We start from the raw sequence: 72089 nt of genomic DNA, 5'->3' as shown, positions 1-72089 counted from the left end.
TACTGTGATCTAGGGAAAATGCTGGTTTAATTCTTCAAGGATGTTTGCCAGCCGGAGCTATCTTGGATCCATTATGTCTCTGTCACGTTCGAAGATTAAACAAGGAAAACTTTTGGTTTTCTTAGTGATTCGTAATCTGAGTTATGGTTTTTAGGGAGATTTATTAGCTAATGACCATGGGATCTAAGCTGAGTGATGCATATGGATAGTGGTAAGTTCTGGTGAACCTCGAACTTTGATTTTCTCTGTACGTGGGATTTTAGAGGAACCACAGGCGGTACCGTTCGAGGAACTAGCCCCCCTCTCTAATTACGAGGGTCATCCGGAAAGTAGTACCCGTTCGTGAAATAAAGACACAAAAGTAAATATTAACAAACATAAAAAATTTTATTTGAAAGAGGATACTTTAAACTACTTCTCAACATAATCTCCAAGCAAATTAAGGCATTTGTCATAACGTGTGACAAGTTTCTGTATTCCTGCTGCATAGTCCTTCGCCGCCAGCTCATTGAGATACGCGAGGGACCCATCTTGCACAAATTTTTGCATAATGCAGATGGTGTTTAACAATTTCATGAACAATTGTTCGAGAAACATTGGGAAAATGCTCACAGATGTCATCAATTGTGACGCGCCGATCGTTCCTCACGAATTCGTCAACTGAGCTCACCAGTTGGTCTGTAATGACAGACGGTCTCTCCGAACGCTCATCGTCGTGTGTGTTCCCCCTCCCCATGTTGAAGTTGCGACACCACCGCCGAACAGACGACTCGTCCATTACATTGTCTCCATACACCTCCTTTAATTGGCGATGAATATCACATGGGCGAACGTTTCTTGCATTGAGGAATTTAATCACTGCCCTCACTTCACAACTGGCGGCGTTCTCAATTTTTTTAAACATTGTAAACAATCACAGAAACAACACAGGCAATGCTAGCGTCACGCAACTTGGCTCAGAGAAGGCAGACAAGCCACTGAAGCTATCTGACCTCGTCCAGCGGCTACTCGCGTCGTCAGCACTTCATGCGGCACGAACGGGTACTACTTTCCGGATGACCCTCGTAGTATGGGAGGAATACAACGACGCAGGGGTCAAAATGTCTAACTATTCATATCCCAACCTATCCAACCGACCCTCTGGCCGATGACCATTTTCCAATGCTTCGCACGGGAGCGCTGTCCCTGGGTTCTGGTGCGCACTCGACCTCAAGAAATGGGATTCTGGACCCAAATGCCAGGTGGAAATGGTTTCCCAACCGTTTTCGTGAATCGAAAAGGAATTCAAAATGAAAAATAAGGCAATCCCACCCGACCTGCCTCCCCTCACCTCCTGGTGGAGTGGCCGAGGGTCAAGCAACGTGGATTTGCATCCTTCCCGAGGGAAAGTTCGTTCGGAGAAGGAGAGGAGACTGACTCTTCAGAAGTAGGGTCGAAATGGTGAAGGGATTGGTGGGAGGGGAGAGCAATATGCTGGGGAAGGGTTTCAGGGGTATGCAGACAGAAAGAGAGAAAGACGTGAGGAAGGATAGAGGGAGAGAGATAACGAGGGGAAGCTAGTGAATGGAGAGGAAATGTCAAAGCGACGAACGGGATGCATACGCCGAGAGGCATGGCCAAGGGTGAGGGGGTAGAGTGGAACGAGGCAGAGGATTGAGGAAAAGGAAACTGTTTAAGTATTTGTGAGCACGCCCGTGGATAGAGGGGTGTCTGGCGGTCACATGGGCGGCAGGCCTCGTTTCCAAGAATACCCAGTCCGAGTAGTCGAAGGTACGATGTAAGGCTGGGGGAAGGTATGCTAGAAATGATAAAATGGAATACAGTAGGTTTTATTGCGGAGTAGGTACAGTTTAACAGAGAAATATTTCTCACATGAAAAATGCGAATCGGATTAATATGCAATTACTCGGTGCTTGAGGTAAAACGTTTCTCAGTGTACGGATTGTATTTTACACTTTTGAACAAATTTCATAGCATTAATATATTATGGTAAAAATATATTTCTCGAAGTAACGCTCGTGCTCAATGTCAAGCCAACGGATTGATATATAGCATGATGTTCAAAATTCGTATTTAAAATTGTCACCATAAATCTGGATAACATTGAGAATGTGTTGTTTATGTGATGAATTGATGACTAAAGTACCTGGGTTACCGAATAAGCAAGTATTCCGACTTCATTTTAACTACGTCGCAGAAATACGTGAAAAAGGTATATCTATAGGTAGGCTAAGTTATAAACTTTTAAGTTTAGCTACCGCACTAGTAAACAAGATCTGGCAAAGTGGCAAACGGCTTTGTGAAAATGTCGCAATCGATTGAGTTGTTATTCATCGGGCACCATTTTGAATCTGCTGATAAAATGTTCATTACAAAAAAATCTAAGTATAACACTGATTAAAATTCTAACGCTTCGGTTGAATTTCTTTCCCTAATTTCCATTGTTGTTCATATTACCTATGGAGCGTAAGTGTCAGTGAGATACTTAAGTTATCCCTTTAGAGCAAAAATTAGATATTAGATGAATGAAGCGCAGATGATAATTGATGGAGCTATTTATGAAATTATTTACAACACTATTGGGCTCGGAAAAAGTCCACTCTGACTCCGAATCCACGAGCAGTAAGTCAGAGACCAATCTACGTGTACAAGTATATCAATGACGCTAAAGGAAATCACGAGGTCATTACGAAATACTACTTTTTTCAGTATTTTCATTTTAATGTCTTTCAGTTCTGTTTCTTTTCCATCAAAGCTGTATTTCTCAAAATGGACGAAATTCTTTTTGATCATAGAAATCGGGGGAAAATAAAGAGATGAGTGAATAGTTCCAATTTGCCACTTATAAGGTAATATCTCAATTATTTTCGCACTTGAAAGCACTTAAAAGGGAAAATATACATCGAAACTAATCAATGCGTATTTTGTTAGAGAAAAATTTTAAGAATAATTTTATTACCTTAGCAGCCCAGTGCGTAGAGTACTGGGCTACTGACCGGAGGGCCTGGGTGCGATTCCCGGGGACGCCTGTGAACACCATCAGCTTCACCCAAGCTGTGTGATTTTTCGGGTATCAAATCAACTTGAGGAATCGTGGTCGACACTGGTAGAGAAACTGCAACTGAACCCACCCTCCCCTTCCTTTACATGCGAGTTTCACACGGCGTTAGTCTTAGTACTGCATGAGCTCTATCCTCACCCATCAAACCAACCTTTGGGTTGAGTACTATCGTGGGTGAGGCGAACCGGTGTACTTAACTTTCTGCAGACATTTTCCTTTAATCATAATCAACTTAAACTTCGATAATTTCCGATTTGTATACGATCCCTTCCCGGAAAAGTGAAAAAATAATTTTAATATGTCACACCTCTCTCTTGAATATATTTTCGGATATATGTACTTTCCAGGAGAAATGTTTGACACAAGATTTTAATGAGCATGTATCATCTTCTCCTCGCAACCACCACGCATAATTATTTTTTCCCTATCCCTTCACACTTCATCAAAGATAGGAAACGTGTTCACATGAATTTTTTCCCGTCAGGAGAGTCTACATCTTCACTATCTCGGTCGTTCGAGAATTGCCATTCCGAGGCGGCACGGCATTCCTCCGGGAGGTTTGTTCGCGTGGAGATTTTTAATGGTGCGGAGGGGGAGGGGAGGTGGTGCAGCCGAGGGAGGATTTTAAATTTCTCTCTCATTTCGCACGCGACTTTTCCCTCTCTCTCTCTCTCTTTCGTATGGCGGATTCTCGGAATTTTCCACGGAACTCATTGCGGTGCATGGAAACGAGGTCTTTTCAGTCCGTCGGAGGAGGAGTGGCAAGCAGAGGGAAGGACGGGTATCTCAGAGTCTGCCCTTCCGTCTGAGCACAATCCATTCCGTCCCCCGTCCCCTAAAATTGGACCCCTCTGCCGTCGACAGGCAGTTCGTTCAACTCCCGAGACGCTGCCCCCCCTCCCACCATTTTCCGAATTAGTCCACGTCCGAGCCCTCCAACTTCTACATTAACCAACAATGGTTCGGATGAGTTCTGACCGAGGCAGGGCAGTGATAAGAGTCGGGGCAAGGGAGATAGGGGGAGAGCGATATAGAGACAGAGAGGGAGCAAGGGAGGGAAGGATGGAGGATGAGGTTTGGTGGGGGGGGGGGAAAGACCGGAGTTATTTTCATCTTCTCGGGAAAAAATCATGCCGGACAATGAATAACGATTTGCCATCGACTAGCCCGGGTGCCCACGACGATTTTTTTATTCATTTTTGGGACCTCGTGCCGCGTCCCTCGTTACAATTGCAGACGAAGAGCGAATAAAAGTTTTTGGGTTAGAAAATAGATTCGGTCCATTTTTTTTACTCCACCGAGCTAATCTGCAAATATTGATGAGCTACTCGCTGTTTAGGCGTCTGCTTCCAGGTGCATGAATTTATTTTTTTTTCACGATCATCGTTGGAAAAAATCATCCCTCGCGAGACGTTATACTTGTATATTTATTAACTTTCGTGAAACAAGTATGTGAAACCAATCACGGCATTCTCAACCCCAAGGCCAGTTTAATGGTTGAGGTAGGAGTCCATTGGGTACTCAATTCTGAAATTCGCAAATTTACAGAGTTGAGAGGCAGTTCTTTCGCTGTCTCCCTTGAGATTCCTTCTTGAGGCTCAAATTATCACAGAACTTGGATTTATTTGAGATGATGACATTGTTATTTAGTGGAATGAATAGTTTAAATTGTGGTGCCTGCGGCGTGTTTCGTAGTAGTAGTATTTAGGGGAGGCGACCGACAGCTGAGGTCATTTGCGCCATAGGGGATGGAAAGGAAAGGATAAAGGGTGGAAATAAACCCGGCGTCGGTATTAGCCTACTCTTCACGAAAGGCGCCATGGAGTTCGTACCTTAACGTCCCATCCGACGAAAGGCGTACTCACTCAAAGTGCTCTCCACAAAGTACCTCAAGTAGGGATCGAGATACCTCTGAAAAATATTCAACACTGCCGGGATTTGAACCCGGGCCCTGTGGGTGGGAGGCCAGCACGTTAGCCCCCGCAACATCTCGATCCCCGCGTGTTTTGTATAAGTTAGACAGCATGATGTTTTAATATTAGCGTCAAAATACGTACTCGAGAAGTGGGGTGAATGTATCTTCACCTTTTTTAGCTAGGCGAATTCTACGGATTCTTCACATTAGTTTGTTTCCGAAATCCTACATTGTGAATTTTAATGCGGAAAGATGTTATGTCCCGAAACAATGCACAGAATGACATCATGCAACAGAATAAGACAGGGTAAGTTTTGAAAGGCTTTGTTTTTGTCAGTCATTCTCCCCTCTTGATGCTAACTTTCCATACTTTTGATAAGCACGATACCCGCGCAATGGCTGATACCATTCCCATCCACACCACTTCCTCCGTCAGTCATCCCCTCCCTAAACTCATCACATCCATGTCAGCCCATCCCAATTTGGCAATTTGTATATACATATACCTCATTCGGGACATGTTGTTCCCGAGGATGATGCATAAGCATTGAAATACGTCGTGCCAAATGGCTGTGAAATATTAATATTTTATTGCTCATATTATGGTTAATTTCCACAAATTAGATCGCCACTATTATATATATATATATATATATATATATATATATATATATATATATATATATATATATATATATATATATATATCTTGGATTAAGAAAATTGTGTTCAGAGGCATCTTAAGGATTTGAAATACATTCAAACCTCGTTTATTAGATTCAAGGCTTGAATTTCGTTGATCGTTGTCCCTCCAAAATTCTTATTAGCAATTTTGTGTGGTTAAAGATAATGCTAACCACATGCATCGTCGTTGTATTGTGGTAATGCGATTTACGACTATTTACGGTATTTTGAGTGTCACCGTCCCTCTGCTCCTCAAGAGTTAAATCTATGTAGGCTATTGTTATATCGATATTAAAAATATTATCAAAATTAACATCACTCCTCTCCATCACTCCGATATTTTTTTTTACCGATAATCAACTATGGAAATAAAATATTTTCTCACCGAAATTTACGTACCAGCATCCAAAATAGCATCGCTATTCGCTCCATCAAATGAACGCCTCCTGTCACCAGTTTTGGTAGCAGCTTGCAGGGTAGATGCTGATGGGCATCGCATATCCCAATATTGCACATGGATAAGGTTAACTCCTGGAGCAAAGGGGAAGTGTCATCTTGCAACTCCTGAACTGTAGCCACGGAAGATTTTTCAGCGCAAGTGGAACCAGTTCCTCAGCTTTGTGTTGTGTAGAGGAGGGATCAACTGTAGCACCTGTCGTTCCTTCGGCGAGAGTGAGTGCCTGAAGTATCTATCGACTCGATACGTGAGAGACGAGATCAATGACGGCGTCGGCAGTTCCCCATTCCACCCCTCAGCCAGTGAACCCTTCCCCCATTCTTATATTTTAATGGTCGGAAATTCTCCTGTCATTCTTTTGACTGTCAAATCTCTTGTGTTTTTTTTTGCCGGCAAAAATTTTTCAAATATTTTCCTCTAAACTCTTCTCGCTTCAATAGCTGTGACGTGATTTATATAGCAATGACTCAACACAGTCATCACATGTCCCTTCAACACTTCCTGATTTTCCGAACTATTTGAAATTGCCAACCCTATTTTAATACAAGTCTATCACCCAAAATACCCCGACTAAGTCATTTCCCTGGAATTTAGATAACTCGTGTGGTCGGAAAAGAAATACTTAGTTATTCCACATATATATTTTATTAAACACGACCTAGGTTTCGACTTACAAAGTCATCAGCAGATGTCAAAGTACCTGATGATGACTTTGTGCGTCGAAACCTAGCTCTTTTTTAATAAAATATATGTGGAATAACTAAGTATTTCTTTTCCGATATGAATCGCTTCCACAAAGTGACGCCTCAAACCATTCTATTCAACTCGTGTGGTCCTTCCGTTACCTTATAATTAGAGAGCTTGTTGGTTCTAGTCGGATATGCTCTTGATAGGATAAAGCATATGCATCTGCGTATGTATTTAAATAAGCTCAAGAAGATGCTAATTTGGATATTTTACGTAGTCGAATGCTTTCCGACGCATGTTTTGGATAAGTTGCCTCTATCATGCTCTGTACATAGCCCTTCCCATTCCCTCGCAAAAGGAAATTTTAGTCTTCATATTTTTTGGTATCGATGGTATCTTTATGGTATCGGCGATGCTATCGACGAATCACTTATTTCCGTAGATATAATTCATCTTGTAGGCAAATTGTCTGATTAATATTCCATGAATCGCATTGTTAAGAAAGGTCTCTCCAGGGCAAAAGTCGAGCCAAGTTCAAAGCATCGAACAATACCAGTCGGTTAAGATGGTGGAACGGCCTATGTATGAAGAGGAAACGAAATCGGTCATTGCCCGTAAGATTTCCATTTTGAAATTCTTTATATTCAAAGCTTCTGTCAGAAAGCACTTATTCCTTTCAATGATTCTTGACCGGGAAATTTCAGAATGTATCTGGAGATACCAGATTACCGGGAAATATATTTTAGGAAATTCAGGCTTGTCTTAAATACAAAATGTATCTTGTTCTCTTTTGGAAAATATGCGGTCGATGCTGAAAATACTTGCATTGGATATGCAATATTTAAAAAAATTGCATTTTATCGATAAATATTAAAAAGGTTTATTTATTAGTTTTGAAATTATCTGGTTATATATCTTTTTAGTGGACTGGGGGAGATTTTCAATATGGTTAAGTTTAAAGCGAACTTAATTATTTCGAAAGTAATTTGTACTACTATTTTGTATAAGGGTTGTTGGTACTCCATGCAATGGCCCCACAAAACTATCAATCTCTGGTATGAAAGATATTTCAAGAACATGTATTATATGTTCATTACGGAACCAAATGCCAATAAAATTATATGGATTTTTTAAATATTATAATAGACGTACTGTCCTTGCTTTAATAGACACCATAGAGGGTTAGGTTAATCCTCTTTAAGTTCGTTCTCAACCTTTCTGTGTAATGAAAAATCATTTGACCACACGAAGTTACCTTCCTTACCTACTTCCATTTACATCGTTGAAGATCCCTATTCCTTTCTTCCCTACCTGCCAAGCATCCTGCCGTCAGTAAAAACCTTCAACATCCTTTGCAGTTCAAAATGGTCTTCATTTAAATTTTCCTTCTCCGAATTAGCTCAATTAATCTAAAGCCTCCTGGTTTGTATTTGTCCATTAAATTATTTTACTCTTCAGCACATTCATATAAAATTTCCTCCAATTTATCCCCATATACTTGTATTCTTCAAATGTCAATCCTCGAAACTGTGTGCATTACGATGTTTAAATGTTTTTGTCCTTATTAATATGATATTGAACCTTTGCTGAATACGGAACCATAGTTATGGTCATTTCACAATAGATTGATGTATCTTGTAGATTTGGATTTGAGATTGATCAAATGAAGTCTCCGAGCGGAAATGTATCTATTAGATTCCGCAAGCTTATCGCATAAACACTAGTACTGACCACATACCATACAATCAAAAACTGTGCTCTTCTGTTTTCCCTAAGGCCTTGGGGGCCTAAATCTTTGAGGACTTAGCATATTCCAGCTGCCTTTTTTCGTCTCAATTACCCTGAGTGCTTTTCCTATCTCACTTCCTTTTGCTATTGAATCATAACCATTCTTGTTGGCGTTCCATGAGTGCACTATATGTCCCTTTTACATTACTTCACATGGCTACAGTAGTTTTTGAGGCGACATTGGCATGGTTAGCATTACTTCAATAGGCTTCCTCAACCGAGTTCAATTTGCGAGGTAAAAAGTATGTTTTTTATGACATTTAGAAGTAATTCCTATAAGAAAGAAGTTTCTTCTAACGTAATCTCACTTAAGGAAAAACCAAGGCAATTAGAGGGCTCGGTTTGTCGGAATGCTCTTTAAATTTCGTTTCACCCGTCCCTCCCACCCCCACAAAGCAACTAACTTACAGTGAGTGAATAATTATGCCGACGTCTACTTTCTCCTCTCCCATTTTCATCTCAATGATCCTTATCCTTCTAGAATTGCTGACCATTCTTTAAATGCATGCATGACCTACAAAGTTGTAAGACCTCTGAGTAGGTACTTTCTATGCATTCCTACTGAAGTCTCCAAAGCGTCCTTCTCTGCATTTCCTAACATGCACACCAATTAAATTTCTAGACGTCATTTGATGCGTTGTATTCCACGCTAATTGCTACACTAATTTATGTTAAATATCAACAACTATAATTGAAAAAATTGAAATTTTTAATAAACATTTTTAAAAAGTATTTAATTTTCCTAAAAATTACTTGTAAGTTTAACTAAAGTGCCTGCTAAAAGTTGAAGGAGCGCAAAGTTCCACAGCATTATTAAGCGCATGATAAAATTTCACTCTGAAGCAAGAGTTTTTTTGAAACATTTAATAATCAGAAACGTTCTTATGATTCAGCATCTTGATTGCTTCTCTTTAAAGAATTCTTGGCCTATTTTTTTATCCATCGATTCGAAAAGAGATTTTTTCCCCTCTCCTGTGATCATATACGAGGAACTCTAAAGAGAACTTCATATTTGTCTTTTGTGCGAAACTTCAAGATGTTTCATAATTACCACTGCGCCAAAAACCACTGGAACCAGCTTCACATTATTTCACGTGGTGAGCAAATGATATACAAGCCGCCTTCATGCATATACATTGTAAATGTCCCTCGGGGGCAAACCTATAAACAAATGACTAGTCGCGGGAGTTGGCAGGGAGAGAGCTTGAGACGGGAGAGAGTTCTTGGGATCTCAGGGGGCAAATCCGCCCTCCGCTGCGGCTGCAACAGACGCCGAAAGCCTTTCTCCCTCCGACGAGCAAACGAAGAGAACGGAGAGAGGTTTTGTGCTAATCTTTGCCGCGGCGGGCGCCCGGGGAGGAAATGAAAGGGATCTCTAGTCTCCGTCGCTCCCACGCGAGGTAATGTGTCGACAACGACCTCAAGGAGGATGCGAGAGAGGGAGGGGGGGATAAATGATCTGTGCGTGGAAGTGGCGAGGCACGGCATGAATTCTTCCGCGCCCTCCTCCCCAACCGGAGGATGCCCCATAATGTGTGCACCAGTCATCTTCGCCCGACTTCCTCCCCCGCTCCATGCACGTCCACGTTTTATTCCTGTTTCTCTACCGTTGTGTCCTCACGGAAAAGCCGTAATGAGGATAAATAGGGATTCCGGCATTCGAACCCGCGAACTTTGAGCCATTTGGAGAACTCATCGCTCCCTGGATATCGCATCCTGGTCGGCTGCTGTCCCATTGTGTGTGCGTCGACCGATCGACGCGCGCCAGTGTGCGCAAGTTTGGCTCTCCTCCCGTAGAGAGATGGTCTCCGGTCTAATTGCCCCCCCCCCCGTCCTCCCCCTTTCTCCTCCTCACGCCACCGCACCCACAGAAAGAAAAGATTCTTCCTCCCGCACAAAGAGGAGAATTCTCCCGACTCCCTTCCATACCCACCTCCCCCCAACTCACATGCATAAATACCCGACTCTCTCTTCTTCCTCACAGTCGTACCCCACCATCCCGAGGTCTCTCCACGCCACACACGATCAAACGAGGAAAAAACACGCACGCATCCCTAGGAGGAAGAGAGCTAGAGAGAGGTAGAGATGGATTTGTGGGAGCGGAGAAGAGTGGAGGAGGATGGCGGAGTAGAAAGGATGGGGCGGGAGAGGGAAAAGAAAGAAGACTATTGGAAGAGGTGGATAAGCGGTGTGGGTCGGGATGAGGCGGCGAGATCACGCACGCTGTGCCCATCGAAGGGGAAAAGGAAGGTTTTGGGCAAAGGGAGAAGAGAACGAGAGGGAGAGAGAAGGAGATGTAAGGAGTAGAAGGGGACGGGAGGAGAAGAAACGTCAGTGTTGCCGGGAGATTAGTTCGACTTACGAAGCGTTTAATATTGTAGGAATCTGTGGAGTGGGTGGGAGGGTGGTTGAGAGGGAGGGGAGCTGGGAAGTGGCGGCTGACGGTGACTACGAAGAGAAAGAAATACCGGATGATTGGGTAGGGGAGGGAAATGGTTGCCGGAGATGGCGATTGGTTGGGGGAATGGGATGTGAAGTGGAAGCGGAATCAGTGAAGGCTAAATCTTTGCTGGTAGGAGTACAAGGCACTTATTCTCCCACACATTACGTGCGGTCTTGACAGGTGGAGCATCTGACAATAGTCAGTTTAATTGATGTGCGGTTGACTGTTTATATTAAATAAATGATGACTCGATAATTTAAATGACAAAGTATGGGAAGGGGCACGCGGTATTAAAGGGACATTGAATCCAAAAGACATGCTCGTGCGTCAGAAGACAAATTGTAAACATCACGAAAATGGAGGGCTTTGGCCCCACACTTTCGTGGTCTTTGGAGATTCTATGTGAGGGTCTCAGTAAAATTATCATAGTATTTTGCAAGATTATTTTTCGCATTGATAGTACGCGATGATAGCCAAATTTATGGCAGAATCTTTTTATGAGAATATGTTCTGGAATGACATGTCTGAAATGAGTTCCGGCTCATATATTAGTGCAAAATTCTCAACTCATGGAAATTTTTTTGCTTATTTTGAGTATCGAAGCTTCGAAAGCTTCATTTAATTGTAGCTATTTAAAATTTAATAATAATTTTTCTTCGTAGAGGAACATAATAAACAGATCCCAGAATGATTTAGCGTTATTTAAACTGTTGAGATGCCTTTTAAAATGATATATTCTCTCCACCAACCAAGTTATTAAGAAACTCAAGCCCTTCGTCAACATCCTTGGAAATTGTACAAGTTTTGTACTCAGGATTCGTAACATAGGTTGTTTCAAAGACTTAAAACAACTATGTTGCAGGAAAATCTATATCCTCTTCCAGTTCATCAAGTAAATCTTAAGTTTGAGCTGATTTATGAGGAAGGCACCATTATGGGGACTAACGACTGAAAATTAATAGCCACAAACTCTGTTAATTTCATATCTTCCAAAGTAATGGCCATGGCCATTTATTTTGGAGACATAAACAAACCCTAACAGTGAGTAAGAGTGTGGAACTGAAACAAGAGAGCAGGTAGGTGGACTTTCACTTCGTATATATAGCTTCATGTATAAGAGTATGAAATTACCATTCAAAAGTAAGTTTTGAAATACGAGTACGTATCTGCTCAACTATGCCTTGAAATTTTGGGTAAGGTGATGAAGAAACATCCCCTCTGAACAAAATTGCTTGGTTTTTTCAGAGACCACTAGGAATTCTGTCATGTTTCATAAAACGAAGACGCGGAAATATTTTCTGTGAGTATCGTGAATTTCAAAACTTATGAAATTTGTTTGAAGTTATGCATGTCTGCGATAAAATCTGACGTATATGAAGGATTGTGCCCCAGTTCTCCATTTCTTGCATGGTAAAAAGACCACAATAGCATCTCGAGTATGATCAATAAGGTTAATCCTGTCCTAGAGTGCTAAAACATGGATGTCACCGTTTCCTGAATTGGCCTCAGACTGAAGTAGCGCCATTTCCACGCCAAACATGTTGGAATGATTTGATTGGAGTTATTTCTCAAAGGAGGTAATGTATTGAAAGTTATAAGCCTGTTCTCTCTTACCTGTTATGTTCTTATCCACATTTGTTTGGAAAATCTAGCAATTATATTCCTTGTTTGTATTGCTCTGGGTAAAAATACCAGAATATTTTATGTTTAAAATGCTGGAGATAGGCGTTAGGCATGATACACGTATGCATTTATGGCAGTTTTATTACTCCAGATTTAGCTTAATTACTCCAGAGGGAGGATTGTCTTCCGAAATTTGGTTTGCCCATAAATGCCAAAAAATACTGAGTATTTGTGTAGAATTTTTCTTTTTGGTGTATTGGAATAACAATTCATAGTTTTAAATTGAAGCCTTTATTTACCATATTACAGACACAAATCATGTAACTCAAACAACAATATATGTACTTACCCCAATACTCACAAAATCCAGCTTTCTTTCATGGACTCCGGGTCGCGTCTTTTCTTACCCCACACTGAAGATAATTGTAGTATCTGCCATTTTCTTGAGTACTCATTGTTTTTTTCCTTTCTTTCCTTTTGATTGCCTCTGTCTCCCTGCATATGTTGGCTATTTTTTTCTTATTACTCACTACATCGTTTTCCTTCCACCCTTTTACAGAAGGATGATTATCGATTGTAATCATCATTCTTAGCAAGTCTTCCTTCCTAGCAATACTTTGCCATCTAATCTTCTCCATCCTTTCAAAAAGTACATTTAACGTATGAATGATCACTCGAGGGTGCTGCAGTCACCTTTGAGGAAAAATAACCAATAGGCTTCGATAAACAAGAAGGATTTCAGTTCAGCACTTATGCTCTCGGCAAATCCAGGGATGGGCCAAATGTAGGGATAAGAGCACCGTTTTTCTCTCTCAAACACGATACCAGAGAAAAATAGACATGAATTTAACGTATTGACTTTTCTTTCACAGATATCTTTAGTTAGCACCTAGTTTTCTCATGTCCTATTATTATTTAATATATAATATTGTTTAACATATATTTGGAATACCCATCCTCCTTGAATCTTATTGCCTTAATAATACAAAATCCTCTCAACTCTTATTTCTACCAGTGTGCAATATGCTTTCAATAACCGCGCAGGACCACTTCCAATAGCATCCATTTCTTTAAGGGATCTTCCTACATATTTATATTTTTTTTATATTAAGATCCTGTCGTGATGTTATGTGAACTCCTTTCCTACTAGTTTTATTCCATATTTCAACATTGAATACTTTATGACTTTGATATATTTACCAATTTCAATCCTCTTATCCTAACAATATATATCCACGCTTTCCTGCCTCATTAGATTTTCATTATCTTCTTATCCTTATCATTTTATACCGCTATTACCAAATTAATTCATAACTTGTCTTTATTTGTGTCTTTAATTGATATTATTATTTCGGTTTACTGACTCACCAAGGCTGAATTAAAAAATCGCGTCAACTCTATTCTCCTCCAATTTTCACGCCATGTTTCTTAATTGGTCGAAAAACATATTATTGCTTAATATAATATATGGCACAACGCATTTTCGCGTATGTCTGCATCATTAGATACCAAAAGAGAACATTCAAGTTAGGCAAATATTCACCAATTGACACTGAGGGGCATTGTCAGCAGTGTTATCTCTCCCCCGGCCAATCTTTTTTCTATGAATCCGACTTGAACTCCGACTTATTTATGCTCATAATTAAGCCTTAAAATGGTTCAATTATTCTATGAATGAATATTAAATGAATTTTAAAAACTTTTTCCAAGTGAACCCTGGAATATTGAAGAGTGTTCTTTCCTATACTTCATATTATTTTATTATTTCTTCTTCTTGGAAATTTCACAAAAGAAGATCAGTGTCATACATATTATCACGCCTCTTTATCGTACCAAGAATTGAGCATGACATATAGCTTTGGTTATGCAACTGCCTTAAATAATATCGATGGTAACTTCCCCGCACGCTAACGATATCAGTTTTTCTTTTCAAGGCGAAAATCATACTGCCTTTTTTTCCTATCTGCTTAATTTCTTCATCACCTTTTCCGACATAATTGTTTTTCTTTACACCAATATTTTAATTGAGCTCAAGTATTCCACCACCTTCTCCCATTTCATATTTGTAATGTATTAATTGTCGGATGATTTGCCTGTTTTCTTTACTTCTCATTTCCCATAAATTGTGTACTTTGGGAATATGTCTTTTTAGTATTACTTTCTTTTAGTATCCTCTCGTTTTGCAAACTATTATACCGGATGAGGAGTAGTGGATGGGGAGTAATGTTACATTCTTTCAATATAACTATCCAAGCTCACATTGAGGGAAGGAATTGAATAATAAGTACCTGAATTAACATAAAAATGGACTACATGAGAGAGAAAAATCAGTGGATGAGAGAATAGGAGGGAGTAAAAGAAGGCAAAAGGAGTTCGGTGGGTGGAGGGGAGGAAGCTTTCGGTTAAAGGTAGGGAAACAGAAGAATGCCTGCACAGTGCTCTTGGGCTGTCTCAAAAAGTATCCCTTCTGCCCATTCTCCTTCACCTCCCTCCCGCCCTCTTTTATATTCGAGACCCACAGGGGTCCTCACACGTCCCCGCCCGCTCATCTCCACAGTCTTCGCTCTTTCCCCTCGCCATCTCCTCCTCCCGACCCCATCGCCACCGCAGTCCTTCTTTCCACCCACCACCGCCACCCCCTGTCCCACCTCCCTTCCTCCTTACCACGACGATTCCCCTCGGTCGCTTCCATCGTGAGTCTTACGCCCTGGATGAGTCCACGAAGAATCGTGAAAGGGAAAATCTTCTTCCGGACCGAAAGGTGTACCACTGGAACGGAGGAGAGAAAGTTTTTAGATAGAGAGTATACAACGGTTAATTGAAGAAAAGCAAATTCTACGATAACCACACCGTTTCCACCAACACAGAAGATAAATCTTTTTGAAGTGGTGGGCTAAACATCAGGATTAGATGGATTGTCTTTTTTTTAACCTTCCAACTGCCTACTTCAACGTAGGTGCAAAGAAGTTCTGCGCGACTGTTTATTCATTCAATTGATTGTATCAGTGTGTGTTGGATTAATGTAAGAAAACGTAATTCTACGAATAAGTAAAGAAACAGTAGAGGGTCTCCGTAACTCTAATTTCAATGCAATTAGAGCAATTACTCATGCGTGTAAAACTCACCAATTTTTTTGGTGATTCTCCAGCATAGCAGTTTGCCAAAGTTTCATTCATCGAATTTCAGGTTTCCTATAATAAACATCCTTTTTGACCATGAATTAACATGGAAATGTTATTCGTATTTTTAGGTATTTGTTTGTTTTTGCCTTAATTCTTTATATGACTCTATGCAAATGTTTATGCACTTGGTATTACGTTTTCAAATAGATCAAGTTAGTTTCCATTGAGTTTTCAACCAACACAGGGGGTTTGTATACACCCGTGGAATCTTAACACACTGCATACTTCCACTATCATTGCAGTGTATCCAAATGGTTACGTATGACAAAAATTATTTGTCAGTGCATGGAATTTTTTGTGTCAAAAATGTTTGGATAAATAAATCTGGATATTCGGAAATAATCCATAATGCTCTGTGGCAACTGTGGTGCCTATTAATAAGCATACGCACGAAACTGCAAAATGAATTTTCCTAATGCATTTTCAACCGGGATATTCGCCTGAATATGGTAAAGGGAATTTAATGTTTTATCATGCTATTACACTATTACGCTTTAGTTTTTTTTAATTCGAGAATATATAAACCAGCATTTATCAAATCTATTATTAAAATGTAGATAGGAATAATTCATGCACATTTCTCTCGTGCCGACTAATTCTCTGTTGCTAAAGTGGATCCTGGTAAGGTATTAATAGATAACAGGGGCAGGGAAAGACAGGGAGGTTATTAATAGAGCCAGGAGAATTCGGGGAAGGTGTTGAAAATGTGTAGAAGACTTGAAAGTTAAGATAATAAGCCAGCCAGCTTAGAAATAGAAAAGGAATGTGACGTAGACGAGGATAGCTTGAGTTTGGGATTTTTTAAGAGATATTCGTAGATGGCGAGGTAGAAAAAGCGTTTAGGGAGATGAAGTCGGACAAGGGAAAATATAATATCACTACAGATTTACTTAAGAGTAGGTAAATATGAAAGGTATTGGGTTTTTGAACTTAAAAGAAGTATTTATAAGGAATAAATGTAGTCGAAAGATTACTTTAGGTTGATTTGGATCCAGATCCAAAGGGCAACGTATTTTAATGTATCGACAGCAGAATATAGCAATATACTTAACTTAACATGCCGCAAAAGCAGCTCTAAAAATCATCGGGGGATGCAAATATTTGCAGAAAGGAACATTGAATATAAATAGGATGTTCTCATGTGCTTCCTGGTTTTTTTGAGGAGGCATTCGATCGTGTAGCGAGACAAAGTCAACATGGCAGAATATGGGAGCAGTCTGGAGGAAACTTTATTCAAAACTAGAATGTGAACTAAGTTAAACTTTAGAGTCGGAGGCAATAATATAGGGAAAATGGAGCATTTTATGTATTCCTTCAGTATTTTTGAAGAAATTTGATATAGTAGTAGGGGAATTATATGAAGAATTCAGTAAGCAAAAGAGTCATTTGCAAGATGATGATCATAACCATCAGTATTTCAATCCTAAGATTGGTTTACTGCAGCCCTCCATTCTTCCCTATTTAGTTTTAATTCCCTCACCCTCTAATCGGTTCCCTGTTTTACGTCCTTCTTAATTTTCCCTGTGTCCTTGTCTCTTGGCCTTCCTCGCGGGATCTTTCCTTGAATTTTAGTTTCTATTTTGTTTCTAACAAATCCATTGTGCCACAAGGTTGGTCTAATCCATCTACGTCGTTCTTCTTTACCGTAGAGCTCCCCATACGGTCCTTTCCTCTTCTGCTCTCCTATATATCGATGACAGTAACACTTATTAAAAGAATGAAGTGAATACTAGTATATTAAGTTCAGCGCTTCATGGATGTGAAACCTAGTCTTTGAACAATGAAGATTGGAAGCTTTTGAAAAGTGGGTGCGGTGAAAAATGGAGAAAATAAGTCGGACAGAGAGGAAAGCAAATGACATATGTTTAAAAAGGATGATCGGGAAGAGAAGCTTGCTAGAGGACATCCAAAGGTTAGTGGGACGTTGAATACCGTGACAGAAGGTAAAATATTATGTTAGCATGATAGAGAAAGGAAGAGAATAGGCTTTTTAGACGGCCTGAGTTAGGAATAAGTTAGGAATTAATTAAGAAGAAAGTGATGTACGGCAAATCTATTCTGGCGATATTTATCAGAAATTGGTCGTTAGGGAACATCTAAAAATTGCCCTGGGTAGGTAGAATGCCTTGAATGAATGTAAATTTCACTAATATTTGTTAATTTTTCAAAATTGAAATAATTTTTCATCGGTTAAGGTGATGACATCGTAAGTTTCAAACAGAAATGATTTTTTACCACCGTCGACAGAATAAGACAATTTGGAAAGTTTGAATTATGAATAAATTTGAGAATTATGGCAACGATTTAATTAATGAAAGATAGAGATCAGAGAAATGTTTCACTTTTCCCTTTGCAAAATGATGAACGGGAATGAAATATTATTCCCGATAACTGTATCTGTTTCTTCGTGATCTCGGTGAGGCATAAAATTGTTTATCACAGAATACTGAATTCACTCAGTTTCAAAAACTACTTCTATATAAAAATGTGGTTTGGAGAAATTTCAGTTTTAGTTCTTACTTCAACCCCTTGCTCAGATGCTCAGATACTCCATAAGCAATGACTGACCTGTATGGGAATATTTTGTTCTAGGAAAACTAATGCTTTGGAACGGGGCGAATGAAGACATTCGCTGCTATTATTTGAATAATTCCAACGTACCGAGAGAATTGACTGCGTTTTTATGGTATAATTTTAACTTTATTTTGAATAGAAATTCTACCACTATCTATTTCCCACTTTTTACGTACTTTGTGAATAATTTTCCATATTAGAAACAATCCGGCAGAATTCACAGCAAGCCAATGGGGGAATATTAAATGGATTTGGGATGTATCTCAAGCGGAAACATCTAAATAAATGCCCCTGAGTAATTCTGGGAAATGTTCGTCATTTCAGAAAATTGTTTACCTTTCAAACAAGCCACATTGGGGTAATCCACTCTAATTACGGACGAACCTTTTATCCTCGATAGGTTTTAATTAATAATTAATCGCAAGGATATTATTTTACCGTGGCATATGCTTAATGCATTATTATTTTGCTTACTATTTCTTATAAATTAAACCTGTACATCATTATTTAGTTAACGCAGCAGATTCAGTTACCAAACAGAGGGTAAATGAGGATATAAGAATATGAGAAAAATGAGGATGTTTACTTTATTTTTTCTTGATTCGTGGAAGGAGAAATTTTGAGAATTTCGGCATCATGAACATGGGACAAATTTTAGATTTACTATAAGGTTCCTTTTGGCCATGCGAAAGAAGTAATAATTGCGTGCAAGTGGCCAATAAAGATAATGACCAGAAAGCACTCGTGTATAAAATGGATGGTTTTCTCTTTCATGGAAGTTTGTTTCCATATTTGAAATTTATCAGGGTCTTACATGCATATTTTGTATTCTAATTTGTCAGAATCACAGTGATATTTTGTGTGCAAAAAACTATAAACATTATGTTCAGAAAAGTAACGTCTTACTTGATGAATATTGTATGCTTATCTAATTAAAGATAATACAGCACTATGAAAATCGAGTTCTTCGCGTATTGAATGTGGTTAAAATTATCCGCACAATAGGTGAAAAACGTATAAAGACGAATTTTAATTCAATTTTTGGTATTCCTACTTTCTGAACCGAAACCGAATTTCATATATAAATCAGCATCTGTATTCCTTTTCGTCATTTACCAAAAATGCCAAAATGTTCATTTTTTCACCTTTCCAATGTAAGAAAAAACCAACTTGTTTCTAGAAATGTTTTCCATTAAAACAGGAAAACTATCAATTAAAAACGCACCAAATAATTGTAGCGTACTTTTGAGAAGTATTATTTAGCAAGAAATCAATAAGACTGTATGCGTCTTTCGTTCTGCGTTTATTGCTTTTAAAGCCAGCCACCAAGTCTCCCTTCACCATTCTTTTATTAAACCATAAACACAGTTATCAACCCGAAGGTCGGTTTAGTAGGTGATGGTAGAGATCACCCAGTACTAAGCCCTATACGGCGTACGAAAATTCACTCATCACGGTGATCAGCTCGATTCCACCTACCCCACCTCTCCTGCATTCGCCCTTTATGTGTATTCCTATCCCTTTTCGTTTATCTATTTCCATGTGAATATACACCATAAACAAGTAATAAACCCGAAGGTCGGTGTAGTAGGTGATGGTGGAGCTCACCCAGTACTAAGCCCGACGGCGTGTGAAATTCACACAACAGGGTAAGGGGCCAGTTCCTTTCCCTGTGCCGGTTATGGTTTCCCAGGAAGACCTGGTACCCGAAAAATCACTTTATCTTGGATGGAGCCTCAGGTGCCCAGAGTGCATTGCCCGGGAATCGAACCCGGGACCCTCCGGTCAGTAGTCCAACGCTCTACCCACTGGACTACCGCGACCCACCATTCACTTATTATTGAATAAAAAATCAATATCTTGGCGAGCATCGTGAGAATATTGCAAGACCACTGCGGCTTGAATCTCTACACCAAGGAGGAAGATCTTTCGTTATCAAAGGGAATACGCGTGGTTCAGCCTAGTGGTTAGAACTTCAAGAGTACCACTCTAACATCCGAACGTGCAAACGGTTGCCCAGGACACACACAGTGTATAATTTCATGTGTCTCATGTCTATTTGGGAAGATACAAAAGACAGAATGAACGGAACCGACCTCTGAATATGTGATTTTCGTACAGCCCCAAAGGTCTTCGTGTGAGGCGAACTCCGCTTCCGTCTACCAAATAAAAAAAAAGAATTTTATACCTTTGCCGTGGTCAGATTTCATAATGAAGAAAAATTCCAAGCGAGTCACTCTTTCAAATGCCTCATCAAAGTGGACTGGTTAAGGTCTTGCGATCTCATTATCGTGACCAACTAATGAGCTCATCACTTTCTGCTGGTATATTTCCGCTGGTCGAGTATCAAATTACTCGGAGATAACATGGCGCTCCCATCGCTTGGCGCCACTATTCCTCCTCGATGCCGATAAGAGTTGTCCTATCTCTCAACAGTGCTAAGCCCAATAACTGAAAGACGCAATAAATGACGGATCCCCGTCACGGACTTAAATCGATGTCTTCACGCTAATGGCGTTCTTATATGGGGCGTCCTTTATCTTTCACGCTTAGTGCAGGGTCATCCGGGTCTTTCGCATGTTTTATATCTCCCTCTGAGCTCTGGTGGCTCTCTTGTGACTCTTAAGGGTGTAATGAGGATTGAAGCCGGAAGAAGTTCGTATATGATATTCACTGCATTCATCAAGCTTATCTGTAAGGGTGTCCAAAAAAATCAACATATTTTAGGTATTTAATAATTGAGGAAATGACGCATTTTATATTGAAGCAAATATAATTATGAAGTTTTACTTATGGTTGCAAAAGTGTTTTTTTTCCAGAATAAAATACGCCAAAAAATAGGTAGTCATTATTGAGTAAAATGATCCATATCAATAGATTTTCCGTGGTTGCTGTTTTCACGGTAAACGGCCGAAGCCATTAAAACGTAAAGAGAGGAGAAGTTATTTAGATCTGAGTGTAATCACTGCCCTGCCGCTTGATTGAGAAGTTCATTTTTTTATGAATAAATGTAAGAATATCATCGATGTGCGTGAACATAATTCAATTCAGTTCTTAACTCCCACCGCATGAAGCTCGGTCATAGGGTTCCGAAATATAGGGGCAAAAATCCAATCATTGAAATAATTCAGAAAACCCTAAAAATTTTCAGTGTAGTCAGTAAGTTTCTGGTCAAAGTATACAACTTAAGGTGCATTACATTGTTAGATTGGTATTTCAGACGAGAATAATTATACATTTAGGCTATGCAGAATTACATTGGTAGGTAATTTGAGGTGAACTTTCCTGTATTTGGACTGAGGTTTCATTACTGATGATAGTTGCAAGATTGATTGTTCCACTCCCTTGGGGTCGCGGGATTCATAAATCCCCGTCAACACTGCCGGGCGAGTGGAAAACCTGGCAAAACTTTCTTTGAAGCGCTGTAAAATGGCGCTAATGAAAGGCCACCGAGCACCAGCAGCACCACTTTGGTGTTCCCTCGATCACAATAGAGCCTTCCTTCGTTTGGTCGAGCAAAGCGGCCAGTGTCCTCCTCACTATCCTCCCCCCTCCACACCCACCAACCACTCCCTCTTCCCCACTCGCTCAAACTTCGCTGTATCGTGCACACAGCCGATGATCCCGTGACTAATAATGTCAATTTAAAAGGATATAATAGCCATGGGCGTTCATCAGGCCTCGACTTCATTAAGTTAATCTTTACGGACGCGGAAATAAAAGTGGCCGGTCGGGTCGGTGTCCCCGCGGGCGTTGGGCGCGGGGGTAATCCCGAGAGTAACGACGCGAATTTCGATGATGAGGACGCAGTTTGTTGCCCGAATCCCCAGCTCCCTCCAGTTCTTCCTCCCTCCCATCCCTTCCCGTAATTCCCTTCGTTTTATTTGCCTCCTCGCCCACTCTCCACCTCCACTTCGCTTCCCTCCTTTCTTTCACTATCTCTCTCTCTTTCCTTTCCTCTCTCCCCATCCCACAATAACATTGGCCCCGATGTCCTCCTGCGGAACGGTCTTTGCCCACCGCTCTTCCTTTGAATGAATCCCAAAGGTTCGGAAAACGAAACGAAAGCGGAGAGAAAGGGAGCCGGGGACCCAACGGGGGAGACTGAGAGAAATAAAAGCAATAATTCGCAGCGGCGCACCGACCCGCTGTTTACCGAACCGGAATAGGGACATGAATGGAGCAAGACGGTGGCCCGGGAAAATTAAAATTAAAAGCGAAAAGAAAAACGCACGCCGCTCCCGCCTCTCCTCCGTCGCCATTGTTTCCTCATCCTCTGCTTCCTGAGGGGTTTGATTTCTACCTCCCTCTCTTTCTCCCACACACACCTCCCCACCGCATGCGTCACCCATCCCCTTATATTTACAAGTTAAAAAAGAAAAGGTTTTCCTCGCGGTGGTGACTCTTTTTCGGGAGAAGAGGGAGATTGTGAGTGAGTGAGTGGAGAGACGAAAACAGTTGGAGCGGGCAAATTGGGCGGGGGAGGATGGGGGTGGTGGGGCCAATGGGGGCGAAAGAACAGGGGGACGGGAGGATGTTTTGGGGGGGTGGGGTGGGTTAGACCTCCGGAGAAGTCGCGCATCCCAGAGGAGACCGATTGTGTTCGTCCATTGATGATTCGTAACCAGTTAGTTGGGCCCGTGGTCGGAACGAAGGTTGTGTGTGGAGGGGGAGGGGAGGTGATATCACGGGGAGCCAAGACATTCCAAATATTCGCGACGTCCGCCGAATTGAATCGTGCATGGAAAGCGGGACTTATTATTTTGTCTGGTCCATTTTTACTTTTTCCTTTAGACGGCTTTGGGATTTAATCGGAAGTGGACACTTTGAGATCAGTTGCCAGTTGATGTAAGCAACTTGATGTGAGCTTAAATGGGCATAGGCATTGTATGTCCGAGGATAGCATTTTCAGGCACGATATTAAACAAGCTATCAGCTTTCCCAGGGAGAATATTTTATGCTAAGCACCTTTTAAATAAGTTTTATGCTTACATTTCTGAAAACTTTGGCCAACCGAGCATTGGAAAATTTTTATTTGACATTTTTTTATCGATTTGGAAAAGTACAAATATTGGTGTAAAAATAAAATGAAAAATTACAGATGCACAATTTTTCTACAAATTTGGCGGTTCATATTTTTTTCTGAAACGAATTCTTTAGGAAATATTTTATCTCCCTCACTTTTTATAAAATACCTACTTAACCTTCAAACAGAGTCATTAGTGGGTAGAAGTTTCATAAAAAATGACAACGCCAAAGACTTATGTGGCTGGAGAATGTGCGTAAATCCAGTATTTAAAATTTTTGGATTCATCATGTTCCTATTTTTCAAATCACGTCATGAACTGGTTAATTCACTACACAAAAAATGAAGGAAAGAGTAGTAATGAGAAAAATTACATGGAATACCACATAAATCCTATGTTCTACTCTGGAGAAACAAAAATGGTTGATGGACGAAACGTAATATATCCATAAACAATTCACACATTCACAATAAGAAATTTGATTGCGAGAGCAGGTGATATTATTTCTTCTGGCAAAAAATACTGTTTGCGGATTATTATGCATGTGACGCGGTTGATTTATCAGGCTTGTATTCATTGAAGTAACAGAATACGTTCGTACCAGTTGATATTTAACAATGCTTTATGCTAATTTGTAAATAGGAATTTGATAACTGCAGCAATATAATGTTCTGTCCACATCAATTTTTGTGGTGGATAAACTAATACGTTAGAGTGCTTTGAAAAAATTCAATACCTCCTCAGACTCGGTGGAATTAATCCGAGGGTTAGTTTGAAAAATGACGGTAGAGCTCGTTTTGTACTACGCCATAACGTGAGAAGAAATCAAATATATGACAAATGGGGCCTACGCCTTTGCTTTGACACCTGCTGTTTCCCACGAAGCACCTTTATGAGCCTCTAATCAAACAGATTGTGAGTATAATTGCACGGAAATTTTCAACAGTATCATCTATCTATCAATGTGTATCTATTATCTATCCCGCATAGCTTTTCTTTCTATTGTACCAAACATTTTCTGATAAATTGCTTAGCATCTAATTTTAAGCTATTACCAATTGATGCGCCCACAAATGTCCTTCATGAGAAATAATCATGATTCATAATCATCATCGTGCGAAAAGAGCCTCCCAATTCTAGGCCTTCACTCAGCCACTCTCACATGCATAAGGCATGGTCTAGAGGCAGAATATTTTCTGAGATAATGTCATGCGTTTTATCGCACTGATGACTAGCGTTACTTTTTCATGATCCTTCAGTTTTAAATATCACTGCAGTTCAGCTTAAGGCTTGAAAACTCCAAAAACTCGACCACCTACTAATCTTCCAAGGGTTTTCATTTAAGTATCTACATGAATTATATATATATATACATATATATATATACACATATATATATATATATATATATATATAAACATAGATGTAGATTTTTAAGCCAAAGAAACACACAGTCTCTCTCTCTCCGAGGGAGAGATAGAGGTCCTTTCTTTGTGTTTCTATGGTTTAAAAAACTACATCTGCGTTTTTATGTATTTGTGCGTCGCCGAAGAGCGTTTCATTTCGAAGATATATATATACCTGTATATATATATAACTTATGTGGAAGTCTCACGGATGTGAAAAATAATATATCTGAACTAGCGGACAGATACAAAACACAGAAACACACAAAAAAGAAAAGAAACTCACTAGTTTTCGAATTTTCGGTGGTCCGAACCAGCTTTTTCAAGGAGGATAAGAAAGAAACTCATTAAGAGAATATATACGTATATTCTCTAAGTTCTTCTTCAGGTCAGACTGACCTTCAGGCCAATCTAATCTGATGAAGGCCTAAGAGAAGGTCGAAACCTCATATAATCTTAAATGTGAATGCCTTTTGTGTGTTTTCTATTTATATTATTGTGCTCTGTTGTGCCGTCCAAGTGATACACACATATGTATGTATGTACATACACGTGTGTGTGTGTATATATATATATATATACACACATATATTTATACGCGACCCATTTATATATATATATATATATATATATATATATATATATATATATATATATATATATATAAATGGGTCGCGGTAGTCCAGGAGATAGAGCGTTGGACTGCTGATCGGAGGGGCCCGGGTTCAATTCCCGGGCAAGGCACTCTGGGCACCTGCAGCTCCACCCAAGCTATGTGATTTTTTGGGTACCAGATCTTCCTGGGAAACTGTAACCGGCACAGGGAAATGAACTGGCCCCTTACCCTGTTGTGTGAATTTCACACGCCGTCGGGCTTAGTACTGGGTGAGCTCCACCATCACCTACTACACCGACCTTCGGGTTTATTACTTGTTTATGGTGTATATTCACATGGAAATAGATAAACGAAAAGGGATAGGAATACACATAAAGGGCGAATGCAGGAGAGGTGGGGTAGGTGGAATCGAGCTGATCACAAGCGCAAAAATATTTCCTTGACCGGGACTTGAACACTGGATCTTTTGATTTACCGAGCCGATGCTCGAGCAATGTACATAGTAATGCGTACTTATGCCTGTCAATTTATCTGATGAAATGATGCCTGGTTTTAAACTTGGATGTGGACACGTATTTTTTGGCATGCATGTATGTTATCCGTTACATATTTGAACGCTATTACCTTTCCGACCCATCTCAAAGAGTTTCAAAAGTGCAGCAGCTCCTCCGTTGCCTCATCTTCAGTGGAGCGACGAAGGAGCGCGGAGTCCTTCACGGTATCCCGCTATTAATCTCTCCGCAAAGCTGACTCCTATCTCCTCCTCTCCTCCATTCACCTCCTTCCGAGCTCCCCCTCCACGCGAGTTATGCGCCTCGGAAATGACCACGCGAAACCTTTTGCTCGCCGCACCCCCTTCCTTCCCCGTTTCCCTCTCCCCACGGCCCCCTCTCATCTCCCTCTCTCCGTCACCTCCCCCTGCCACCCTAATCTCCCCCCAGCCCCACTCCCACTGAGCGTGGTTCAGTCCATCCCATCGCCGTCTTAGAGTGGCGGCGTCGAGACGGCGTCTTCCTGTATTCCCCGCTCCCCGCTCCCCCTTACCCCCTTCGCATCCCTCGCGACACCACCCTGGGGCCACTCTCGCCCTGAGATAAAAGACGCCCTCGCTCTACCCCCATCCCCCACCCCCTCAGCCCCCCTCACACACTCTCCCATCACAGGCCTCAATCGAAGACGAGGGTGAATTATCTGGTCCCAAAAGCGTCTCTCTTTTACATCTCTTGCTTTTCGATGCAAGCTCGCAGGGGACGGGGAAAACCAATCAGGGATCTCCGGAGAATTTTTTTTCCATTTCGATCCACTTATTACTCGCTATCTTGGATATATATGCTATTTTAATATATAGCCAGGTAATTAAGGGCAGGTAGAAAATCGCTCAGGTGGCAGAGAAAAGTAAGAAGAAAGAGTTGACAAAGACTCTAGGTAAATATCCACTTCGTGTACCAAGAACTTAGAGTAAAAAGGCATAGGAAAATAGGGGAGGGGAGGTTGCGTTACAGGCTGCGGATAAATTTCCTATCCCTCCAATCTACTCCTTTTTTTGCAACATATAAATTAATTTTACCCAATTAACTCTCATAAACGCTTTCTTTATATCTACGAAATTGACAAATTCATCCCGATTTTACTCGACATTATGCCTTTCTCTTAATGGCATTCATGCTAGGCATCACCGGTTCCTCTCCCCTTATTGAAACCAAACTTATCATCTCCTATGTAGTCATTTCCCTTCTCTCCATGATGATTAAGATCCTCCAAGTACCACTTTTGCTACGTTCGAAATTAATATTCTTTTTTCTGTAGTTCTCACCAATTTGTTTTTTGAATAGGAATTAACACCGGTCTAAAGAACTTTTCCCGCCAAATTCTTCTCTCCTAAGTGCAACGAATTAGTCAGACAAAAAATCTTCCTCCCAAATATTCCTATGGGTTTAAGTAGTTCCGGGGGTTTGTTGTCTACCCCCACGGCCTTGTTTAATATCAATTCCCATAATGCCCAGTCTATCTCGTGATCAATGGTGCCTGGACCTAAGTTATCCCCTCCTACGTTATATTTTCTTTTTTATTAAGAAATCCTGGTCAAATTTCTTTACTATTTAGTCGCTTAATACATTCTTGTTTGAAGGAAGTTTCAGAATTTTTTTAAATTTTTACTTCAATGGAAATGAAATCTATTATTTCCAGCTACTTAAGAAGATAGTAATTAATGATGATTTAGCATCCACTCCATCATAATGTGTCTACTTCATATGTTCACCAGTTATTTTTGTAATTAATCTCTTTTTTAGAGAGATCAGATATGTTAAATTATTAATTTTATTGATAAGTATTTGGATTAAATTTCAATTTCCCATGAAGAGCATATTAATTCTGAAATCAATTTCCCTCCCAAAAGTTGCCTTTATTTTTTTGCTTTGGAAGATATTTTTCAGAAGGTTTTGCAGTGGAAGATATACAATTTTAGAATATGAGGCAATTAAACCAGTATTTGCAAGTAATTTCATTTTAACTTTCATCCCATTCTAAAAAAATAATTTGGCTTATTTAAATACATTTATTTTCAAAATTTTTATAATATAATTATATTTCCTTTTCCTGTACATGCCACTTAAAAATATTCATTGGGGAAGTTTTTTGAAAATAGTTGTATCTCTTCAGTCTTATTCTCGTAGACATGTTATAACTGTAGTCTAATAGGAATCATGTAACTATTTTTTACCAGTGGAAGGAATCGGAAATCAGTGATACATAAGAGAATGTTTTGTGCATTCGATTATTGTTCCTGCGAATTTAAAAAGTCTTCGCGACCATGTCTATACGAGAAAATGACTGCGAAACCATCTTCTGTCTGAACGTTTTTATTGCATTTCTTTTATCGGGCACCAATCCTCAAACTTTTTTCGGTTACCTGGAAGCGTTATAACTGTGAGGCAATTGAACTTCCTGAAAGCAGATGATATCATTTGAAGCAATGATATTTTGTCAATCTTATTAAGGGTATCTCCGAGGATCTTGCCAGTGATTATTTGTTTTTTTGTTTTACAGTCGGCGTTGTTGCCTTAAATCCTTTGTCTTTAATGCCATTCATGTTTTATTCCTTTTAAAGGTTGGAACTTAAATGCGAAAATGTTTCCTCCTCTCAGGGGCATTTCCCTAAGCAAGTCTCCTCTTAATTATGAATTCATTTATGGTAGTGCTCTAATATTCAGGGGGCGATAGCTTTAAAATTAGTCGTAAAACGCATTTTTTTAATATTAAGATAATTTACAGGAAATAATAACGATTTTGGCCTACGCTTTTACCATTTTGCTATCCTAAAAATTCTAAAAATAAAACTTCTAAAATAAAAAGGTTCGAATTTCATGAAATAATGAACAAAGAATCTAGCTACAGAATACAAAGTTGCCAATAAGTGTAACGGTAATCCATCAATTGTAAGGTCTACGAGGTTTGGTGTTGTCAGAATCATAGTATATTCAAAATAGCTTATCCATTCGAAACAGAATTAATTCATAGTAAAGGCGACACCAAAAGAGATAAGAAACGAAATTATTGATAAGATGGCTGCGGTGGCAATGAGAAAGGCTATCATGTTACTTTGCGAAGGGCATTCTTGTAGAAAAGGAAGAAAACCTAATAAAATATAAATTCCTGTTGGAAGAAGGAAATAAAAAATTATAAAATGAAAGAACAAACATAAAGTCAAATGAAAAACTTTCGTCGAGGCAAAGTAAATTATGTTTACAGGCGAAAGATCACTCTTAAAAAAGTGGGAAGATTATTGCTTCCTGGGCATTAGGATTATCATCAATAAACGAAACAAGAGCATATTATTGATCAGAATGTTCAAGTCAAATATTTTTTCACATCATACTAACCTTGGGTTGATAACTGTTGTATTACCGGTGGCAAAAAGCGCTAACCTTCGACATCAGGCAATGCTATATTAAATTATTGGGTGATAATATACGAGTATACTCTACCACTTTGAGACGCGAATTATAACTCCGGCAGAAAAAAAGAATATTAAAAATTGGGCATGTGCTTTAACAGAAGATATAAAAACAAGATGAACCTAAGAGTGAAAGTGGGTAAAAATATTGAAAAGAAGGAAAATACTTCGAAATTTTTAACCTTGTTGGCAAAAAAATGGCGCAAAATATTATCCTGCCGATCCTCATGGAAGGAAACGAGTAAGGGCAGGGAAACGGAAGAAAGTCAATCATAGCACTACCATGAGAAAAAAGGGATACATGAAATATCCAACCGATCGATGAGCTCTGATGTTATTCCATGCTATGGCGATTGAGAGGTAGCACAATAGCTTTCTAGGGCTGCCACAGAACAATTATAAGTTTACTGATAGTGCGTGGTTTTCTCGTTGCCCTCTCATATTATTTAAGCAACACAGGAGGACATGATATGCACTCTAAGAACACTCCTTCTCCTACACGTATTCATAGGTAGGAGAATCCCAGGGAGGAACCAGGAATATGAAAGAAGGAGCAGGAAGGGCTGAAGGGAGGAAGGCTAGGCATATAGTATGTTCAGTCCCGGCCACCCATTAAATATTATCCTGCCGTGCTCTGTTGAAGTGAGGTAGAGCATGCGACGACCATGTGGCTCCCGCCTGCTGAGAGTTGGGGACGGAATAGGCGGTGGGAGGATGAATGGGAGGAAGGGGGAGATAAGATGATCGGCCAGCGCTCTGACTAGGAGGAAAGAAGATATGTTTGTGGAGGGAGGTAAGGATTGAGTAGAAGGGGGATTTGACTAGTGTTTAGTGTTTTTCGGGCGCTCGAACGGGCGCCGATCGCCGCTGGAGCCAGTGATCACTCGTCCGCCCTAGTGGAGGGAACGGGGGCGATAGTATGATGTAAGAGGCAGGCGAAGGATGGGAGAATGAAGGCCTGGCGTTCGCGATGAGCGCGTGGCCACAATGAGACCGGCGTAACCAAGGAGACGTTTTCCAGGAAGTCAGGAGGAGAGGGGGAGGTCCGAAAGGTGGAAGGAAGGAGGGTGGTGAATAGAGGAAGAAACGAAGAAGGTAGAGGAAGTGGAGGAATAGGTGATGGTGGCTTCCAGGGAATCCTCCGGTCGTAGTTGGTTGGGGCATGTGGTCGCGTTGACCCGCCTGGGAGTTTCGGGGCTGTGCGTGCGGCCCACGCGAGCTCCTGTGTGCGTGTGATCCTTACCTCCTCCCCACCTGCCGGGGGTGGATTTATATGAATGTGAACTTGGCTCCTGGACTAGGGGTTGTAGGAGAAGGTGGGGAAGGAGGAGGAAGAGTGAAACGGAGAGAGAGAGGCAGGATAGCGGGGTTTGGCGGGAAACTGGGACACATTTGGGAACAACACTCCGATTCCCCTCGACGGGGCTGTGCACGTGGGTGTTTGTTTGGAAGGTGTAATGTAAGGTTCTTCATCACGGCCGAAAAAAAAACACCAAATTTCTGTGTCTTGAAGGATGGGGGAGATTAAAGGGGGGAAGTTATCGCGTTCGCGCTTAACGTGAGCCACCAATTTAAACTTTGGGATAGCTATCATTTTGTCGGCGTCCGGAATTTTCTTCGCCGCATTTTCTCGTCATCGTCCCGTGCGTGCTTGCAATTTGTATTTGCGTCGATCTGTGTAAGAGGTTTTTATTTGCCGTGTTTTCTTCGTCCGTTCGTGTAATTTTGCCGCACACACGTCTAAGCGTCTGAGCTGGCTTTATGATAGGTTGTCAGAATCTGAAAAGCTAAGAGTTACCACGTTGCTTCCCTCCAAAATTTGCGGAAGACCCCTTCACCCATGAATCAGCTTTGAAATATCCTCTTATTTATATATATATATATATATATATATATATATATATATATATATATATATATATATGAGAGGTAATCACAATAATCAACCCGAACGTCGGTTTAGTAGGTAATGGTAGAGCTGACCCAGTACTAAGCCCGACGGCGTGTGAAAATCACACATCAGGGCAGGGGGGCCAGTTTCCCCAGTTACGATTTCCCTTTATGGTTTATGGTAAGCCTTTCCCCAGTTATGGTTTCGCAGGAAGACCTGGTACCCGAAAAATCACATAGCTTGGGTGGAGCTGTAGGTGCCCAGAGTGCCCAGGAATCGAACCCGGGACCCTCCGGTCAGCAGTCCAACGCTCTACCCCCTGGACTCCCGCGACCCACATATATAATATATATATATATATATATATATATATATATATATATATATATGTATATATTGTATAAACATACATATGTATATGCATATATAATTATTATATTTCAATCATATATTTTCGTATTTTTGAGAAATTTACTTGTTAAACTAAGACAGAATGCATTGAATTTTCACCTGTAATGATAGAGCTTTCTCCTTTATTGCATGTATTTTGTGTGAATGGTTCATACGTATTTCATTAGTTTTGTCATAGCGTAGAGGGCCACCGAAATATTATCAGGTGGCCTCATTTAAGATTCTAGTGTTATATATGGCAAGCTTGATTACGAATTGGCTACAGAATCATTTCTTCATAAAGTGAATTCAAGGCTCAAGTGAAGCGCTTATTTTGTTTGCGGAAAGTTAAGGGATATATTACAAGTTTTTTAGCATCCAAAATCATTTAAAATTGGAGCAGTCTTATGCTGAACATATTCAGATATGAATATATGTACAAAACTTGAATATACAAGTAACTATAAATGAATAACCCGTACTGATATATATGTGCATTAGTCACAGTCCGTGTGGTCGAGGAAGTTGAATTAAGCCATAAAATATCAAAGTGAACTGAAGTGGTAATTCGAGTGATCTCCTGGCCATACGTCTTCTAATAAGGTGTCTGGATTAATAATTAAATATTATACACATACAATCATAACGCATATACATGTATGAAGGCATGTATATGTCTTTCTATTCAACCATTCCTCGCCCTCAACTCGCTTCCGAATTACATATACGGACATTTCATTTAATATTGAACACTATTCAATCAAATAAAGCCCTCTTGCATGGATTATTTATTTATCAGCGTCAAATTCACACGACGGAATAAAAAATACACTATGTGTAACTAATAAAAAAAATATCCTCTCAGGAAATACGTAAAAAATGAGAAATTAACTGCCAGGAAAGGTTCGGGCGGCAGAGTTCAATTAAAGGTTACTCTTTCTAGGAAATTTTAATCAGAATTTATTGCTTTATGTCGGTTGTTTCTCTCACGACGAGAATATCGTTCTAATATGTTGAATTTTGACGTGCGTTTAAGATATAATAATTTTATTTGAATTATTGTGCCGTAAATTGATTGAAATTATTATTCGTAAACTAAGAAAAGAATGTTATTCGGCTTTACACTGGTCAGTTTTAATTAAAAGGGGAGGACTGCATAGCGCGTAATTAGTGACTCCGACGGTCTTAATCCGAGGATTTGGAAGAATAATACTTGCATCGGTTACTATTATCACTATAAAGCAGGAATTATTCTCTTATGTGATGGAGGAAGAAGGCTGTTTAAAGGAAGGAAAACCTTTTTAAAACCAGTTCTAGAGTTGCCCATTTAATGGGTAGGGTATCAATTTCAGTCTCTCCTCATTTTTTTTGTTTTAGCTTTTTTTAGGGTGAATAACAACGGCAGACTCGTAAGATCAATTAAGGCATTTAATTGGTAATTTTAAATTTATGTTGTCATGAATACGGGTTGATGGGTCCTTATGAGAGAATGATTCAGGACTAATTTTCCTGGAAGAAGGACGTCTTCCGTCTAATCTGTCGAGAGTGAGATTCTCCAAGCTCACCATGATTATCTAATTTGATGCCTTCAATTTGTAATTCATTTACTTGGCGTAGAATAACTGCATGACAGCTCTATGTATGAGTGAATTTTACCTGGTAGTTTTCCACACTTATTCAACGAAATACTCTATTGGTATCGACGCTATATTGGTATCGGCGCACGAACACCATAATCAAACATGCTAGCTAAAACTGGGAGAATGAGTAGCTCAGCTTTCAATTCAGCTCAATTTCAATTCAAGTTCAGGGACCCCTACAGATATAATCAATTGTAGACCCTGTCACTTTGTAGACTTGACTCATTACTCTTGAAAATAACTAAGTACTTAGCCTCACTAATTTTTAATATATTAACCTGTTTCGAAGTTTTCAAATCAGAATCTCGAGTGCCGCACGTAATTATTTTGATAATGATGTTCAAGCGTCGAAAACAGTGAAAATTTTCGTTAATTGTTTTAACGAAATTAGCAATTATTTTTCTATCGTCCATATAGTTATCATGCGCCAGCATTGTCCATATCTTTAAATATCTTCTCGAACTAGAGTTATACGATGATGTATACAACTCCTATAGTTTTTTCCCACATTGAATTATTCGATTAATCACCTTAAATCAGCGAATAATTTCATAATTTTGAATTTTGTTTGTTAATGGAAATCTGGAAATTCTGGAATTTGTATCTGGAAATTATTTTTTTTAAATTTCCTCATTCTAAAATTTGAGTCATTTTCTCGCCAATTCTCTTCGATGGATCCCGTAGTCCTATGATTTCACGTGTTATTTTTCCTTCGCATATTCTTTGAACTCGCCCAGTCTAGAAGTTGACCATTTTACCCATTTACAGGGTACTATGATAAATGTCCAAATAGAACTTTGCAACTTCGCATATAAAATAAACTTTGATGTGATCCAGGTAACACTGTGGTGCAGTAACATCAAATTTTACTCTGACATTATTCATCATGGAACAATTCCACAAAGTTTAGCCTGAAACGATTAATTACCCATTACTTTAGGTCTTTTCCTCAAATAATTCCCACCACGGTGGGTTTCTGATAAAAGAGTGCCGTGAAGAACGTAGTAGAATGAAGACCAATAGTGTTCGTAAGTGAATACAAGTGGAACACAAGTGGAACATAAATTATAAAATAGTTCATTGAAGGAAGCAGTGAAAGGTTAGTCCTCATAAATTTTCTTCCAACGAAGATAAGGGATTCAGGTGTACAGTCAATGATTCTCCTTCAAATTCTTCAGCAAAGTCTTCATGATAAGACAGAATGTTTTTGATGTTTCACTTTCTCAGAAATTTCCTTTTACAAGTCTTGGTGAAATTTTGTATGCTTAGTCTCTAGTTGGCTCGCCTTTTATCGTATTCCTATTATTCCTAGTTATCTCTTGGATATCCCTTCATGAGCAGTCATGAGCCTTCATTCCCAATTTAGATTTCTCTAGAAACACACTGAGCCAATTAATTTTGTTGTAACCGTATTCATTCTTTAAATTAACTCGAGTTACATCATTTCAAGATTCACTAAATGAATGTGAATACGAATATTTAATTTGGATTTTATATCCTCATTAACCAGCTTGGTTCTAATCGATTATCAATTCAATTTGATTGCCCGTAGAGTGAAATTACTGTCATAGTTGCTATTTGAACTCCGAATTTATGATTATGCAAATCATCAAGAGCATATATGAGGTGCTAATATAAAATTATATCTATATAATACAAGATGCATAAACAAGCATTTCCGTTTCACCATAATTTGCATTTATTCCTACACAAAAAGTACAAAATAATTAGAGAGCCCGGTATGTAAATCTCGCAGAGGGAAATAGATGCTCATCTATCGTATTAGTAATGGTAGAAAAAGAAATTACCAAATCGAAGCCTCTATTAATTGACATAATATCTCATTGCCTAAACATGAGCCATTGACGCACAAGGTGGGATAATTCCACATGAATTACTTCGTCTATTTTCCTCTTCCTGCGGACGCTAATCTGGTATCAGAGCTCGTAGGTATCTTATAAAAAAATTGCTGAAAAACAATTCGATCATTTGAAACAACAATAGGCATACGCTAATTAAGGGTTTCATTGCGGCGCGAATTTGCTCTAAGTTTCTATGGTGGTTTGATAACAGGGTAGCAGAAACGATGTGTTCAATAAGATAAAATTCGATTGCATATTTCACTTTTATTAAAAATACAGAGTAATCTATTAAATAGTTAATTTAAATTTCCCTGATATATTTTTTCGACGGTTACCCCCATAAAGATATTTATCAGTTATTTTATTTCTAAGACCTACTACTTTGATTGCAGACAATTTCCTTTTACCAGACGCAAAACCGATATCCTCTTGGACAAGCCAAAACTGACAGTATTGACGTAAATGACGTTGTTTGTAGGTAGAATATGGGAAATAATATTCAAAATTTATTGCTCGATTCATATGTAAATTCGAAATTTCCATATTATGCTCAAAAGCGGACTGTTTCGTATATTCTCTAAATAATAATTGAGAGCATATTGGTAATAATAAAGTACGGTTGAATTGAGGACTTATGAGACTAATGAGGACTAATGATTACTTTTCTAAAATATAAATATACTGTCTATCTACAAATATAATTTTTATTATCTATATATGTTCATATCATAAATTTTGTAAAATGTTTCGCAAATATTGTATCGGTGATACATGTTTATAGTCCATACTTTATTTGTAGGTGCATTTACACAATGCAGCATTATTGATAAGAGTAAGCATGTAATAGCTTGTGTTCAGTGCCTCTTTACGGAATGGAATGCATATTTTCTGCCAAATCTATTAATCAAACGGCGCAAAAATCTCAATCATTCAAGTATCTCTAAGGAATCGAAACGGACATTCTATGGCATATAAATAATGCCGATGCATTCACACATCTCCTTGTGTACCTGTTGGAAACCCAATTCATAAAAGAGCGAAAATATGTCAACGGTATAGAATAAACTTGAGTATCCGAAGAAGTTCCGGGCTTCATCCCTTGAGGGTCGTTCCAGTCAAAACTGAGAAAACAATTGGGATTGGGGTTGGCACGCGTGCGGAAGGAAGGCTACCCCGCCCGCACCTTCCCTAGCGTTCTCCCGTCAGCACGATGTCTCTCGAGGCGATCGAGGAGTGAGGGAGGGAAGGTGGGGAAAGGTGGTGCTCAATAGGAAACAATTAAGAGGCCCAAGAAGGTGGCACGGCATTGAGTGAGGCGGTTGGGATAGACGGTGGGGCGGAGAAGGGGGAGCGGCCGAAGTTGCGACGGAGAAAGTTGTGTGCGTGTCGGAGGGAAAGAAGCGAGGTGCATGCGTATTTGGCTGAGGACTCCCTGCACCGCCTCACTCATCCCTCAACCCTCTTGCACTTTTCTTTCCGCGATCTTCTTCCGCCTCTCCCTACGCGTGGTGCATTCCGCACTCCTCCCTTCCACACACTCCTACCCAACCGCCACCCCTCCCATCAAAACTCTCCCTTTCCAGCCGCCCCGGCGGAGTGTAGGTAGTCGTGAGTGGAGGGGGGGTGGTTGAGGGAGAAGGGGGAGGGGGATAAAGCAGAGGCCGAAGGGGGCGGAGTTTTCGCGCGTTGCCATGGAAACCAGATGCAAGGGAGAGTTGTATCAGTGTGTGCGTGCGTACGTGCGTGCACGGGGACCGCGTGGGTTTTCCCTCGTTTTTCGGCGGATGGAGAGGGGTGGGGGACAAGCGCACTCCCATGGCTGCTGCCGTTGCCCTCCTGAAAATACCAAGAAGAATCCCCTCCCCACTTCACCCCATCCCACCCTTCCATCCGGATGCTACAGCTCCTCACACCCCTTCCTCTCCCTCAAATATCCCCCCTTCCTCATATTCGCCCCTCGCCCTCCCCAGTGCAACGCGCCACCCCCACCCGGGAGCCCTGCACCACCACCACCAGATCCCCCTCGCCGCCACTACCACCGCACTCTCGCCGTACCCTCCCGCATCCACCACCCCCGTCCGCGCTCTCATTGGCCGACGTGCGGGCCGGCTTCCGCGGAGACCCCACCCCCATCTCCCTCTCTACTCTCCCCCTGCAGCGCCACCCCGCAATGGATTCCCCCCTTACTCTGCCCCCAGACTCGACTTCGGCCTCCCACTACCCGCCTCTCTCCATCCCTCCCCCGACGCGGAGAGTGGAGAGAGAGCAACAGTTTATAGTTCACGTCGGAAATTACGCTTTTAAGAGGGGCCCTGGGTTGGGGGAGGAGTGTGGGGCATGGTGTCGAGGGGGTTGAAGGGAGGTATGAGGAGAAGAGAGGGGCGAGGGACGTAATACTTTCGAGCGGGGTGAGGGAGGGGGATATATATATATATATATATATATATATATATATATATATATATATATATATATATATATATATATATATATATATATATATATATATATATATATATATATATATATATATATATATATATATATATATATATATATATATATATATATATTCAAACTCAAAAATCCGCCTCATGGCGAAAAAATATTCATTCTCATGGAAATAGGTTTTAGGAAAAGGGATAGGCACAAATAACATGAAGGACGAACAAAGGACAAAGGAGAGGTGGAATAGGCGGAATCGAGCAGATCACAAGTGTACAAATATTTCCTTGCCCGAGTCGTCTCTTATATGTCTACCTATCCCTTTTCCTTATATCTATTTCCATGTTTAAAAAAATTATGTATATATATATATACTATATATATATATATATATATATATATATATATATATATATATATATATATATATATATATATATATATATATTATATGTATTTAATTTCAAAGGACGGAGGGAAGGTTTTGGAGTCGAGAAGAGGGAACTGGAGGAGAGTGAGAAGAGTTTTGGCATATATTTTTATATTCTCGTCGGGGCAAGGGGAGAGGAGAGGGTTTTGGACGGCGGCACACGCGGGGGCAAATAGAAAAGGCGGTGTGATTCGGACAAGTAATGAGCCGAACTCACACCCATACCCCCCTTACTTCCCTGGGCGTCCCGCGGACTACCGACCTTGCCCCATCCTGCCCACCCTTCAACCTCCCGTCCACGCTCCCTTCCACACCTTAAACAGCCCTTTAAACTCCCACCCCCTCTTTCTGTCTTTTTCTTCCTTCCTCCCCCAGTCCTCCCGCGCGACACCCACAAGTGCCGCCGCCACCTCCAGCCACCCTTGCCTCATCTGTCCGGACCCTGCCCGACGCACGCCGAAACCCTTTTGTACCCTCTCTTCCTCCTCTCTCTCCCTCCCCCCTCCAAATTTGCCCTTTCCCTCTCCGTGAGAACGGGGCGGAGTTTCGCGGTGCAATACGCGAGAGGCGATGTAATAAAACGAAAGAGGGGGGGGGAATGAATAGCGTTTCCCCACGAGCTGGGTGGGATTCTGTTAGGGCGTGGGTGGGAGGTGAGGGGGGCAGGAGACGGGTGGAGGTGAGCGTGTGGAGGTGGGGAATGAAAAAGGTAAGCATAGAGGAATGCTCGCGGACGACATCGGGAGGCAATGCGTGTTATGGCACAGGTCGAATGATGATCGAGATTCGGGCATCGGGGAGTGTTCGCCTATGGGGATGGGGGAGGATGAGAGGGATTCTTTTCGCCACACCCCCTTCGGTTTCGTCCTCGCGACCCATCCGTCCGAATTCCCGCCACCTCCCCTCTTTACTCACGTGACTTCCTCCCCCCTCCGACCGACGCCCGTTCCGGCGCCACGTTCGTCAAACCACCGCGCCGGCCGGTGCCAGTCGCCCTTTAGGACTGCTCATCCACCTCCTCCCCACTCGCACACACCCCCCCGCCCCAACACTCTTGCAGCAATCGACATAAACGTTCATAACTGACAATAGTTTTGGCAGTTTTATAAAAAAAAAGATTTCAGTGGGTTTTCACGCAAACCGTCGTTTCAGTTGTGGCAGTTGAACGACAGTATTTGGACAAACTAAAAAGAAAACGTTTTCTCAGCATTAATAATGTTTTTTTAGGGATATCATTTAATCGGTAGTCTATTTTTTAAAAATTAGACAAATAAGGAAAAATAAATAGATGGAAAATTAACAAAAAAATGACCTTTATATTGTTGACGTATTTTAGTATTTATTCCTCGGTCTATTTAAAAATAGATTGCTCGACTTTGATTCAAGCGTGGTAAATTGGTATGCGGTCATAACTGCATGGAAAAATTATTATTCCTATCAATAAGTGCTCAATTCGACTTTAGGATCGTCATATATTTTTTTTTGTTTCAACAATCAGGCATTTCTCTCCAATAGTATCGGATATGCAATCGGCTTGGGAAAAATGTAAAACATTTTTTATATTTCACCACTTTCGCGCAATGTTTATTCCTACAAATTATTTTTACAAACGCGAAGAGATAAAACTATTCGAGGAATAAAATTCGATAACTATCGAAATATAAGTCTAGTCGACGGCCCTACACGGTTGATTCGTTGGGCGACGTTATTCCTCCCTCCCCGATGAGCTTCCAAATACTCCCGCCACCGCAAGGCTCCTACCCGGTCAAATCCGTCTCGAAACCGCCACAGGGAACCCTTGAAATAAAATTTCAGAAACCGAACGAATAATAAGAATAATGATGCAACGAAAAAAATTGGGGGTGTGCGAAGGGGGAAGGGGGGCTGAAATCCTCTTGGCCAGTCGGCAGCGCTGTCAATGCTGCCGCTGGTTTGAGTGCGTCATTCCCCAAGACCCCGCACCACATCCTTAGCTCTATCCCTTCGCCTTCCCTCCACTCATTCACGCTGCCCACTCCCCTCCTCGCCGCAGAAGCAATTTTGCTAAAATATAATACAAACTAGAAAAGGAAAAAGTTATATAAATATATATATATATACATACATATATATATATATATATATATATATATATATATATATATATATATATATACACACACACACAAATACACATACACACACATACACACACACATACATACATACATATATATATATATTGTGTGTGTGTGTACATACTGTGCTATATACATACTATATGTATGTATATATACATACTTAAAGAAAGCTTCGGAGAAGGCTGAAATCTCAAACAATCTACCTGTGTAGATTGTGTGAGATGTGATTCCTTTTGAGTGTTATCTATTTTATTTGTGTTCTATTTTGCCGTATGTATTTACTCGTATATATATATTATTAAGTAATCTACCGGTTAAGGTATGTTTTGATGGGAACGACTACCAAATAAATATTTGTGACTTCTAGCAAAACACATTCCAGAAACTTACTCTACATGACGTCCTTCTTCATCCCTGTGTACTTCCTTCCTCCCTTCATCCCGTCCCACATCCCTATCCTCTTCCTGCCCTTTCCTCGTTTTCCTAACACTCTCCCCTCTATCACAGTCTTAAATATTCCACTGCCGATCAATACGCCCTTCATTCATTTTTCCTGCCTTCATAGGATTTCTTCCAACAAACCCCTCTCTTCGCCCGCCCTACCTAGTACTTCCTCGTTTGTTTTCCTATCGGTCCATTTCACCTTCTTCATTCTTCTCCAAACCCACATTTCAAAAGCCTCCGATCTAAGACCTGCTTCAATGACCACAATTCCGCGCCGTACAAAGCTACGCTCCATATCAAAGTTTTTAAGAATGTTTTCTTAATACCCTTACTCGACGTCCCTCTCATCAACTCCCTGCTCCATGTGAAAGCCTCTTTGCCTAGCGCAACTTCTTCTTCTCCTTACGTCCCTGCTTACTTTGACCGTGTTGGTCCAAAACACTTCCGAGATACGTAAACTGCTCTACCTGCTCTAGTTTTTGCCCTCCTAATTTTTTTCTTTAGCTTAGCCTTTTTCTTTCTAGAACATCGCATAACCTTTGTTTTATTAATATTGATTCTCATCCCATACCTGTCGCACTGAATTTCCAATTCACTCAGCAATGCTTGCAACCCCTTGGCTGACTGACAAACTAAAACTTGGTCATCAGCAAACCTAACTGATTTTACGAGTTCTTGTATATATACTCATATACAATCACATGCACATGTATAAATACATATATGTATGCATATATATGTATATATATATATATATATATATATATATATATATATATATATATATATATATATATATATATATATATATATATGTACATATATACACACACACAAAGACACAAATGATTGGATGCCAGATATAGACAAGTCGTTCCTGCTTTTTTTATTTGTTGTTCCTCCGCATGGTTTTCATACTCATCGCTCGCCCATCCGTTCGATTTCTTTTATTTCTCAACCTCCGCCTCCTCCAAATTCACCTCCCTGTCCCTCGACTCTCCACTTTTCCACTCCCACCCCCGCCCACATCCATCCGCAAAATATCCAAGGAAAAAAGTCCACGAGAAATATGAGTGCTCGGCGATTCTTTTTTGCGTCTTGTTTCCGAATAGTTGGCGAGCCGTCAGTGGTGACCACCACCGCACCATCTCCCGCCACCGGCACCACCGCCTCCTCCCCTTTTCCCGCCGCAACCTCCCCCTCCGACAACTCTGGCGACCCTCCCGGAGTTGTTGGTCCGGAGACGAGTTCCTCTCTCCCGCGGATGTATTGTCTCTCAAATGCTCCCTAACTCACACTCGCTCCCTCACTTGCCGTCTATATGTCTCCCTGCTCACCTCAACCCCCCTTACCTTCTCTCTCTCTCTCTCTCCCTCTCCCACTCTCACGCGCCTTGAGTGTGGATTACAGTCGCGAAAAGAGGATTTGCGCTTTCATTTTTATTGGCATATGCGTGTGTGCGTGTGAGTGTGTGTTTTTCCCTCCCACCGTTTTTTTTATATTATCATTATATCGGATTCGGGGAGATGCCGGCGGAAGTGGAGGGATGGTGGGTGGGCGCGAAGAGAGGCGGCGGTGTCGGGGGCTGGGGGATGGCGCGAGGAGAAGGACGGGGGCGCGAGGAGGTGAGTCGTCCGGGTGGGTGGGGGTGTGCTCGCGCGACGGAAGGGTGTGGAAGGTTCGATGTGAGGGGGAGTGGTGGAGAGATTCCGATGGCGGGGAGTTGAAGGGGGTGAGGTGTGTGGAAGGAGGGAACGAATGGTTGGAGAGGTATTTATTATTATTTCCACTCATTTTTTTTACGCCCGGAGAAGGGATATCATAAATTGATGAGTGAGTGCCGAACACTGTGACATTCTGTTTTTTAGAAGTATAACGCGGTGTGAGGGTTCGGGTCGGAAGGTTTGGGGGCTGTGGGTTTGTCGGAGGATGCTTTGGGATGAGAGAGGAAAGCTTGGTTGGTTGTCGAGACAAGGCGAGACCTAAGTAAAAGGGGGGGCGGGGGGCGGTGAGGATAGGTGGACGAGGAGGAGGCAAAGGTGCGAAGAACAGGGATGGATGGAGGAGACATGGGATGTGCTCGGGAGTGTACATGTCAGGAATATTTGGAGTGGCATCCCAATACGTGATGGTTTTGGACGTCGAAGGTTTTTCAAAGGAGAACGAATTTGCTTTCACGTGTTTACATGTATTATAAGTCCACCTATAATAATTCAATGCAAATATTAGATGCAGATAGCGGTAGAGTTTTCCTCTGCAGTCAACTCTGGCTCTCTCCGGTATACAGGCCTGCAGATAGGACTTCCTCCACACAACCTTTCATCTTACTTCCCTTCCATCATGCTTTTAACAAATTAAACGTCCTTTGTCTCTTTGGGTGTGCAAAAACTATTTTTTACTTCCCCACCGTCCCCAAATGTGTGTGCATATTAGAATAGAGCGAAATGATAGTGTATGGATGATTCACAAAGTAAAAGTTACCTTTTATGTATATATTACTATTATTATTACTTATCCAACAATAGTTTAACTTCACTGATATTTGCCGTCGTTTTTTTTCAATTTGATTTTTCTTCGGATCAGTGCGTTACTCTTTGTTAGTGGAAAGTAGAACCAGATTTTATAAATTAAATTTAACGAATTTTATATGTGTTTGTTAGGACAGGGCAAGTATCAGGAAGACAAAAACATATCAAGAAACACAAATTCAAGAGCGAGGAGTCACTCCTCAACCGTCTTGAAAATGGCTTACAAGCTCGATAATATTCATTTTAGTTTCCAGCTGTTTTCTTTCATGTTCCTGGTACATGGTCTATTCTTCAGCTATCTCATATATATGTAAATGTATATATATATATATATATATATATACACACACACTCTGGTTCAACACATAGCATAGAAACACAATAAAGGACACTCACGTATGTTTGACGTTTCATTGGGGAGGCCGTCATCTTAGCGTGGGTGTATGATTATATATATATGTAAATAAAAAATATATATGTATACACATTTGTATAAAAATATAGCATAGATAGCACCTTTATGGTGTTCACTTATTCTTGTTATACACCTGCAATCAACAATAGTTAGAAAAAGGATTAACACAAACGAAAAAATGTTTCGGTGGTCCCGGCCACCTACACCAAGGCATAGGAAGTCACTGACGGGAAAGTAAGATAGCTAAGGGTTACTGGGAGGTGGATGATTAAATAGATAACTAATGAAGTAATAAAAAATTAATATAAATAAATCGACCACGGAAATATAGAAATGAGTTGAGTTTACGTTTATATGTATTCTTTAATTTATTAAACAAAACGGCACCCCACGTTTGTGTGTACGTTATACTGCACTCATATCTGTCTGTCTAGGGTATGTACTACTTTGTCATGTTTTATGCCGTCAGTTTTTGCGATGGAGTGGAGGCGGGGCAGGTCATGGAGGGCGGGGTATGTGGGGGGGGGGATGAACGGGAACCCCATCTCTCGTTGGGTAGTAAAGAATTTGACGTTTTACTACCACTCGCAATCCCTTCAATATTTCGATTTTTTTTTATTCCGAAAGAATGAGTGTACGGGTGTTTGACTGTTTTCCCTTCTGTGTACGGGGTAGTCAGTCCTCGAAAAATTTACAAGTGTTATGCAAATATTTTTCGCAGATGTACATCGTGGCGTAATGGAAGTCTCCGGGATAGTGCATCGGAGTGCACTCGTGTGCAGAGGGAAATGAATTACTTCAACCGATGAAAAAATAGATCAAGTGCGTCACTCGTTTTCTTCTTTTCGTGTATTAATTTGTAAATGTAACGTTTTCATTGGTATTAATATAATTAAATGTTGTTTTATAATATTGAAAATATTTGAGTCATGGAGGGTTTGCTGAAGCATTATGTTAATGAAATTAGACAAGATAAAATTCGATCGTAATGTTAATTTCTTTATGTACCGATTTCAATCATTTACCAATATCTATCAATGATTCGATGATTATGAGTATAAAGACTTTTGAATTGCATGAAATAATTGATATTGATATTTCCTTTCATTAGACACTCATCAACTTGTTATTAATTCGAATACCTGGGTGTTATATATATATATATATATATATATATATATATATATATATATATATATATATATATACTCATATATACAGAAACAGATATAAGGAAAAGGGATAGGAACACATATAAAGGACGAACACAATAGAGGTGGGGAAGGCGGAATCGAACGGATCACAAGAGTAAAAATATTTCCTCAACCGGGACTCGAACACCGGATCTTTCCACTTGCCGGGCGGATGCTCTTAACCACTTGAGCTATCGAGGATAGTCAATTTACCCTGAGATCCGTGGGTCTAATATGTCGCCAAGCGCCCCGGTTCTTTCAGCCAAGAGATGGCGTCAGGGGGCAAACGGCGAATAATTTATTCGCCGTTTGGCGGGATTTCGTGTTTGAATGTGTATTTGGCCAATGTGGCTCATCTCTTTCTTCTGGCTATGCGTGCCACGAAACGCACTGTTCCTTTCCTGTATGATGTTGTATGAATTCTAACCCACTGTCCTTTCCTTTCCTTGTGTATTGTCTATTTCTCCTTTGGTGGGTGAAACAGCCCCCTGACGCCATCTCTTGGCTGAAAGAACCGGGGCGCTTGGCGACATATTAGACCCACGGATCTCAGGGTAAATTGACTATCCTCGATAGCTCAAGTGGTTAAGAGCATCCGCCCGGCAAGTGGAAAGATCCGGTGTTCGAGTCCCGGTTGAGGAAATATTTTTACTCTTGTGATCCGTTCGATTCCGCCTTCCCCACCTCTATTGTGTTCGTCCTTTATATGTGTTCCTATCCCTTTTCCTTATATCTGTTTCTGTATATATGAGTATTTATTCGCCGTTTGGCGGGATTTCGTGTTTGAATGTGTATATATATATATATATATATATATATATATATATATATATATATATATATATATATATATATATATATATATATATATATATATATATATATATATTTATTTATTTATTTATTTATTTATATATATATATATATTCTCATTCGACTATTATAAGAAGAGTTATTTTCCATCGACCGCAATTGAAATATTTTCTGAATCAATAAATATTCTTCCAAGGAAAAATGGGGTTACTCTCCTTTCAAAAGTTCAGCTGGCTTTTGAATTGGTTGAGTGGTGTACACTTTTACATCCTCCTCCTTATGGGCGACAGTGTTGCATTAAATATCTCTTCATAGCGATTAAGTTTTGGTATCTATTAATGCAGATACGGACTGTGTTGGACATGGTGTCATCTTTTGGCGGGATGGACAAAGTCTTTACCAATTCTCGTCAATGCCTCTTGATCCGGTACAGTGCCCTCACTCCACGCAGAACTGGTAGAAGCAGATTTCATTCCTTGTTCAGACTTTCGGATCGCCGTCGTAGATTCGTACTTCTCCGGATAGAGCGTCATGCATTGACTCCTTATCCGCCTTCCGATGAATAACGTCTAGGTGATTTGAAAGAAACAAAATTCATATCGTTAATTAATGCATCCTGCCAAATGAATTCCACAAATGATATTGGGTTTTTGTTTTTCGATCAATTATATCAAATACCAGGACCACAAACTATCGATTCAATCAAGAATCAATACGTTAATGTTACGTTATGTTAACTATTAATTACGTGTCGTAGTATTTGTTTTTATCGGGCGAAACGTGTGGTCCAGTGGACTTGGAAGACATTTTGAGCTACAGATATTTTCTCAGTCTTCTAAAAATAGCCGTGCGTAAACATTTTGTGTAATTGACAACCTCTTAAAGCATAAATATTATTAAATGTAGGCTTCGTGAGTACTTGAAGATATTTATGAGCATTAGAGGGCTCAGGATGATCAATCTATAAGTACTACAGCTTAGTTAACTAAGCTATTTTAACTAAAGAAACAGCTTGCGTCAAACATGAAAATTGCCAAGTAATTTTGTCCATTATTGCAAAATATGCCTTTGATATATCAGAAAACTAAGCCTTTACGATATGAATTTGTGATCTAAATTTTCTCTATTATTCTGGAGTGTGTATTAATATTAGATGAAATACAATGCAATCATTCAGGTCGGGTCAGAGCTATTTTCAAAATAAAATTAATGCAATCTTTCATGCAAAACCATTATGTCGCAATTTTCGAAGCTCTTGCATGAAGAAAATGTATGTAATTGTTCGGTTAACTTGAACATATAGTATGCATATAATAACCAATCCTCGCGTATTAACAATGGTAAAACATGTGCTCTTAGTAATTTCTTTACGTACATCTCTGTTTGTTATGTAATTTCAGTGGTATTTTTTTATAATTTTTAATAATGTACATTCAAAGTGTATCTTGCGCCCTCGGATTTGTGATTGATTGATTTGATGTGCAAGCATCTAGGAGAGTTAAAAGGCTTTTTAGAAAGCTGAAATATTTCATGGTCTCTATTTCCTGAAAATTCAATCATTGTCTCCAATTGCTCAAACTTTTTCTTTATATTTCTAGGTGAGTCGTTGACAGCTCCTCCCCTCTCAGTGCGACCTCTGAAGTTTTTCGTAAGTAGTTTAAGATTTAGCTCTTGGTGTACATGCTTTCGGGAGAAGAAAGTATTTTCTGCAAAGAAACACTATGTCCAATAAGTGCAAGTCAATTCTGTACGATTTCTCCATCATTGCAAAAATCGATTGAAGTTATTTTACTAGTAATTATTTACTTTTATCGTTAATTGAAAGAAGAGACTTAATATTAGATATCTCCTTTGTCCGTAGGAAAGATACAATTATATTACTATTATCCAAATTACACAAATATTTTTTTAAGGCATTGCAAACTAATGCCTGGGATGGACGGCGGGAAGATTTGTTAAGCTTAAGTTATAAGAGAAAATGTTAGCATCGAGTTACGTACGTTTATTTTGAATGGATAAAAGTTGAAATGCGGATATTTCAATCAAATAACTTATTGTAGTTGGGTCAGACCATTCATTCTCAAACGTTTGAAGTCTGCATCATGACGGAAATCATTATATTTTAAATGTGTAGCTATAACTAATATAATTCAGACGTAAATAAAATATCGAATTTTATGAAAAGGATGCATCACTCGAGTGACGGGCGTTTTTGTATGCATGAAATTTAAATTAAAAACGAAGATATTATTGGTGATGACAAAGGCATGTATTCAGATAATTACAACTAAATACACGAGGAAAGAAAAAAAAACACACCATTACTTGTTACCGAGGCCCAGATATTTCCTATAATTGCCCCTCAAGGCCAAGTAAGTTAATATAATTGTGGTTTTTTTAAGGGAATTTTTTTCGCTCTTTTATGCTTATCTCGTTGGAATACGATGAAACTTTATTGATGCCACATTAAAAATGTGAATTTTATCAAAAAAGAAAAAAATAATCCTCGATAAAAATTTAATGAATGTTATGAAAATAATTGGGCTCTCAGACCTGCAAAATCATTGTCTGCCTAGTAAAGGTTTTAAAAAAATAATATTTTTCTGTTTCGGGATGGATAGTCCATTTCTGAAGTGTTGTCGAGCCAATTAGTCCTCAAACTGATTATCTTATCACGGTTACAAAGGTTGTATTTTACTGTAAACACAATTCCTGGGCCGTATTCAAATCATCAACCTGGCTGAATTTTGTTGTTTACTTTAGAGAGGAACATCATTAAGTGCTGAATTTTGTGCCATTCTAAACTATGCCTATTAGAGATCCACTATTTTTGCAATTACAGGACAGTACAGAGAATCGGCCTTAAGGTTCTTCCCATGAAGTATATCTCGCGCCGAACATTTCTTGCTGACGAATGGGGAAATCCGACGGACGGAAACGAATTATGAGAAACCTAAACGTGTCATGTCAGTTTATTATATCTGATTTACTGCCCGGGCCTACAATATTCTTCAAAAATATTTCTAGCTCTTCAAATTAATTTCCTTAAAATCATATCTATGTAAGATGGACCCAACACCCAAGTTCAAAGAGGTTTTGTTGTTTTCTTCTCTTTTGTATTTCATATCGTTTGATAAATCTTGATTTCTAACTTCCATATCTATACTTCTGGAACCTCGCACACACCCTCCATTCATTTCTTAAACTGAATTTACGTTTGGCGACACTATCTTTGTTCCCTACCATTCCATGTTAATTATTATTTTATAGTGCAGATTTTCCTTTACGATAATTATATTACTTCATTATTCATACTTTTTCAAATGAAATTATCTTCGGGCTATCTCTTTCTCTCTGAAAACCTGTACTCATTCTAAACTATCTAAAATCGTCTGATATAGTTTTCCATTACTATGTGCATGTTTAAGCTTAAATCATTGCAACTTTATTTATTTCGTGTAAAGTTTGCCGTAAAAGAGAAAGATTGAGGAAAGGAGAGGGATCTTGTTCAGATGGCTAGCACTTCTGCATAAATGGTCCTAGCCTTCTTTTGTTAAAAAATTGTTGATTTGATTGGCATATTAAATGAAATCACGATCCTCTAATAAGTTGTTACCAATGGCCTAACACAGGCTGAAACTGTTTGATAATGAAGCCAATGCATGTCTTAATTGTCGTGTTCCTAATGATTCAAAATGGCTATATTTTTGTTAAATCGGTAGAGTATATCTTCTTTGACGACTTTTATGGCTGTATTTTATTAATGAATATTTTGCATGTTTATTGTAAATTTTTGCCTATATTGTCATCAGTAAGAATAATAAAATTCTTTTATTTTATCGAGGATTTCCCAGGCAAACTTCATCACATTCGGATCATCCGGATAATAAGTTACCAACCTTATCTTAAAAGGTAAAACTATTATAAATGTAGCGTTGTATCTTTCTGCAAAACATGCTCCTTTAGCTTCACTGAATTTTTCTCTATAGAATGTTTTTCCTCGATCATAGTCCATGTTCCCTCAAGTAGGCCAAGGAGACTGAAACCCCATTTTATACATTTATATATGTACGTGTCATCTCATACACTTGTGTTCTCTGTGATCTATTGGATTTATTTCATCAAAAACTATTGAAAAATATATTCTTTTAATTTGCAGACTTCAGTTTTAATTATATTCTACCTTTAGTTTTTTAATGGTATTGCCCAGAAGAGATTAGGGAGTCTTAACACTTATTCCCCCTTCCCCCCCAATATACTCAACTTACCACGGTTTTGAAGTTATGTGCAACTTCCGAATGTTACCCCACAAGAAGTTGGTACGTTGTTCTGTGACGCATATGGTTAGTCACGACCAGATTGACAATATATGCACTTTTTTTATTCGCGCACGGGGTTGAAATGCGAATGTTTTGAATACACTGAACATTTTGTAAAATTTTCAACATATTCCGCAAGAAAGGAGTGAAATAATGCCATTATATTTTTAGTCAATATTAAACAAAGCGGTTTGAATTCAATTTGAAATGGACTGTTCAACAGTGCTGCCCCAACTTACTTAGGGTTTCGTCCCTGGAACCTGATAAGGATTTCTCAAAATTGAAAATCGAAATATTTTCCTCATCGTCTTAGAACATACCTATCTCTTGGTTCTCCCCTTTAGTGACCATTAAAAAAATCTCATGCGCCTACTCTGAAAATTTCATAATTTTCGCGGAGAAATGCAGGAAAATGATTGTAAACTTGAGTCTAGTATTCTATTGCTTTATTTAAGTATTTGGTCGCTGTTCTTTTGCCTACAGAAAAAATAGATTGGAGAATTACGATTTCAATAGATAGTTCCCTAAAGATTCGTATCCTGAATGGTTAAAAGGGTTTCTGATTTCTCAGGGGTTCCTTCTGTGGTCTCTTGTCGCGCCTGCGGTGCGGATTCCGTCGGACAACCTGAAAACCCTTCTTCGTCACTCTAGGTGAGAATGGAAACAGGGCAACTCTTTTGCGTTTTAATTCTTAAATCAATGAGCGTAACTGTTGCGAACCAACAGTACAATGAGGTGCTCCGAATGCTTATCATGTTTTTAAGGTTTTCCTTCGACTCACCCTCGTGTATTCCACGTTGGTTTCAGCCATTCCAGCACAGAACCTCGATAAATACACGTCAAAATGGAAAGAGAGGACATTTGTATTTTTTGTAAGATGAAGGCAGGGTGGCAAAAATAGAAATTTTCCCCAATATGCACTAGATTGGCATTCAGATATTTTATAAAAGTAGTATTTAAGGCTTTACCGGTGCACAACATTCTCAGATATTTCTCGCATTTCCCACCGGCAAGGGCTGTGGAATATCTTCTCATCACCAGATAGATAGATGTTCTGCATCACTATCCAGCGTGAAACCCGAGAAATATTCGTGAATTCAATTTTTTTAATCGCATGGTGTTTCGTGATGATGCTAACGACGCCGTCAAATTATCACCTCCCTCGATCGGCGGCCGCGACGGGAATAGAATCCTGGCGCATAGGATGACGCCACCCCGCCCTGCCAGCTCAGCGCAAGCAAGGGAGTGAGTGAGTCGGCGCTCTTCAGGAGGTGGTGAATCACCATCCAGCCGGATAGACTGCGCGCAACTTCTTCGTCCCCGCCACGAAACACCCCTTCCCGACCGCCTTTTCCTCCCCCGGACCACCTCCCTCCGTCGGAGGAGTGCGGCAAGCCTTATTCACGCGCCTCCTCTCACACCCTCGCACGGAAACGACCCCCCGCCCTCCCCCCCGATTCCCAACCAGGGGCGGACCTCCCTCCCGGCCTTCCCGGGAATGCGCACCCACCGGCTGACTGCTCGCTATATGTATGTTCATTTTCTCGTTCCGGTTCCACGCCGAAAATCCATTATTTACCATGCGTGTGCAATGCCCGCTGAACTCACCCCGCAAGGAGGTTGGTTGGTTTGAGACGCGAGGTGGAAATCACCTGTGATCGGGGACGGAACCGAGGGAGTGGGGACTGATTGCGTCCCCCTTCCCCTTTACCGGGTACACGACTGGTTAAGAAGTGGGAAGGTCAGCGGCTGGGTCGTTGAACCGCAAATGCCAACTGTTATTATCGTTGTGTGATGGCGGTATCGGTAATTTAAGGAGGCTGTGTCAAAATGGCTGCTTCATTTGATTTTAACGGAACTTTGTCAATTTGCAGTGCAAAATGTGTATCTATCAAATTATGATGATAAAATACGGTTTTCCTCGGCTTGTTTTTTATAAAATTGACATCGAAAATCCAAGATTTTATATGTGCCCTTATGGCAGTGGGTGACTAAAACCTGAATAATCGTGAATTAAGCTTGTAAATGTAGAAATACTATTCAATCTCGAGAAAAAACTGATGTCATGAGCGTAATTTTATAAGAGTTGTAATAGGGCCAACATGACAGTACCTACACAACTTTATTGAAATAATGTCAATTACTTTGCCGAAAGAGAGCCGATACTGCATAGTTTCAAAAAATTGGCGCCGAGGAAGCGCCTTCCTCAAATATTTAAGAAATACCTATGAGCGATTATTGCGAGGAAAGTATGTCTGAGGCCTTTTGACATCCTTCACTTATCTGCGTGAAAGGTCGTCAACTTCCCCTCGTGAATTTTTTTAGTCATCCTGTTACCCTGATTGTGTTCTCGAAACGTTTCTTGGGTCGGGACCCAGTCGGGATCAAATTATATTCCACCATAAGTGTTTTTCATCAACGAGATCATAGGATAACGAGAAAACTGAAACTTTCCTTCCGTCTTCCTCACTGATAAACGCTTGACCTCTCGCGTGTAGTTGTTTGCTGACAAGTCTCGTGAGCTCCCCGTTTGGCGTCGTCCACTTTCTACGGCATGATCCTTCAATGGTCACCAAAATCAGAAATATCGATGCAGTCGAATATTTTCAATGTTTTCCATTAATTTCATTTGGTCGAGCTCCTCCAGTCTCCTTTACCTTCACTATTGTTCTGCTAGATTAAGTCTGAACCAGCACAGTCATAATTTCATTGAACGCATTGATTTTATCTTTGAAACCATGTGAATTTGTAAAATTTAATTTGACTCGTTGTTCCAGTCTTGAGGGAGAGACATCTTAACACCTTCTTCGATATGGACAGTATATTTATCCCTACCCGCATAAGATCCGATAATTTTGCAAGTATGTACCTCCATGTGAAAGGGTGAATAAGATTACCTGTCCGACAAGAAGTCTGTAATGGAGAGATTTTTGAAGAGAAATGAACTCGTTGATAGTTTTTCCTCCTTTTGTATCGTAGTCATTGCAAGGGGGAAAATGAATCAATGAATCTGTATCAAATGTCATCTCTAATTTTGTTGCAATCCAGTGAGTGTATGGCCTGCAGACTTCGTGTGGAGATAGAACTATTCCTTTGGTGTCCTTAGGAAAAATACAAGTATGAAATACAAGTATGCAATACTTTAATTCAAGCATGGTATTCTTGAGTCGTCAAGTAAACAGGGGGTCTCACCCCAGATTTTGTAGCAATCATTCGACGATTTGAGTTCCACCGCAACAGTTTCACGGAGCGGTCTGTCACTTACCTATTGCTCGATTCTTAATCCAATAATGTTTTCTGAAATGAATCACACATGCTCCTAGCATATCTACATCCGTTTTTATAACCACCTTTTCCATCGATAGGTTTCAAAAATGCTAGATTCTTCTAAGCAGTACTATTTATCCTGCCTACGTATGTCATCTACCTTGAGTTATATCCGGCGTCATGATAAACCTCCAGTATTATGCTTGGTCAGTCACAATTATCGTCACTTGAGAAAATATAGGTATGTTTTTTCAATTCCAATTCTATAAGAGTGTTATCCTGTAGATTTCAGTATTTAATTCCACACCCCTTCGGTGAACTAAACTCTTATTGTTGAATAAACCGCTTGAAAGTATTTCGCAATACGTGAGTCTCGTTGTTTCTCTTTAATTTGCAATATCGTCAGTGAATCGCCTTGTAATGCTTATTGTTTTCCTTATCAATGGCATAGACATGTATATAAGAAACAGTTAACGCCCAATTACGCTGCCCTGATGGACATTAGAAATATTCCCGGACGGAATTGGAGCTAGAGCAGTGTATTGTCATAGATATCCTTTAAGTTTAGAAATGCAATCGTTATTCCCGTTTATTGTCTTTTCATTTATGGCCTTGCAGACTTGATCGGAGGTATCGTTATATTTCAATAAAGATCGCATTTACTTCTCTGCGCTTTTCTTTTAAATTTTAGAGTATCGGGTACAAAACTTCCCAGCAACGTCTCATATGACATTCAAATAGGGTAAATATTGAGTGACAGTGAGTAATGATTAATCCATAGAATAGTATTTTCTTGTTTTATCCGTAAAAAGCTGTCATCCTACCCTGGAGACGACGACTTCTGATATCGATTTCCTCAGGGGGGGGGCGGCGAACTCTTGGAGGACCCTTGACTGGGTCTTCTTCAATGCAAAATATTTGTTCGATTCGAAGAAATCGTTCTCTTACACAATGTCATAATTTATCTCCATCGTTTATCGCTTGGTTTATTCCGTTAGCGGAGTATATACGGTTTAATGCACGTAAATCGTGATAAACATTGATTTCGAGTGTATTTCAGAGTAGTAGAGCTTTTCGTGCATTGTAATTTTTACGTTGGACTCCTTGAAATATTTTTCTGTTGAAGTTTACCCTCATTGTTTGCCATAAACGTGTTTCCTATCATCTTAGCGGTATGTTGATAGTGATTTCCTTTGGAAGTAGCATACGATATGTAAAATTATTTTTTCCAAGTGCCGTGAAACTTTTCAATTATTTTTACTTTATAGTTTCTAAGAGTGTACCTTCGAGGGCCTCCAATTTGTTTTGATATTTTGAATGCAATTTTCCCTGTTGTCTCAAATCTCCGCTGGCTATCAATGTCGAAAATATGTTCTTTGCTTTCGTGTTTTCTTTTTCTCGAAAGTTTTTTGTGGGAATAATAGTCAAATATTTTTTAAATGGCTTCCTCTGGTCACTTCTGAAGATTCCTATTTTTGACATGAGTAATAAAAAATTGCTTCTAAGTTACTGCAGTTACTGAAATAAACTCTCCAACTCCTCTGAAGCTTTATTTATTGATTAAATCTCCATATTTAATTTTGAATTCACAGAATTTGTGCGATGAAGTTATGGGTTTTGTGAAAATGGATTTGCTGTCGCAAATTCTTGCGACAACACTTGCACTTGCATAAATTCCATCTTTACTTATACCCGCATCTAAACCCACTCTCGTCACGTTTTTTGTATTGTTAGACAACTTCATTAAGTTGTGTAACACTACATACCTTTACAACTATACTTTCATGGCAACATCATTCTAATGACTCCTGTCTTGGCATTTTAATGTCTATGTTTTCCTCAGTAATCACTCGAATCATGCGGTTTTTTCTTTTCTTTCTAAATTACGGGTGGTGTCCTAACACCCCCCGCCACACGCCCTTGCGGCGGCTTGCGGGGTATTGAGTGGATGTAGATGTATATGAATGATTTTCTCTGTCATCAATCTAATTTTCTGATATTACACACATGAGTTTCACATAATCGTAACAGAATTTTACCATTCATTCGTCTGTAGTTTAGCTTAGAAGTAGCTGAGGTTATGATTTAATTCGCGATATCATTGAAGTTATTCCACGTCCCCCACCCCTTACATGTAAAAAATACATGGTGTGTCCCAAAAATAAGAAAAATAAATCCGGGAAAAAATTATTGATTACTGAAGATCAAAGTACAAATTACTAAAATTCTTCAAAATAGCAGCCTTGGGCATTGACGCACTGATGCCAATGCTTCTGCCAGTCGCGGTAAACTTCGTGGAAGGCGTCGAAGGGGAACCTCGTCCAGGCACCTCATCAAGTGCCCTTTGACGTTTATTTATTCTTGGGAAAAAAAGGAATTTAGGTGGTGTCATATTGTCGTCGTAGAGCGGCTGGGGGCAACGTTACCACCTTGTGCTTCGCCAGGCACTCGGTCACGTGGAAGGCGGTGTGACACGGTGCGTTGTCGTGGTACAGCCTCCAGTTGGCAAAGATCTCCTTCCTAACGCGTAGCACTCATTTCCGCAGACTTTCGAGGTCTTTCACGCAAGACTACTGTTCAATGTTAGCCCCTGAGATGCAAAATCTCAGCGGGTGACGCCTTTTGAGTCGAAAAAGACGATGAGCTCAGTGGTACTTTTTTTTAGACTGACTCTGAAAGATATATATACATATATATCTTCGAAATGGAACGCTCTTCGGCGACGCACAAATATATAAAAACACAGATGTAGATTTTTAGAATATAGAGACACAAAGGAAGGACACTCACAATTTGTTATTTGACGTTTCGACAGCTTGGCTGTCGTCTTCAGAATATCAGAATATATATATACTATATATAGAAACAATTTTACTTGAAGAAGGCCTCGGAGAAGGCCGAAAGCTTAAACAATAAACAATGTGAGTGTCCTTTTAAATGTTACTATTTTATTTGTGTTCTATTGTGCCGTCCAAATATTATATATAATATATATGTGTATATATATATATATATATATATATATATATATATATATATATATATATATATATATATATGATTTATGATTATGATATATGATTTAATAAACCCTGAAGCAATATTAAGTAATTTGTTTTTAAATAGTACAGTTGCAACTGTCTGTTTACGATCGTTTTCTACCAACCCATTTCCACAAAAAGTATTTTGTCAGAAATAACACCATCTCTCCTGAGATTCAGAATGGAGTAACGACGCTTCGTTGAAACTTGGATTAGAAAAAATGATGGTCATGTTTAAGCAAAGTGATATCCTGCCATATTCACTGGAGTATATAATTTGCTAGGGCACGCAGATCAGTAAAATTTATACTACGATCTGATTCGCCCATGAATGCCACTATGGACACGTGCATTTTGTTTTACCGAATTAAATTCACTTCATTATGTTGATTAAATCGGGCATTTATATTTAGAGCTTCAGAACTCGAGGCGCCCAAAGTCTACCCGCTAGGATGCCTTGGTTTCCCTGTTTATTGCCACAGAAATGATGATCCGGTCGAAAAAGACGGACTGGCATTCAAGAAGAGGGAAAAATATTCTGGATACCAACCATCCAAAGCGTCAACCTGAAACCAACGTAAAACGTTTTCCTACGCCGCAACTAAGTTAGAAGGTGAAGGAATGCGAATCTCATGCGGGACTGGACCTACGCAACTCATTTGACATTCGTCGCCTTCCTCCCTCTTCGGACTCGGATCACTACAGTGTTCCCCACCATCCTTTCCCATTCTCCCGTCAGTCCCCTCCTCTCCAGTCCACGCCCTCTCCTCCGACCCAGCCTTTCCCTTAGGACAAACGCCATCTCCTTCCGCACTGCTGAGCTGTTCAAAGTTATGTCGAGTAGCCATCGCCGTCCTAGGACTTTGGGACCCGTAGGATTCTTTTGCTGCATAAACCTCCCCCCGGGTGGAAGTGAGGGTCGAGACGGGCCAGGGGCCCCAGACACACGCTCCTCTCGCATTAGGCCTTCCGTCTGTCACGGGAAGTAAGGAGAGGGGAGGGGGATCCCTAGTTCCCTTCCTTCATCGTTATGCAGGACGAAAGGTTAGGGGCCGTTCTTTCGTAGTCACTCAGTAGGTTGGAACCCTTGTTACAGGGGACCTTCCTAAAAAGAACTCAGTAGAAACTGAGGACGGAGCGTGAACAGAAAATGAATGTTTTTAATAAACTATTCCGATGTTTTTTTGGCTCTGCCATCGCGTGTGCATTTGCAGAGGTAGGATTGGTGTTATGCCAACTGGTTTTTGATAACCTTTCCGCGGGACTTTCTAACTTTTCTAAGTGAACTCCTTACCTTGACACTTCTCACTTTACTAGGAGCACTAATCAAATCAGTTTCTTACCGAGTTCATTGTCAAAAATTGATTTTTCAGAATAAAATGGCCAGGCATGTGATCCTTATCCAATATGCTATTGGTATTGTCTGGAACTACACAAGAAATATTTTCGCTGCGATGGTAAAACAAAATGATTTCATTAATGCAAGAATTGATTTGAGAACAACTAGATAAAAGCACAGTTACGGCATTTGTGTTAATGTTATACAATCGACAGATATTTATCAGCCTCTGTGTAGCGGTAATGACTACAAGACATCGCTTTTGTTCCTCATGTTCTCTCACTTACAGGCGACATGTGGTGTTTTTTGTCAAATTCGAGTTTTATGACCGTCAATTATTTTAATATATTTAAGAAGTTTTTCATCGTTTAAAACTATTCAGTCACGTGATATGAATAACATCACCGGCCAAAAATGAAAATGAGTGCAAATTTAGTGATGTGCATTAAGTGGTTAATTTTGTTCTATATTTGTTAATCGCGGAGCTGTTACGAAGACAATAGGGAACATGAAGACTTTGCAAAAACTAGAATACATTTTGAATTTTTAAAGAAATGATTCCGTTACCATAATGATGCTAACGTTATCTGCTGCAAATTACACTTCAAACTGGGTACATGCAAGCGACCTGAATGCGAAATAACTGAATGAAAGGGGTAAAAGCAATAAAACAACTCTGTATCGATGTCGTCTATATATAAACGTACCAGACTGACCAACAAGGGGACTAATAGAATTTTTGACAGTGGAATAGGAAATTTTAACCAAGTCCCTAAAATCGAATGAAATGCCCTTTCGTGTTCTCTCTTTCCATAGGAGTCCTCCACACAATTGTTATTAATTTAAAAATATCGACGCATTAAACCTGAGTTATTTTAAATATATTATCGAGTGGTAATCGCAAAAATGAGAAACTTCTGAAAAAAATATACTCGTATTTCAATATGGACGTACGCTTCCCGACGAGAATTTACTAGAGTTTGCAATAGAATCGGCTGTTATAGTGTAAGATATTTTACCTTACCCCTGTGAAATAAATAGGCTCATTCCCTGTGTTCTTTTTCATTTGGCAAACAAAAAGACATGAACGTTCTGTTATGCATCAAGCCAGATGAAATATTTTTAAAATGTTGATTGAAAATCTTGTCAAAGATTGGGAAAGATTTATGCCCGTTGAATATTTTTTCCTTGGTTACTGCAATGCGTTTTAGATTACGGAGAGAATGTGTATTGCGTGATGATAAATAAAACTAAACATTTTCATCCGTAAGTAGAATTAAGCGACCCGTGACCAACTAATTAGATAATATGTTTTCTAACATTTTCCACATTTTTGAGATTTACTTTGAATATCAGAGAATTTTAAACCAATTTTGTAATTATTAATAATGAATCCAAAAAAGGGAAAAATTTTCATAATTCAACGTGAAACTAGAATTTCTCTGGTGTGTGTATATATACATATACAGGTGAAATATTATCAAGGTTTGTGTCTTATTATAAACGAATTAATTTTAAATAACTCCCTACGTCAAATTTAATCTAAAAATAACGAACTGGGCAGGAAGCAATTAATTTTGGGAAATTATTCGAACCGGCTCATCCCACATGAATATTGCATAAATACTATTGTCCTCATTGCATGAGTTTTAAATGAAGTGCAATAAGCTCCCAATGCTTTCAGGCTTTATTCTCACCATTTTCTTCTCGGCATTGTTTTTCTGAAGTTTTGTACGGAATCCACTGGAGTTTTATGTGGAATGAGACTCTCTTAATGGGCATAATCAATTGGTTTCTATTCCATCACGGCATTTTCGAACTCGCCAGGTATTTTTATCCTCCTGAATTCCCTGCCGCATGATAGAATCGCTTCAATGAAAAAAAATCAATTCATAATAGAATGCATAAACCCAAAGACTATAGGTTATAGAGATTCGATCGATATAAAATTTAATTTATAATTGTTTTCCTTGGGAGTTTTCCCCGCATCTCGGACCTCTCCGCTCGCTTCCATTCGCCCGGAGAATTTAATGAATCACTTCGCAAATTAAAAAAAAAGATGGGACTGCATATATAACGCATGCCACTCCAAACAAACCCTTATATTATTCTCGGAGAGAGAGAGATATTGATATAAAATATATGTATATATCGGGGTCTTCTGGCGACACGCCGACATCCTCCGGGCAATGGCCGACGCCCCCCTCCCCACCACCGCTCGGCTCGGCTCCCCCAGGGTCGCCCTCCATTTTGTAGCCGACTCCCGACCTGGCCGGTCGCCGCTCGTCCCCCGGCGTTCGGTCGGTCGGCCGGCCGACGCCATCTTTAAAGTGCGCCGCGCTCCAAATGCGACGGACATGTTGCGTACGGCGTGTACGAAGTGCGGGGAGGGCGTTAGGGGAGGAAGGACCGGGATCGGAGGGGAGGGTTCCCTCTCCCTCCCTTTCTCCGCGGTCTCTCCCTCGCTTTGACGGGCTGGCCCCGCGGAGTCCCGCAACCCGCAGGGCGTACCCGTTTCCTCGTCCCAGGCTCCTCCGTGCCCCCTCCTCCTCCCATTCGCGTATCCTAAATGAAATAGACTCGGGAAGTCTAGGGACATACCGACCGCGTGGAACGAGCGAGCCTATGGACGACGCTCTCAGGCTACATTAGAAGCAGATACGTCCGCCGGTCCCGACCGCATTCTTCCGTCAAAACCATTCCCGGAATTTGTTATGATGTTATGGATGGCTAGATACAGTGAAGGCGGTCCGACAGATCGGAAGCAGGATGGGTATGTTTTGAAAAATCCGACTGTTGGACGGAACGTTAAGAAAAAGGTGCGTCCACCGTCACAAATGGTTATATTTTCGGTTCTAGCGGTCGCTTTTCCATTTTAGGCGTGCTCAGCCCAACCCAAAGAGATATGTCGACTATACACATCGCATCTGAGAACGGCGTTTTTTTCTCCGCATACATTGGCCGGCGCAACTCTTTGGTTGGAAAAATTGGCCCAAAATTCACGATTTCGGTCACTGCCGTTGTCAGAATTAATGATATAACAATCTAGTCAAAATTCTCTCTGGCTAGCTGAGAGTTCGCTGGTAGAAGTATAGTGAATTCAAGAGCTACATTCCTGCAGATAATTAAGAATTTAGACGGTATTATTAATATTAATATTTTATTTTGTGGCATATACTACTATTCGGTACCGTAATGATAGAATGATTTAACATGAGGTTATCACTGAAGTACGAACTAATAGTGCAACACTCCTAATAACACTCCTATGATTTACCTTTGGGTTTTATGCCAATGTTACAGAGAGAAAATTCCATTTTTTCACACATTAAAGCCGTACGCTTTTGGGAGTATTGATCTAATGTATTTTAATGCGCAAGCAAAGAATTGTAAAATTCGTAATAATTTACAAATTAGAATTATTAGAAATAGGATTAAATATGGACGTAAAAATTACTAGAGAAATTTCATTATCAATTTAAAATTTCAATGAAAGGGTAGCCATGTGGGTAGGTTTCATAGGCGATTAGAGGACTTATTTACATGTAAAGAACGCCTTGATCAGCCACCTCTTTACCCCAGCTGCGCGATATTTCTGGCGCCAGATCTTCTTGAAGAACCTTTGGCGATACAGGGAAAGGAAGTTCGGTTAAATAAAATCTTATTATGGCTACAGTGGAACTTATCGATTCAATATATGCATGTTATTTTGCATACCTGTATTCAATTTTCAGTCAGTATTACTTCCTGATTCTGCCCCACCGAAATATAACCAAAACTTCATTGTTATGAATGTGTTGATGAATTGATCCCATCCGATGCATTTCATCGTTTGGGCATTCGATAGCTGGATCGATAGTATTTGCCGCATGAGTATAGGGTCCTGGGTTCAAATCACGGTTGATGTCCTCGGACATTCCTCGTTTAAAAAAAATCCAAGTGGTAATTGGAACTTTCTGGGAAAACCAATTTGTGGCACGGGAAAAGGAACTGGCCACCCTACCTTGAATACAAGAACTTCATATGGTTTAGGGGTTGTTGTTTCGGGGTGAGCTCAACCCTCATCTATTAAAATATTGTTATTATTTGGTATATTGTAGTATGGCCTTATGATTTGACGGTCCCAATGAGGGTTGTGTAAATGATTTAATTTTTTGTTCAATTGAGATTATACGAATTCTTTTTGACTGCTGACTTTTTTTGACGAAAGTACCCCACCATATCAGCCTGATTTCATATTCTTGAAAGCGAGAAAAAAATGTAAATTACTTTATTCACTCCACAGTCCTGGTACGTTTTGGACTGCAGTAAATACTATCAGGTGGGATATTTTTTAATTCTGAAGATATTTCATATTAAATTTTATGCTAACCTTTTAATTTCCAAAAATTAAAGCGTATTATACATATTAATACGTAATTTCGGTGAGTTTTATGCAGGAGCCTCGCAAACCTGGTATCTGGGTGGGTTGCTTTTCCCACTGTTTCCATGCCTGTATAATTAAGGTTTTTCCCACAAAAATTAAACCTTTTTCGTTTAACATTGTAGTGTGAAACGGCTGTCATTAAAAAAAATCCGGTTCAAATGTGTGACTACTACATTCCTTTTCCCTAGTCACGTTTGTGGACTTAAGATTCTTGCAAAATCATAGCGTCAATTTAAGTTCATTTTGCCTTTCATGCCGATCGTTCAAGAAGACCAGGACAAGGCGGGATAGAAGGAAGACAGTTTCATTGTCCCCGAATAAAATAGAGTTTAGAAATAATTGTTTACGTAGCCGAAAAGGTCGCTGATGAACACCCAATTGCCTGTTCATTGATGGAATATGAAGAATTGAGTTTTGAGGGAGACAAGAGAGTGACAGAGGTAAACAGGTATAAAATGAGATAGAGAGGGAGGAAGGATGAGAAGGTGAGATGTAGTAGTACCAGCGTCCATCAAAGCCTTCTTTCCCCGAAAATAACGAATCCCTGCGTACCGCCTTACTCAGCGCGCGGCCGCCTCCGCGTCGTCGGCGTCTTCAAGGTTTCTTTCTACCCCTCTTCGCGTTCCATCTCTCTCCTCCCTCACTACCTCCATCCTGCGCACCGAAATCCGCTTCTCGGCGCCAGAAATGAGGCCCCGATTTCTGATTCAACCCCCGCCCTCTCCAGCCCCAACTCGGTCGAGTGTCCGACCCCGCGGTCAACGCCGTGTGTCGACCGCACGGCGGGGGCGGACGCGGGCTCGAAGGCGAGCGAGCGTCCCGAGTGAGATTCACTCGGGAAGGGATCTCATAAATATGTTTTCCTTTCTGCTCACGGCGCCGGGGCGATTAAGTGGTGGACCGGTCCATCGAGAATGGTCGAGGGTACGTTTGAGTCGGGAGATTTAAAAAAATAAAAGTCGCATCTCGTCATCGAGATTTATGTGATGTTTCGCGGAATCGGCGGCACTTTTCAGATGCATCATCATCTTCTGGCTTGAGATGATGCCTTCCCGCCCTTTGGGGATTCCGTCTGCGTATAGAAATTTATAGGTATTCACCCTCGTCCTTATTTTTTAACTCACCATCTGTCCATCACATATGTATGAAGAAAATTTTACGTGATTGGGAAAATAAAAGTGCTGTAAACACTCAGCGAGAAAGGAGTGTTTCATCGCCTTGGGACTGAAATTCAAGCGTTTGGTTTGAGTAAAAAAATTCCAAATTGCTCAACATTATTTGTTCCGACGCCTTCATTTAAGTCCCAACTGAACGTCGTTAAAAATATAAATGCTAATGAATAAATCATATTCACTAAATTTTCTCGAATACCATGCAGTTTCATTTTTATTGTCTTCTCATAGCCATTTGGGCTAGAGCCATTTAAGATTTCTAATGTCTTGAGATTTAAAATAACAATTCATACCATGAAAAGAAGGTTTTGTGATCAAAGTTCAATAAATATTATCCTTTTTCCTTAATCGTTTTAATTTCGAGTAATGGTCCATATACCATCCGGTCCCGGATACTGGGCTCTCCGAGTCGCATGTAATTGTCTGAAACTGCATGCATGTAATGAACGCTTAATTTTTAAGGTCAAAGTTTCCCTGGGGCACATTATGAAGTGTGATATGCCTTTAACATTTGGAAATTGAAATAGGTACCTTGGAAATTATGACTTCATACATATTTTAAAATGTTTTGAGAAATTTTCGGGAAGTGGTGATACAAGAGATCCTTTTAAACTTCCTCTTAATTTTCCAAGAATGCATTTAATTTAATTTATATAAACCAAGGTTTTAATTTAATGATAAAACCGGTTGTGGAAGTAAAATTTGAAATAAAGACCCAAAGTTACATTCAATGCATTAAATGTTGCTAGCCGCATTATTTGTTTCACGCAAATCTAAGCGATATCACATTCTCTTCCGCAGGTGTCCATGGTTTCATTCCATTCCTAGAGGTATAAGAATAGAACTCGTATATCTTATAATAGTCGTAATACGTTGGAGAAATTTTCCGTTGAAAATTATTCTAAATATGCCGAAGATGTTTTTTAAAAAAATTTTCCCTGGCATTGTTTCATGATCATTTCATAATATTTGATTGGTTTAAAAATGGTCACCTAAGATGGTCAACACCATTGGATCACCTTGACTGAATAGACTCACACTCTTATTCGGAATAACATGTAAGTATACTATAGGTATTGGCAGTGATGTTTATCTTCTTCAGATGCATTAATAATTACAGCAATGTCTTAAAAGTTTCTCTTATACATCTTAAAACCATGGAAATATTTCTGCTAAACGTATGTTTTCATATTAAGGATGTCCAGATTCATATTTTCATCTAGGGTTGGTGGATGTTTTATTTTTTAAATCCTTGCGGAAGAAAGGGAGCACACCACGGAGGTGGAGCGAAAGAGAGAGATGGAAGGAGGAAGGGAGGGATAAGAATCAAATGAATTCGGTCAGCGCCCGAATTCTTCTGAGGGTTGCCAGCATGGAGAGGGAATGAGAGAGAGAGAGGGACTGCGGACTCCTCTCACCCCAACCAAGGCCGACATTTTGCCGCTCGAAGAATGAATACTTATCTATCGACCATCTCCTCGGTCTCTCCCTTTACCCATATCCTTTTTTCGCATTTCGGAAGTGAGAGGGAAGGGGGGGAGGAAGGATTTCGCATAGCACAGAAATAAAAAAAAGTGAAGGAATAAATAGAGGAGACGAGCGGAAAGGGCGAAGACGCAGCAGCTCCGTAGGCGGAAGCAGGAGCAGCGAAAATCTTCCCTCAGTCGCAATTCGCATCCACTCCCTCTCCTGAAACCCTGCCCATCCCCCCTTCACCTCGCCTTCCACCCTCCTCCCCGCAAGTCTTTTGATTCACGCGCGGACCTCTTCTTCAGTATGCGGCGAGATAAAGAATTCCAAGGACCGGAGGGTCAACTCCCCATTTTGAACTCGAGGGAGAGGGTTGAGGAAAAAACGCCCAAGTTATGCATCCGAGAGCCGCGTTCTTTTATGTCCATTCCCCCTTCCCGTCCTTTCCCCCCCCCACTTCTTCCCTTCTCCCTTTCCCCGTCCCTCCCACTTCATTACTTTACTCTCTCTCTCTCTACGCCATCTCGATGGGCTCCAGTTCATTTTCTTCCCGATTTCCGCTACCTTCCCTTACACTCTCCCGTCTCCTCGAATTTCTATCGCGTCCCCTTCTTCCTCCCTCATCCCGCATCTTCGTCCGTCTCAGTTCAGTCCTTCCGTGCGTGTCTATCCCCGCTCTGCGCATCCATCTTTCGCGGCGCCGCCGCTTTCGCCAAACTTTGCGCCACTCGCCACATATATATTCCTCTAACGCGGCAAACCTAAAAGAAGTGCGGTCGTTTGTCACGGCATTTGTCTTCAGTTAAGCTCCCTCCCCCCTGCGGGGAAAAATCCTCTTATGTTCACTCTTATCGTTTGGTAGTAGTATTCCAGCCTCGTCATTATTGCTACAAATTCTCATTTTTTTCCTCGCAACACACGTTGATGTGCCTAATTTCCTCCAGGGATATTGTAACGTCCTGGAAAATCAAGCTTTCGGTCATAAATTTCAGGTTGCGAGCGCAAAATTTAGCATATACCGACATTAGCGTCAAGAAAGGAAGTTAATTAATTTCGTAAAAACGTGCTTCAAATTCGAAGACCTTAAAACAATTTTCTTCCCAACATTTTTGAGATACGAGGAAATGTTTGAAACTTCATAATTTCACGGAGTCCTTTGTGTGTGAGACTTCGTTTTTTGCCTGAATTCTCTTTATTGTGTGTCTTATTTTCCTTTGATATATGCTCTAAAATTTTAGTTCCAAACCTCGTGTGTCTCTACCTGGAAGATCGGAACATTCCCGAAGTTCACGGGAAGAATTCGGAAATAATTAACTTTAATAACATAGCAGCAAAAATTGGAGAAAAAACGATATTGGTGTACATTTTTCACCACCAAATACCTCAATTTTGACTCGAAAATGTAAATTTTGGAAATTCGATTGTGTGGTAGTGGACATAGGAACAAACACGGATATTTTATAAGCACTCATGGGTTACCAGTGCTTAAAATGCGCTGTCGATGTGAAATCGGAAACTAAAGAAAACAGCTCTTCCAGAAGAAAAGTTAGCATCTATTTGAATGTAGATTATTCTAAATAGATTTGGTTTATTCAACCAAATGATCAGGTTTACAAAAATATTAATTCTCAACTATTACCAAGAAAGGTATACCCATTCCTATGACAGTGCCATAGATTACTCTATTTTCTGTAACCGTAATTTTATGATAGTGTTTCAATACATGCGAAATACAAAACCAGCGGTTACATACGCACATAATATGGAAGCGAATTAGCCGTAGGTGTAGTTTTGCGGGTGGAATACCTTGACGACGCACCTCCCTGATATGGTCGCTCATTCGCGAGAAAGACATTCCCTATATTTCGCTCTTACCACCTCTGTCCTGACAGATAGATTGGCATTCATTTTTTTTAGATTCATGCAGCGGAAGACGGAAGGACTAATTATGCACTCCTGCATCGTGCAGGACTCATTTTATATCTCCACCTTAACTTTCACCGGCGAATCTTTACGCCAACTCGTCTTTCTCACGGAAATGCATGCGCCTTTCCCCCACCCCCTCCCGACCACCCCTGCTCCCCAAACTTACCCCCGCCACTCATCACTCGCCTCCCAACTCCCACCACGCCCTCCCTGCTGCATCCGTCAAATTCCTCAGCCTCCAAGTTATTACTACGTCCGCATCGCCATCTTCTTCCTCGGTTGGCTCCAGACCCCTCCTTACAGAATGCTCTCCTCCATCCCGCCATTCTCCCCGACCGACTCCCCTCCCTGAATTTTTTCGCGGCCGTAAGCAGAAAACCGACTCATTTTGCCTCGAAAAATTCCCCCAAGCCGAGGTCGACCCCCTTCCCTCTTACCCTCCCCCCTTTGCCTCCTCCGTTTCATCCGACTCTCCGACCTCACCTCAGACCCTCCCCGCCCATCTCAACTCGTCCGAAAACCTTCGCTCACCCCTCCCTTCATTCCACAAAACTCCTGCGTTCGTTCCCCTCCTATGTCTTTTAGGTAGGTAGGTGGGTACCCCTTCATCCCTCTCCTCCGCCCCCCGTTTCCTTAATCCACTTCCCCCGGGCCGTCCCTCCTCTATCCTCTCTTCATTCCGCCAACTCTCCCCCAAGTCCCGTCCGTCTTCCGCTCAGAGAGCGCCCCCACGATGGCCCTACCTGCCTCCTCCTCTCTTAGGCCCTCTCGTCGTTGGGAACACGCGAGAACCTCCAGGTCTGTCGGTTTTCCCCTTCCCGACTCTCCTCCCTATTACTCCCCCCCCGCCTATGTCTCTGTTCATGCCTTTCTTCTACCGCTAGCTCCCCCTTTCCTTTTGCGATATTTCTTTTTTTAAAGACAGCTCCTACCCTCCTCTCCTCCTACCATTTCTTCCCCATTTGCTGCCTTTGGGGAGCGAGTGGGTCCTCCTCTCCCGACGAAAAAAATAATCCACCGGCCCCAAGCCGAACCCTTGGCGAACTCCGACCCGCCCCGTCTGCTCCCGCGGCGCCTTCGACCCACCCTTCCGACATCGGAAGCCGTTCTTTTCTTCTCGCCTTCGTCCCGCACGTATTATTTTCTCCCGCAGTGGAAAACGCTAAATCAACGGGAAATATTTGCGGGCTGCATGCATTCCCGACGTCAGGCCCACCAACTCACGATGCGCCGCGCCCTCGTGGTCGTCTTCCTCAGCGGTGATTCATCCCTTGGTTATATCACTCTTCTAACCCGCCCTTTTCGGCTTAAATTACTGAGCCGTGTGCACATGTATACCTGAAAAATCCACGGGCCAAGCACGGACCAAGCTAGAGAAGTAGCATTTGGAGGCGGGGTAGCCGTAAATAAGAGGAAGTAAATGAATTTTAGCAGGAGAAGAAATTTTTCGTTCATTTAGGTAATGACTCATTAAACAAAGAGATTTGTTAACTGGAGAATATCCTTGCCGGTCTTGCAATGTTATTTTATATTTGTAATAGATATAAGTATTCAAAATTTTGTTTAGAGAGGAGCAGACTCATGTCCCCAGGAAATAAGGTCTGAAGTATGCATAAAAGAATACGTTGGCAAAACGAACAAGTTTTTACAATGGCTGTCATTTTTGCAATCAATATATTGTAAATCTAGTTTCTTTCTCACAGCAGAGGTTGTGGCATATTTCGACAAATGTGTTAGGTCAGAGAGTGGTTTTCCCGAAGTCTTAAACACTCGCCCGCATTTCCAAAAGGTTTCTAAATATAAATAATTGTATTTATAAATCTGTTCCCCACGTTCAACAGACGGGAGTATTGACAGATACGATGTGTTCCAAGGAAAGCTTCGAGGTAGAAACACAAGCAAAGATATAGTTCCCCTATTATGCATACTTTTGAAGATGGAAAATTATACCACCTTGGGTCTGGAAAGTTTTTGTCACTTTTCATTATAGTACGACCTTTACCATCCAGAATACATGTATATTCACACAAAGTATGTAATTTCAATTAGTATATGCTAACTTAGTTATTTAATCTTTATATTCTTGCCATTTTCCTCGGAGTCAAGTTTTTTGCATGAATTTTAAGAACTAATACAAAAATAAATCTAGTCTTAATTTATCCTAATGTGCAAAAATCCGACTGAATTCAGTCTTAGCCATTTGGCGATAAATGCATAGTCACATTATTAGCATTTTTAGAAGGTTAATTCGTATTTATCATTGAAGAATAGATCAAACTTAAAATTACTTCGTTTTGGAAATTTTCACATCTGCATTTTGGGATAATATTTCACCGAATTGCCTAAGCCATTGATGGATTCAACAAGATCATAATTCGCCATATATTGAAATGAAATCTGCTGGCGGAAAGTATAAAAAAAGTTAAAAATTCTTGCAGTTGGGGTAAAACCTCTTCCTTTCTCATGATTGCTATGATAGAAAGGTATCATTGAATTCCAATAGGAACCATGCAAGTTCCGCATTTCGTTAAATACCTGAGTGCGCATTTTTAGCTGAAATGAAGTTTCCGTGTGAGAATTTGGAAGATTCCACCTGAATGGGGCTACGCGTTCATCAATCCTCTTCACTGGCGTTGGCTGTTGCCTCCTCAAGCTCATGACTAAGGAAAGTTGTACGCCTTTCAAAGTGTGAGTACTCCTTGACATCCTGAGGGAAGTTTTGGGCATATTTTCCAAAACGTAACTGCAAGCTCCCTCATTCCTGGAAAGAAAAGAGAATTCATCAGCGTTTCGTGACACACGTGGTAGTACACACACCTCCGTAATGTATTCCAGCTTCCAAGACCCTCGATGGATCCTTGGATAGTTCAATAAGTCTTCAGAAATAAACAGAAAGACATGATTTTTTTCAACATATGACCTTTTAGCTCGATACACATTTCCCAACGTTCCCTTAACTTCATCCACCGTCCATTAAGTATGGCTTCAAGATTCTCAAAATAGGCATCATTGCTGGCGATGGCATTTTGGTTCGACGTGAATCGTTTACCACCGAGCCATTATTCCCAATTCGGAAATTCTAAAAGTCACTGAGGGGCCAAATCTGGTGAATACGGTGGATATTGTATTCGAACTCTAATTCCATAGGTATTGCATTACCCCGTGCATTGTCTCGGTGGAGGAGAATGTTTCATTTGCCAAATAAGGACATTTTCTCTTGATTTCTTTGCTCAACCTAGCAACTATTTCGTGAACTTTGATACGTCAATCACTCAAAACCATATCGTGGACTTAGTCGGTCATTTCGGAGGAAGTCACTTCAACTGGACTTCCCCAACGATGCTCATCATTTACGGATGTACGGCCACGTTAAAATTAATTTACCCAATTTCTAAGTCTCAAACGCAGGAGCAGATGAGCCGTGAACTCAATTCAGCTCGGGCATTGATCTCTTTCGGTGTTAAGCTGTTAAAATAAAAATGTTTAATCACAGCAATAAACTCATTTTTCCCATTTTTTTAAATTTAAACAAAAAAAAGCTCCGATCGACTAAGAAAAGGAAACCATGTGATGGATATAGCCTAAACTTTAGCTGCATTTTATAGCGAGAGACTAGGTTCACTAAAAGCAAACGTTTTCCGCTTCTACGAGCGCCATCCCTTGGATTTTCTAAATTGTTATTGAACGACACACGTACCACTATTGAATCTCACTCTGAGTCCCTGAAGAAAATATCTATAAAGAAATTTATCGCCAAAGGCTTTAAATTTTTCCAACGAAATGAAAAGTATCCGAATAGAGTGAAGAGGAAAGTAATGGAAAGGTTCTGTATGCACATTTGGGCGAAATAAAATGGCATACACGCTTGTGCAAAATGGCGAGGCACCTTGCATCCTTGTGACGTCGCATGACTGGAGCTGAATGATGATGTAAGATTCGTTAGATATATGTCTAGTTTTTTAATGAAATACGAAATTAGGGTATATACTTCGGATGCTGTATTAGCCTGGGGAAAACGTTCACAATGTCATTATTGTCATTTTCTTATATCGATTATCCAGGTGGAAAAGAGGCAAAAATGAAATTGGCTCTCGTAAAGATGTCATATCATACAAATATAAGGTAAATGCGAATATAATTTAATTTCGAAATAAATTCAATTGATGACTCCGATTAATATTTTCGATATATATATATATATATATATATATATATATATATATATATATAAATAAATATATACACACACACACACATTCAAATATATATATACACACACACACACACACATTCAAACACGAAATCCCGCCAAACGGCGTACAAATACTCATTTATATAGAAACAGATATAAGGAAAAGGGATAGGAACACACATAAAGGACGAGCACAGGAGAGGTGTGGAAGGCGGAATCAAGCAGATCACGAATGCGAAAATTTGCACCGCGATACTGTTTCGCGATTCGAAAACCGTTTCACCGTAATCTCACCCTGATTCCAATAAATCAATTAATTCCTGGGTTCATTCCATAAAATCCTTATTAGCAGGAATTGGAAGGACCAGAATTCTGCAATCGCGAAAATATCCTTATTTGCCAAGGGCTCACATGGACTTTAGATAGCTGTCCGTTTTTAAGAGATTCACGCACTAAACGCTACCCATCCCTTGGGTCCAGAGTAATCGTTAAATGTATTGGAAAATATACTACCGGCAGCATAAATGGACGTTTCCGGCGACCCTATCCCAGGGGCTCAAGCGTTATATTTCTGCTTCGAATTTAATAAATGTCATCTTCCCTCGGCGCACCAACTCCTTATTTGAACGGAAGGGAAAGGCGAAGCGGGGTGGAGTGACTGTCTCAGCATTCTTCGGGGCGCAAATGTGTGAGGACGCACCCTCTGATCTCATTTCACCCCCTCCTCTCGTTTTCCACCCAAAATACCCCCATGATTCCCCCAACACAGAATTTTTTCCCCTTCTCTCCCGACTTCCTCCGCCAGACTTCCTTTGAAAAACCACCCGAGTGAGCGCTATGGCGGTGGATGGGGACGAGAGGAGGAGGGGGGGGAGTCAGAAGGAGGTCGGGGGAGGATCCATCCCCGCACCACCCTGGGTAAAATATTGTGGCACAACCGCACTGAAGTTTCCTCCTTCAAGACTCTTCTTCTATTCGCCCCCGTGCGCGAGGCGAGTAAGTAGTTTCCTCAACTTGGAATATTAATGGTGCCGCTTCGACCGGAGTTCAGTTGAGGAGCCCGGAACGAGCACGCATTCATTTCCATTGCGGAATATTTCGGGGGATGGAGGAAGGGGTTGTGGGAAGTGGATGGTGGGTCGGTATTTCTCGGGCGCCGGCGCGTCGTCCCAAGAATCTCGTTTTCTTAATTTTCGGTAAGAGTTTAAAATTGTAGCGCCATCTTGTGAAAAAGAGGAGGTGGAAGAAATCGGAAGCTCTTGTCATCGATTGAGTCGTGATTTGAATTCCCTTTACCCAATGTTTTCGATAGACTTCCGCTTTCGTTCAAATTTATTCATTTAATAAG

General features: G+C 40.3%; 1 long non-coding RNA gene across 1 annotated transcript; it reads right to left on the bottom strand.

Moving 5' to 3' along the window:
- Positions 1–15350: 15350 nt before the first annotated feature.
- On the bottom strand, positions 15351–69275 carry LOC139691053 (uncharacterized). The gene is made up of 3 exons (XR_011701561.1): positions 69085–69275; positions 45990–46158; positions 15351–15427 (listed from the first exon to the last, which is right to left on the bottom strand). It is a non-coding gene; the product is annotated as an uncharacterized lncRNA (long non-coding RNA).
- Positions 69276–72089: the final 2814 nt, after the last annotated feature.

This window comes from Hetaerina americana, unplaced genomic scaffold (genome assembly GCF_022747635.1).
Source record: "Hetaerina americana unplaced genomic scaffold, ioHetAmer1.1.p SCAF_3, whole genome shotgun sequence".
Lineage (NCBI taxonomy): Eukaryota > Metazoa > Arthropoda > Insecta > Odonata > Calopterygidae > Hetaerina > Hetaerina americana.
The sequence above is the reverse complement of the archived record's forward strand: the minus strand, read 5'-3'. Positions and strand labels throughout refer to the sequence as shown.